Source organism: Streptopelia decaocto (assembly GCF_964273445.1).
Source record: "Streptopelia decaocto genome assembly, chromosome: 3".
In the NCBI taxonomy this organism is placed as follows: domain Eukaryota; kingdom Metazoa; phylum Chordata; class Aves; order Columbiformes; family Columbidae; genus Streptopelia; species Streptopelia decaocto.
The window spans coordinates 26,148,993-26,221,081 of NC_138656.1; the positions used below are offsets into that span (position 1 = coordinate 26,148,993).

The 72,089-nt window shown below is 42.9% G+C and overlaps 1 protein-coding gene across 1 annotated transcript; it reads left to right on the plus strand.

Annotated features, from left to right (window-relative positions):
* The first annotated feature begins 2,250 nt into the window (after positions 1-2,250).
* On the plus strand, positions 2,251-41,045 carry PKDCC (protein kinase domain containing, cytoplasmic). Its single transcript, XM_082048647.1, has 7 exons — positions 2,251-3,314; positions 17,400-17,522; positions 20,684-20,955; positions 25,004-25,083; positions 25,913-26,020; positions 36,634-36,807; positions 39,775-41,045. Exons 1-7 carry the CDS (start codon positions 2,655-2,657, stop codon positions 39,858-39,860), a joined length of 1,503 nt encoding a protein of 500 aa, XP_081904773.1. The 5' UTR covers positions 2,251-2,654; the 3' UTR covers positions 39,861-41,045.
* The last annotated feature ends 31,044 nt before the right edge of the window (positions 41,046-72,089 follow it).

Here is a 72,089-nt window from a genome sequence, read left to right on the forward strand (position 1 = left end):
GTTTGGCCTGTAAATATATTCCGCTGAGATCACACCGCTTGCTGGTAGCGTTTCCAGCGCCTCCTCCTTTCTCGGCTTGCACAACCGCTCCGACTTTATTCTGACTCTATCTGTGCAGCAATAGAAAGTGTTGGCTAGCATCAACCAAGCCATAAATCCAGCCGAGCGTGCACGCTTCAAGTGCTCACGGGCAAATCGCTGTGATTTCCCCAGAGGGCGCGCAGGATGACGGGCTGCGCGCCTGCTGAGCACCGGATGCGCTTAGCTGAGGAGGTGCGCACTGGCGAACACCTCCGCGGTGCCTTGACCTGCAATGTGCGAGTCAAGATGACTGGCCGGATAATATTGCACTGTGTCCCCTCGGGAGCCCTCTGCTCTGCCGTGGGGCGCTCCGGTACATTCAGATCTCCCAAACCTACCGCGGGAATGCAACCCGAGCCTCCCCTCGCCTGCGGGAGTCGGGGGGATTCCGCTCAAACCAGGGAAGGCTGCAGGTGTCCCAACAGCTTTGGAAACGCGTTATGAACCCGCTTACTTTGCAAAACATTATCCCGGCCTGTAACCCGCCCTCCTCTACACACGTGAGAAGCCACTGACCGCAGCAGGAACAGGGGATGGCATGGCCGAAAGGGAAAACGCTGATCCCTCTACGTAAGAATGGAAACGATTGTGGGGGAGAGAAGACCTCAAATCTTCCCCAAACGCAAACAACAAAAAAACACACGCCCCCCAAAATAATCAAAACAACGCCAGAAAAAAAAAAACCACACACACACACACACACACACACACACACACACACACAAAACAACAACAAAAAACCCACACCAATCACCCGGGATACAGCAAGCATAAACACCCGGCTGCTCAACACCCACAGCAAGCTTCTTTCCCGCCCCCGCCCGTGGTACCCCACAGCGGCGGAGAGGGCAGGTGGCACCGCCCCGGCGGGCGGAGCGAGTCCCGCGGGGTGGTGCGGAGGAGCCGCGGGGCAACGCGCAGTGGGGCTGCGCGGCGTGCGGGGGCACGCTGCGCCGCGCTTGGGAGGCTGCTGTCCCGCCGTGCACAGTCATCGTCGTCCCTCCAACCCCCCCCACCCCGTGTTATTTTTATTTGCATTGGTGATTACGCGCCCTCACGTTATTTTTATGTGGTGGTTAGTGCCGGGCTCCGGGAGTCCCGGTGGGATGAGGCGCCCGGTCTGGCGTTCCCGGGGCTCTGCCCGCCCCGTGTGCTGTGCCGCGGTGGACCGTGCTGGCGGTGACTGAGGAGGGCTCTCGGGAGGCAGCGACAGAAAGGCAAACTGCGGGTAGAGAGAGACGGTGGATTCCTCACATCTTCTCCAGAGGCCGCCTCCGCCCGCCTCCTCCCGCCGCTGCCTCCCGTCCCCGAGCGCTTCCCGCGATCCGGCGGCCGACAGCGGGCGGGGGCAAGGGACTGTGCTTCCCCTAGCTCCGCTTTCTGTCGGCGCTGGAAGAAACGCTGGCGGTCACAAGACGCTGGCTTCTAGAAGCCGTTGCTTTTTTTTCTTTTTTTTCGATGTGACCGATGTGTATTACCTAAATGGTTCGATCCTTTCCCTTATGGGAAATGATTTCCCCCTTCCATTGTGGTGAACTTTGCCTCGCTTGACTCTTTACAGCTTTTCTCTTGTTGATGGTCTTTCCTTTGTGGAAGTTTGGCGGGCTGATTGTATTTGTTAATTAGTTGCTAACAGCATCGTAATGTGGGCTTGATGGATAACCATGTCATTAGCACTCACCCCTGCAATTCACATTTCCAACAAGGCAGGGGCTACCCCATGCCGAGACCGTGATTTGTGGCTGTAGTCTCGTGTGCGTGCCACGCACCCCAAGCCCCTCTCTCCGCTTCCTTATCCAGCATCTATCCGCACCAGCGCTGTGCCAAAAAAAGCCATCGGACACCATCAGACACCACCCCCCTTGCCGTGGATATGTAGGTGCTTGTGCCCTCCCCCGCTGCTTCCAGGGTCGGGGACAGGACATCCCGCACAAACCGCTGCTACTGTGACTTTCACCGCGCGGCGCGGACAAGCGTGGGAAGAACCGCAGCCGCGCAGCTTCCCGCCTCACCCGGCAGCAGCGCCCGTGGCCCGCCCTGCCCGGCAGCCCCCGGCGGCGGCGCTCCCAGCGCCGGGGCTGTGGCGGCCGTCGGGGGGGTCCGCCCGCTCGTCCGCTCCGCCCCATTCCTACCCGCTCCGCCCCGCGCCTTCCCCGCCGGGGGGCTCGGCCGAGACTGGGAGATGTAGTCCTGGCTCCCGGGCTCGCCGGCGGCCGGTGGGGCTTCCGCGGGGGACTACGTTTCCCAGGCCCCCCTGCTGCTCGGCCGGGCAGCGGGAAGGGCCGGGCTGTCAATCACGGCGCGTCGGCGGGGGTAGCGAGCCGGGGATCCCCCCCGCCCTCCTCCGCGTCCCGCTAATAATAAGTGCTCCAGAGCCTTAAAAGCAGGGAGGCAAGTGTCATGCGGGCGCGCCGTAAGGGGCTGAGCTCCGGCTGAGCGCCCGGGTCCGCTCTGCCGCCGGAGAAAAATAAAGGGGGGGAAAGAAAAAAAAAACGAGAAAAAGCCTCGGAGCTGGTTCCCGGGGCGAGAGAAGAGGAGCTCGAAAGGCTGGACAAGCCGGCAGCGAAGTGGCGATGAGACGCAGGAAGACGGCGGTGGCGGCCGGCTGCTGCCTTGCCTTCCTCCTAGGCACCCTGCTCAACGTCCTCTTCATCCCCGGCTCCGAGCACCCGCCACCGCCGCCCCGCGACGGGGTCCCCCCCTCCACGCCCGGCGCCCGCCTCTACCCGCCGGAGGAGGAGGGCGGCGGCGGCCGAGCCGCCCTGGCGCGGCAGATCCGTGAGCGCTACGAAGAGGTGCTGCGCTACCGGCAGCACCGGGCTGTGGCGGCGGCGGCGGGGCGGCGGCCACTGCGGCCGCGGGAGCGGCGCCTGATGGACCTGGCGCCGCCGCGCACCTCGGCGGAGCAGCCGGGGCCGCGGGGCCGAGCGCTGGGGCCGCGGGCCGGCGCCTCAGCCGAGCTCTCGCTGGAGCCGCCGCTGCTGGGCTGCCGCGACATCCGCAATGTCAGCGGCGTGCAGTACTTGGGCTCGGGGTACACCAAGGCGGTCTACAAGGCGGTCCTCAACCGCACGCTGGCCGTGGCGCTGAAGGCGGTGGATTTCGGCGGGCACGACATCGCCCACTGCGTGCGGCAGTTCTCCGCTCTGGGGGACTGCTACCGCCTGGCAGCCTACAAGATCGTCAAGGAGATGATCCTGCTGCAGCGGCTGCGCCATGCCAACGTCCTGCAGGTACGTGGATCCGTGGATCTCGCACGAGGAGCGTGGGTCGCGTTGTTGTTTTTTTTTTTTCGCCGCTTTCTTGGCCCCGCTGCGGGCAACCTGTTGGTGTTACCGCCGCTGTCCCGAGCGTTAGCGGGCTGAGGCCGTGCCGCGGAGCCTCGAGAGGTTTTTCCCCCTTCTCCGTGGGGAGCCTGTGGAGAGGCGCGGTGGGGGGCGGTGGTGCTGACACCGAGCTCCCTGCGGGCACGGTGGCTCCTCATCTCCTCTCCTCATCCCGGGTCCGCGGGGAAGGCTGGAGGCGCGGTGATGGGCGCTTTCCGCCGGCGTCCGCGCACCATCAGCGGTGCTCACCCCCCGCCGACAAGTGCTTCGCCCCAGCGGGGTGCGCCGGGGCCAGGGCCGGGGAAAGGTGCGGGATGCGGCGCATTCCCTTGCCGCCCGGTGCGGGGCTGAGCTCACCGGCGTCCTCCCGCCACGGCCGGCCTGGCGGCTGCTTATTCATTGCTCATCCTCGTAGACAAAATTAATTCTGAGGTGAGGGAGGGGGCTGAGGAAGAGCTTGGAGATTCAAAAGCATTCCCCAAGTGTAAGGAAATAAACGCCGTCTTAAATGCAAGCGCTGCTTGCTCCGGGCACCCCTGGAGAGAAGGAGGCAGAGGGGGCACCCCTGGCAGCGTCTGCGGTGGCTCTCGGCGGGCGCAGCCTCCGAGACGGCGCCGTGCTGGGCACAGGCAGCCCTGGCACACGGATCAGCCCACGGAGGAACCAACTGGGACGGGCCGAGTGTTAGTCTTGTTAGTCAGCGCGCCGACACCGCGGCACTTGCCAGAAGGGCTGCATAGTAGGACTGTTACACATCAGCATGAATCTCAACGGGTCCATTTGGATGTAAATGCTGGTATGGAAATTCCTATTGCGTTTCGCATAGCATGAGCGTTGCAGTAGAATAAAAAATGAACGTTAGACCAGACGGTCTCACAGTAGGTGCTTTTTGAACTGAATCGAGTAAGGGAGTTTTGTGTTTCTGCAGCAGCAGCAGCAGGAGTACCAGCTCCCCCACGAGAACTTCAGATCCCAACGATCAAAGCTCTCCAGTTTCATATACTGTTCAAAGAAAGGGTAGTCATGATTTATCCATGACAAGAAAATAGATATTAAAATTCCTTCCTTCCCTCCTTCCTTCCCTCCTTCCTTCCCTCCTTCCTTCCCTCCTTCCTTCCCTCCTTCCTTCCCTCCTTCCTTCCCTCCTTCCTTCCCTCCTTCCTTCCCTCCTTCCTTCCCTCCTTCCTTCCCTCCTTCCTTCCCTCCTTCCTTCCCTCCTTCCTTCCCTCCTTCCTTCCCCTGTGGTGCCAGGTCCAACTATAATACATAAGGAGAACAACGTCTACCAAGTTACAAAGAGCTGTGCTCCTGGTAAGGATGTTACTTGCTTCTCGGTTGTTGTGATGAATTCTTGTTGGGAAACTCACGCTTGAGTGCAGCCATCGTTACTGATTGAGTTGACAGCAGGAAATACACCCTACAGCTGTAAATGTGGAGGGTATTTTTTTTCCCCTTGAGATTGCTTTTCTTACTCAGTGGAAGCAAACTGGCCAGGTCGAGGTTGAAGTGTGTGTTTTTAAAGTTGCGGGTCATTTTGGTAGGCACTAGTGTTTCTTCCCCATGTTACTTGTGTGTAGTTGGCTGCTCTGGAGAGATTGATTTGTGAATAGCTCATCCTGTAACAAACTGGAAGGGGGTTGCGTTGTCTGCGAAGGGCCCCCTGCAGCCGCCACGGTGTTTCTATGTGTGTGGGCAGTGTGCTGGCAGCGTGGGCTGCGCTGACGAAGCTGCCTGGAGCACCGCTCCGTCTGCAGCAAACCTTGGAGGATCCGCAGTAATTCACTTCTTTTCGAGATGTCAGGTGGACTCTGGAGGGGGAAGCAAAGGCAAGATGTGGGCTGTCCCTTGGTGGAAGAGAGCCGGGGAGCCGAGGCTGGAGCAGTGGGAGATGAGCAGGCGCTTCCACGAGTGCTGGGAGGAGAAACACAGCCAGCCTCTGTGCTGGGAAAATGCTCTCACAGGCAAAAATCCCGCATGTTAATTAAGGCTTCATATTTACATGCCACCCCATTTAAAAATAGATTACACTTAAATCAGAAACATGTTTTCAGTTTTGTTCTGATTTTGTCTTCGTGTTTTCTTTTGTCTCCCCTTGGTCTACATCAGCCTCTGGCAGAGCCACCTGGCTGAGATTAGAAGAGCCCTGAGCGCCTGTACATCACTGACCTTTTTGTTTAACATATTTCATTCCAGGGACACACAAGGCAAGCTTACTGTGGTGCGAGGGGATAAACGTTTGATAAGACACTACCTTGAAAGGAGACTAATAAAAATCGACCTGTCAGGCTTTAGGTACAGTTGGGACAGCCATATGGGCCAGGAATATGTGGCTGGTGTCATGCTGGAGTCATAATACTGGTGCAGAAAATGGGCACCAGCAACCAATGTGAAACGTATTGCTTATGTTTCTGTCAAAGTCTCAAAGGAGACAGGATCTACTGACCTCAAGAATGATTTTTAGCTTGCTTTCAGCGGAACCTGGCCCAGGGCTTAGAAGTCATTGCCCAGGGGTTGCAGCCGAGAAAGAGGAAATCAGTTCAAAATCATTCCCTCTCTCCCTGCTTTTGACAGGCGCTTCAGGTCTTGTCAGAGCAGTAGGACCCATACTGCTTACAGATGCCACGGGCACCACACAACGTTGACAGAGCCAGCAAAGGCCGGGAGCTTTTCTGACTTTCCCCCTTACCTCGTTTTTGGTCCTTACCTCTCCCCGGTGCCTCCCGGCATACCCAAATACGAGCCGGCTGCTATAAATAGCTGGAAGGACATGCCACCCTCCTGCCAGCCTGGCGTGCTGGGGGAGGGCAGGGCTGGTGGGCAGGCTGCAGCAACCCCGGCTCGGGGCGGGAAGGGGGCAGCCGGGAGAGTTTTGGGCAGGGAGGCGAGCGATGCTTTTCCCTCCGCGCCGCCACCTGCCAGCGCCCCGGGCTGCCACCCCGGCTGGGGCCGGCGGGATCCCCGCAGCCGCCCGTCCGGGGCTGGAGGAGAATCGGGGCTCCGTGAGGCAAGCGGGAGGTCTTTGTCCGTCTGCCCACGCCGCGGGGCGGGGGAAAGCGGCCGCGGCACCCGGCGACCCATCCACGCACGCCGGAGGGCCGCCGTGGGCAGGGGAGCGGCGGCGACAGCCGCCCTCCCCTGGGCTGCCTTGTCCTCCGGAGCAGCCCCGGTCCCGGTCAGGGGCTATCCGGGGTGAACGCGTTCATGAGTTTCTTCTGCTGGAAACAAAGTTCCTTGTAGGCTCAGTCCTAGGAAGGGGGGTTTTCCTGTAAATCTCTGGCAGCTGACAGCCTGAAGTGTAGTTTGTAAGATAACAGGCTTGTTCTTTACTGTCTCAGCAGTTCCCATTCTGGCCTGTCTCTTGTCAAAATCAGCCTTTTTTTTTTTTTTTTTTGTTAGCCATCCTTTTAAAAGACTTGTTTATTGTACAATATATGATAGAGAGGAAAAGAGCTCTTTCCAGAAAGTACCACTGTCTTCAGACAACATGTTGACATATCCACTGTGCCCTCTGCCTGGGGAAGGAGCCAGATGTGTCAGCTCTGGCAGATGTGGCAAATCAAGTCTATCAAAAGAAACGTGGAAAACCGACAAGAGGGACAGTGGTTTTGCATTAGCCAAGGCTGTGGTGGAGTCAGCTTGCCCTCCTATTTTTATTGCCATCTGCTGCCTATCACTTGCATGCCTGCCGGAGTGCCAGTGCTGGGCCGTCGCCCCCTTTGCCCCCCTAGTCTGGGGCAACCTCCCAGCCCTGCAGCCACTTGCCGAGGCTCCCGGGGCCACTGAGAAGTGCAGGTGCAGACTGCGGTGGAAATATATTTGCTCTGGAGTGGGAAGGAGAGGGGTGGTTCATTAAAGCTGATTTTATAATGAAGGGCACTGGGGAAGAGGGGGAACTGGGTCACTGATTTATTGTAAGAGAGGATTTAGCGACCCGCTAATTACTTTGCAGTCGCACTGTGTCAAATGCGGTGCCTGATCTTTTCCTTTCTCTCCGTGCTGCGGTTTCTTTTCTTGTGAAGTTCAAATGGTGCTGTCTGAATCCTGGCTTTCCGTGCATTTCAGCGGGGAAGATGATTTAGTGTGCTTTAATTCCTCCCTGCCCATCTTTGAGGAAGAAAACAAAATCAAACCATTTGCAGCTCATTTCAAACAATGAACGCGATTGTAAAGACACAAAGGCAATGTTTGATTTACTGTAATAATGTAATTATAGCCCTGGAGTATCAGAATTAAGAGTGTTGCCATTCATGGGCATAAGCCGTTCTTTGGAGGAATTCTTTCTTTGCATTGCTGAAGCTGAAGGGAAAGGACGGAATGTTTGAAACTGCAGATGGTTTGAAAAGTGTATGCTTATTTCTGTGACAGCTGTTTATCAGCACTTCCAGTGTGAGTTCACAATGATTCATTTAAGAAGGAGCTACTGCTTTCTTAAAAACAAACACAAAAACTCAAGGAAAAGGGTTGGCTTTGTCTGAAGCCAGTGGAAGACACCAGCTGCTAATAGAAACAGTGGTTTGCTGACTGCCCAGACAAGGCTGTTTCATTTGGCTTATTAAGCTTTAGTGTAAAGTTAAAGCATGCAGACGAAATATTGGGATGGCATCAACGCTGAAAAAGTCACCATCCAAGTTATGAAGTCAAAGCAGTTTCTGTATGAATTGGTTCAGTTAGCACTAGTATATTTTTTATTGATTTGTTTTAAATATTCTCACTGTAGTCATGACTGTTTATCACTTAGAAAATGTATTGAATAAAAAATAGTACTGAAAATAATACAACACTTGCTGTGACAAGTTCAGTAGACTCAAGATGTGCTAGCCGGTCACGGTATTTTTAAATAAGATTTTATTTTCTTTACATGTGATAATTGACAGACATTTTACCCTGATGGTTTCCCTATACATATGAATAGCCAGTGGGATAGGGCAGTTTAATTTTAATGTGAGAATTAAAATAATAAAGCTTTGTAATGCAGTTTGTTTATTCTGAGTGGAAGCAGACAGTCTTTCCAAGTCTGAAGAAAGTCAATATACAATTAATTTCCAGTGCAAATACATTTGCATAGCTAGTGTATGGAGTCTTGAAGGTCTGGTTCTTCCCCATCCTTCTCGCATGAATCAACTGTTGTCTTCACTGGAAGGAGGGGGGAAGGGCTGGATCAAGCCATGGTGGAATCAGCTACTCAGGGACCTCTTCCCCGTTGCCAGTGGGCAGACATTGAATCCCCTTTGTGGTGGCAATGGTGCAGGAATCCCAGCAACAAGCTTTGATCTGCAGTTGGCTGGAGTTTGACCATGACAACTCGGGGAACTGCTGTCCTGAGAAGAGTGCTGCGATTGCTGATACCAGCTGGTGGATGACTACATGGAGAACTTGTCATTTGGAATTTTGGACGGGGCAGATGAGGTTCACAGCTCTTGGGAGCAAATATTTCTAAACCAAACATCTAATGAGAATTAGCCTTCTGGGCTGGGGCTGTCTAGGGTCTGACCATGCACTCCACATGCAGTCATCTGGGGGGGATTGCTGCAAATAGGAGGGTCCTTTTAGACTGATTTTTTTTTTTTTCTAATGCTTTTCTAAAGCAGCTCAGTTGATTTGCTCTTGAAACAGGTTGACTAGAGATGAATGAGACCACCACACACAGTGCAAGACCGAGCTGACGCCGTCTGTTCAACTGGCGTTATGATCAGAGGAACTTCAGGTCCTAGGCAGATGAGCCTGCCAAATCCTGGTGAGGTAGCAGGAGAGGTTTGCACTGCTCGCTCACCACCTCGTTCCTCTGGCAAAACTGCCAGCACTACCGCTTGGGGAGCAGAGATGGAGCTGCGACTTTTTCCCAGTCACTCCACTTCACTGCTTGGCATTCCTGTAGATGCACCTTGTGGGAGATGAAGCTTTTAAGTCACTTGTGCATCCTTCGAAATTGTTAGTGGTGGTCGATATAGGGTGTCAGCACTGGACATTAATGTGGGTGGAGAGAAAAAAGCAGGCAGTGCCACCTACTGATGGGTCGGTGGAGACAGCTTGCTGCTGCTAAGGGATGTCCCCACAGCCTCAAGGAGCTCGGGGTGGAGTGGAGAAGGGCAGAGAGAGCAGACAGATGCGGTTTGGCAAGGAAAGAAGAATTACACAAAGTGCTTCTTTATTGCGAGACTGCTTCCCCAAAGGCCCAGATGTTATCCTGCACTTCTAAGAGTGAAGAAAAGATCTGTTAACAGGAACTCCAGAGTTGCTGGAAGCACAGAGCTGATACAATTGCAAACCAACTCTAACTGTTCATGTAATGGAAGTCGAGCTGTACGTCTTGATGCTAAAGTTGGCAAATAACGGGTTTTCCCATTGAATTGCGTGGGATGGCAGAGGGTGTTCAACTTGCAAAGCTGTTGGCAGGAACATTCCATATGGCATGTACCATCACATAAGTTTAAAAGGGCTATATCGTTCATCCTTGTGCAAGCAGCATTCATAAAACTAATCCAAATAATTTGTTGAATGATTTCTATGATTGCTTCTCAGTTTTATGTGCCATGTAAATAATTCCAGAAGACTCTGGTTTGAATTTCTGCATCCTTTATGGCAACTAATGACTTGCAAACTCTTCCAGTTTCCATCAGGGGAGCCCAGCAACGCTCCTTCTGTGCAGCAGCTTGGGGGGGATCAGTGGTCACCATGGGATGCTGTGGGTATGGTCCTGTTCTCCCTTGCTGCTTGCCTTTTTTCATAGGAGCGACAATGAGTGAACAAGGCCACTTCACCCTGTGAATATCCTGGCCTGGAAATTAGTTATGACCAGGGCGGGATTGCAAGGGAAAGTGTGTGGGTTTTCAAGCTTCTCTTTTCCTCCTCACCTGCTCCCCAGCTGTGGGGTAGTTAGGTAAACCTCTTCTCCATAGTATGCAGTGACAGGACACATGAAAATGGTTCAAAGCTGTGCCAGGAAAGGTTTAGCCTGGATATTAGGAAGTATTTCTTTACCAAGAGGGTGGTCAGACACTGGAAGAGGCTTTCTAGAGAAGTGGTTGATGCCACAAGCCCATCAATGTTTAAGAGGCATTTGGATGATGCCCTTAATAACATGCTTTAACTTGGTCAGCCCTGAACTGGTCAAGCAGTTGGACCAGATGGTCATTGTAGGTCCCTTCTAACTGAAATTTATTCTATTCTTTCTATTGTGTCCTGTAGGGCTGTGGTGGTTAGCCAAGGAGATGACCTGTGGAAGGGCACACCAGGGCTGGCTCCTCTGGCCTTCTGCTCGCTGCGCAGACACAGAGAACATTGGTAGACTCAGATTTGAGCTAGCCCGCTGTTAGAAGTGTTGTGGCCCTGGTTTATGAAATGCCTGTGTCAGATAGACAAGCTTGGGTTTTTAAAGGTCTTTTTCATTGATTTTTGTGCCAACACAGTTATCTGATGGTTCAGATTGGTGCCCTGTGGCATGTAACTGCCATAACAATTTTTCATTTCTGTGATGGCCATGAAAAACTTGACAAGAACTAGTTCTCACAGGCACTCTGCTAGTACTAATATTGACTCTGGACTAATTTTAAAGGAGTTATTTTTGTCACACTCAGCTGAACCTCTCATTCTAGGTAGTAGACACGAAACACGGATGTTTTATATTGTTTAAGGTCAAATTTGGAACAACATAGTTTGGAAAGAGTTGCTTTTTTTCTAGGACTGTGTAGCTGCAGATAGACTCCAAGCTTATTTTGAAGGTTACTGTGATAAAGTGCACAGTGATATGGCTGGAGTACCTAAGAAAGCAGAATTATACAGGTGGGCCTAATGAATTCAAGTCAAGCTTTTCCAAACATACTATGCAGAGAGGTTATATCATAGTTTTGTAGTGCAAAATCACATCATAATGAAGGGTTAATCTGGCGGTGCAGTGGAACTGGATGCGGTGGCTGTGGATGGAGGTCAGGGGAGCTTCTGGCTATTTAAAAGATAATGAACTGCTGCCTCCAGTGAAATCAGCCCATTTCCATTGAAATCATGGTTGTATGAGTGATCTATTAGTCCTCACTGGAAGGCTTTACAAGAGTAGGTTACTTGCATGACTAAATATTTGCAGGGTTGGGCCTTGAACTTGTGCAGTGCAATGCAAATTGAAAGTGCTGTAAATGTTTTTAGTAGAAGAATTTTCCACTTCAGAGTGTACGAAAAGCAGGGAGAGTAAAAGGGAGATAACGTTACTAAATCATAAGATTATAGCCAACATAATATGTGTCAGAACAGCAGGTATATATGGATATGTATACACACGCGTACATATAAAATAAATGGAGATATCTGTGGATGTACCAACAGATATGGTTAGATATGTGTACCTGTGTGTTTCTAAATAGTACATTTTGGTTTTTCTATTAATGAACTTCTGTGTTTAATAACTCTGTCAGGTATAAGATTCTTGTACCTTCGAGCTCTTCAGGAGTTTAGCACTAATTGTAATAACACATTTATAAATAAAAGGTTAGGCAGAACTGTGAATGTAGAGTTTAGTATTTGAGTTACCCCCTGAGAACCCCCTGGTTCCAGTGTCCAGCAGCAGAGGAAATCCTGCCTCACAGCTGTCAGCACAGTTCTGGTCCTGGCTATTAAAAGGTTCTGCGTGGTGCTGTATGAAGATCTTTTTCCAGTGAAGCTCAGCACTTGGCAGGGCTTGATTGCTAGATTTCAATGAGGAAAATCAATTCACTTCTCATGCACCATCTCTGTATATCCTGTAGCAGGAAGGTTAACTCCGGATTGATCTTTATAAAGTTTAAGCCTTTTAGGGAGCTCATCCTTTTTCCAGGGAGATGCATATTACAGGTTTGCAGATGTTTTTGGGCAATATATTTGGTGTGGCAATATATGAAAATATGTGGCAATATATGAAAATATTTTAATGTATATTTAAATATATATATAACATTAAAATATAGATTCAAATATCATGTATATTTATCATATACAGAAACACACATGTCATATATACAAACATATACATATCTATGTGCTTATGTGTATATTTATATATGTATATACCATCATCAGTGAAGGGAAATATTTAAAACCTGAGGGATGACTGGATCTTAGAGTGACATAAATGTCTCAAAGTATTGGTAAATCACAGCTGTATCCTGCTCTTGCAGGGACCATCCCAGTGCTCCAGGAATGAAAGGTGAATCCAAGGACTGGTTGCGTAAAAAGGATTACATTCATTTTGATAGCAATAAAACAGTAAGAGGTTCCAAAATGTGCTGTTCTGTATTTTACATGTAGCAGCTCAAACCAATGGCTTATCAAATGGCTACCAATGTCAGTGGGAGCTTTTTATTTCCCCTGGGCACCAAGTCACTACAAAATACAATCTCTACACAACCAGTTCTGATTAGGTAGCCTTGTGTCCATTTGTCTTTGTAAAGAAAGGCTGTGGCAGATGTTGACTACTCTTGCTCTTCAAAAAAGTGAGATTTTGTTTTTTTTAAAACTTCACTTTTCTATTGTGGGCAGCAGTTAGGCCTTACTGCAGTAAGTTTGGGCAAGTCCAAATTAAAAGAGAATTAGATTTCTAGAAGTTGCTTCTGGTGTGATGCAGTTGAACCTGTCACTTATATTACAGATGCTGCTAAGTATTCTTAAAATTCTTGTTCATGGAGTCCTGGAAATCTCATGTTCAATAAAGAAAAAATGGGGAAATTTCCAGCTTTTGTAGAGAAAATCTGAAGATCATGAACATGAAGGGCTAAAAAGTAACAAGGCAAAGAAAAAAATTCACAGCACATTGGAATTTTTAGGGAAATGGTGTGATTTTTGCAGGGGAGTTTTGCGCTCCAATAGCCAGGCCGTGGTTCAGGTTCAGGTGGCCAGGCCTGCCCTTCCCGACCGAGCAGCCTCTACAAATGAAACATAACATTTTGGCAGAGTTTCTGGCTTGACGTTTATTTTTCTGAAAATCCAGCAAGGGTGCCGACGCTAAATGCGGGAGGACCCGTTGTTTGCACAGGCTTACCCTGCTGATGACAGCTTAATAAGCTCTTTTATTTTGTGTTTTTATTCAGTAAGCTTGTCAGCTTTTGTGTAGGGGCTGACCTCTGCTTTTGCCCCCCCCCCCTTCCCCAGCTCCTCTGAAAGGGGCACCTCTGTCCCCATCATTTGTAGTAAAATGGAATTGTAAAGGGAGGTGAACTGACCGGTGGTAGGGACACGGGCTTCTAAAATGCAATATATAACTTTCGCAGGGGGTGACCCTGTATGCCCAGCATCCCTAAAAACTGTTGAAGTCAGTGGAGTTTTGGGTGTGTAACGACTAATGCAGGACTGAGAAAATCCAAACAGTGAGGGAAGGATTGGGTTAGCAGGGCTACTCAAAATGAATTACAGCAAATGATGTGAGAACAGGTCAACATTTCATATCTGGCATATGTTTTTATAAACAGACAGAAAGGCATCCTGATATTGTGACTGTTTGCTATTCGATTCTACACAAAAATATATTGGGGTGGCATTTAAATGCAGTGGCTCGAGATAGCAAAAAGATGTGGGATTGTATTTCTTTCCATTCGTTTAATTGGAACCATGCTGAAAAGACGTATGAAAACCATCACTCTTGAATATTTCTAAAGTCTAGCTTTGTGATGCTGAGAATGATGTCCAACCTAATAGAATTTCAGATAGGAGAGAGATTTTGGCTCATCTTTTGCTTCCAACTATATTCAGTTTCCCTGTGTGGTTACTTTTCTTGTTATTGTATGCATCCAGCTATCTGTTTCTTACTTCACTGTCTGGGAATACAAACCATTTTGTCTCATTTCAGACCTTAAAATGGATTGGACAACAATGAAAAGGAAGAATAAAAAAAAGTAGTTCGGGTAGTACCTCTGTGCTTGTTGTTTTTCTGTCTTAATAAGCCTGCTTCTTAAACAAAAGGCCTAAGAATTACTCTTAGAATATTTTGCATATATATATATATATATATATATATTCCTTATTTTGTAACATCTGTATGCTGGGTGGTGGTTCATCAGGAGGGGATGAATGTAACCATTTTAGATGCTTAACTGGCTGTTGGGACATGCCCAGTTTGTAATCACGGTAATTGCACATACAAATATGGCCGTGTAATTACATGTGGCTTTTTGCATTTAGTTTCAAGAGTTCATTTAGAAAAGCATAAACGCGGCCCAATAAATCCTTTATATCTCAGACTTCTGTGCTTTTATAACTCTATAGAATTATGTAATAACACTGCATCTGGAGAGGTTTCACTTAAGTAAAAGCAATAAAGAGCTCAGGTTAGATTATGTATTTTTGAGTTAGACGTATACTAAGTTGCTTAGTACTGTGTTTTTCAGCTTTTAAGATTAAGTTCAGCAGTACTCGTGCAAGAAATTTTTCTTGTGAGAATAAAGAACAATTTAATGTAAATCCCAAACTGAATTGAGTAATTTAAACTTCCACAATGGCTAGACTGATTAAAAGGGCATTAATATAGTAAAATATACACAAAACACTCAGATACCCAGGCAGCGAAGACTTTTGCCAAGGTACAAATTTAATACTAAAATGAATTACTTACAAGCAAAGTTCCAGCTCTCTGAGAACAGATCTAAATCATTATTATTACTATTGGCATTCATGGATCGAGATAAAGAAGATTCAAACAGATGCTGTAGTTCATTTCTACTTATGTGTTCCTCTGCACATAAATAGATAATAAGACTAATTTTTCAATATTTTGTGTTTGCAGATATGTATGTATTATGCTTTTATAATCAAATGAATGTATAATTGTTGTTTTTTTCTGTATTTCTGTTGTTGGAATGGTTTTCACAAATGTTGAGAACGTTTAATGAAGACTGCTATCTTTTTTGTATTCAGTGTTACTGTGACCCAACAGTTACTGCAATACTGTCATTTTCCAGTCTGTATTACTTGCTAATTTCCCTTATGGCTTTTTCCCCCAATGGATAGTATTACTGTGCTAAAGACAAGCGCTGAACTCTGCAGATGATAAAGAAGCAGATGTTAGATTTCAACACTCAGATGTCAGGGTTTTCAGACCTACCAAGCTTCATTTTGCCTTCTTAGTCTGCCCCCACACAGAGAGACGTGAAATATCTAGTAAGAATCGCAGAATCCAGCTTACCTCTAAGAAAATATATATATTGAATTAAATATTTTAATTTCATTTCATTTTTTGTTAGTTCAGAAGGCTTAAACAGATTTGTGCTGATGTGATCCTCTAAAATAGTTTGGAACACATAAATGTCTGACTCCTGTATATAAGCTGCACTACCGCGGTGTCATAGATGATAAGGAACAAATCCAAGTCTGGTCTGAGTTAAGAAATTATTGCTGTTACAGTCTTTGTCATGGCTGTGGCAGTAAAGAGAAAAGTCCCTTTTCCTATTTCAGATGTTCATACCGGCATCTATCACAAATTCTGTGTTGCGCATTGACGCCAAAATCTTTTTGGCATGTTGTAAAATAAAATCTTCTAGCTCCTTTTTGTTTAGGTTAATGTCCATGTTTAAGCAGCTGTTTTGAAATACAGCACCATTTTTACACCAAAAAGAAAAATTGTTTACTTCTTGTACATTTTTTGGCACCCTTTTTTCCTTTAATGCGGACAGCTACAGCCAGAGCTAACGGAACGGTTCATAACAAATCCCGTATTTGCTGACTTTAGCCTGGTCTTAGCTTTTCTGCCCAGGAGGGTCACGAGGCATAAAAACGTGCTTGGTACTGGGATCTACTGTCAGGGGCCGTGTGCTGCCTCACTCCCTCCATCCGTGCCACTCGCCAGCCCTGTTCTCTGCTACCCTGGTGAATTAGGGTCTGTCCCCCTTCTGCGCTGGATGAGCCTGGTGTCTTCTGCAGGGCCACATCCGAGTCCCCTCAGCTCAGAGGAGACCCCTGCCAGCTTCCCCGAGCTTTTATAAAATGAAAAGAGGTTTGAAAAATCAAATTACTCGGGGCAAGGCAGTAGAAGAATAGCAGCAGGGCATTTTTTAACGCTGCGTTTTCACACAGACCCTTTTACTTTGTGGTTTATTTGACTAGGGGCAGAGATTACATTTAATTTTATTTCATGTGTGTGCTGTTCTGGCTGGAAAGTTGCAATCAGATCCTTATCAGGCTCATTTAACTGCCTCTCTGCCAGGGCTTGGCAGGGAGTTTGTGAAAGCCTGTCCTCCAGCCCTGTCAGACATTGTCCCACTCCATATAAAGCAAGACATTTCTTCTCCACAGTCCTTAAATATTCTTGTGCAATTACTTGTGCAAGTGAAAATTAATCATTCATATGTCCTTGGAAAGCAAGTACAGGAAGGAGTTGGAGCATGGCCGAAATTGCATTTAAATGCTTTCAAACTGAAGAAGCTACTGGCAGATAATATTTTGGAGTATTTGCCCTTCTGTAACAATACTGCAGACAGAAGTCAATCAAGTATAGCAAGAGGCAATTTCTGGCTGGAAGAGATAAGTTTTGGTGCTTCCATTGCTTTCTAGGCTCCCATGTCGTTTAAATACATGTTGCTGCCCAATTCACAAACCATAGTCCTGTGGGAAATGCCATTAAAAGCTATTTTGCAATGTCTTTTAAGCAGAAAATGTCTTCTTTAGCCAGGTGTTGCAGACTGAACTAATTTTCCTCAGATAGAATTCTGTTTCTGTATTCATGGATTTTTTTTTTTGTTTTGTTTTGTTCTTAAATATTTATTGGTATAAGATACTGTACAGAGGGTTATGCAGTGGACACTTCACTGGTCTTGTGCTGTGTGATGCCCACAAGAAACTCTGCTGGCTAATTTGGGAGCTTCAAGGCACCATTCTGCAAATGAGAGGATACAAAAGCTATTAGGTGGCTGACTTCAAGACAATACAATATGTAGAGCTCAGAGCCTTGTAAGAAATGCTCACTTTGCATCTTTTCCATAGAGAAACTTGAAAGCATGCCAAGATACCTTACACTGATACTGCCTGGTTGTGACTTTTTTTCAGCTTTATGGCTACTGTTATCAAGATAGCAACGACATCCCGGACACACTGACAACCATCACTGAACTAGGCTCACCTTTAGAGATGATTCAGCTTTTACAGACTTCCTGGGAAGACAGATTTCGAGTGAGTAACAATGGTTTTAAAAGGACTTCTAAGAGAGTGATCAACACAAAAAAGCATCAAGCATGAAACAAGGGTGGTGTACGATGCAGTGTAGTTCACATTTATTAAACGTTTGCTTTGCATAGTATTACATCTTGGTTTAGAAACAACATTTAGCACTCTCTTTAGTGTTTAAGATTTTTTTCTTTCGATGTTATCTAATTGTAGCTGGTTATGTGCTTTTTACACAATGCCTTCAAACATTTCTTACTTGTCAAAGTCCGAGGCCCAGGTTTTGGCACTTAGCATTGTGCTCTGCGACTGGGATTTAAACAATGGAAGGATGTTACGTTTCTCTCCTGATCCTTATCATAGGTTGGTTTTAGAATTGTTTTCTACTGCTTCCTGCTCTGTTTGTCTTTTCCTGGGGGAAGAGTGAAATAAATGTACACAAATCTCCAACCCAGTTTGTCCACCACGTTGGCGATTTACCAGGAACACGAAGGTCACACTTAATTTGTCCAAAATGAAGCCAGACTGCAGCAATGCTTTGATCAAGACAGCGCTGTCTTGCTCAGCGTACATTGGGACGCGTAGCTGACTGAGGTTAATTCCCTAAGATGTTGCAAGGCAGCTGCAGTCTTCATTTAAAACACTTGGGATTGCATGGCTACATCTGTGCCAGAAAATTGAAAGTGTGCCTGACTGATCTCAGAGAGTAACTAGCAAGGTGCAGCCCACATTTGTAGGCTGGAATTCTGGCAGTCTTGGAGGACCGGATGGCTGCATGCGAGATGCCCACCAGAAGTGGTCCCTGGGCTGTGCTGCCTTCTGCATCTCACCTGAGGACCATGCGGGAGGGTGAGCAGCCTTGGTCCCAGCCAGACCTGGGCCAGAGACTGTGCTACCCACTGTGCGTGTGGGATTAAATTTGTGTACCCAGGAGTGTTCCCTGGCAGCATTTATTTTACTAATATCGATGGAGCAAGTGTCTTCCCCATGCTAAGCTTCATCTCCCTTCTTCTGAAAGAAATACAGTTTTAATAAGCGGTAGAAGTACTCGTCACAGCTCCCAAAGTACAGGACCTGTCTTTGGCTCATCTTATCCAGGGAATGCAAATAATGGATTGCGACAGCAATTATGTACAAGGTAAATGACCTAGAGGTATGTTAGGTCATGGGTAATAAACAGGGAAATTTCCTTCCAGTGTGGATATTTCTGAGTGAGCGATTGCAAAGAGAGATGAAGGAGAATTAGATGAAGGTGCCGAGCTGATTCACAGAGGTGGAATTACAGATGAAACATTCCTGTGACCTCTGTAATGAAGTCTTAGATAATGTCATGCTCGTTAGCTTGTCCAGGACACAATTAATGCAAAGAAGGAGGAAATAAAATCATGTCTTCCCGATATGTGGGACTTGCTTGTGGTCCAGTCCTGAAAGTGGCTGCATAAATATTTGACCTTATTCCTACAAATAATCATAGAATCGTGGAATCGGAGAATTGCTTGGGTTGAAAGTGACCTTTAAAGGTCATCTCGTCCAACTCTTCTGCAATGAGCAGGGACAATAATAATTTCCTTGTGTCGAAGGACTCGGCAGTAAGCTTGCTCCCCAGATCAGCACTCCTGTGCTCAGCAGAAGTGTGTGATACAGAGCAAAGCCTTCACTTGTGTGCTTAAAGCTTGTTGTGCAGGAGCATCTGCAGCCCCAACCTGGCAGCAGCTACACAGGGCAGCAGCCGGTGGGGTTGGTCACAGAGGTTGCCACAACAGGAGCAGGGGCTTTTTGGTGTTTGAGAAAAGGCAATAATTTCAGATGACAAGCCATGGTTTTATTCAAGCTAAACTCTAGGTTTGTTGCAATTGAAAATATGTGTATTATAGGTTAGTTTGGGCTGGATCTGCCTTTTATGTAGAGCAGATTGCAGGAGCGCATCTATACAAATCCTGCATCCTTCCAGAGGGAGGAAAGGGGGGTGAAGTCTGGCGTCCCATAACCAGGCCTGTGTTCATCTCACCTACAGGCATCTCCATGTGAACTGTGGTATCCTGTAAGTAGGATAAAAATGTTCTAATCTGATCAAGCAGGAGAATGATTACAGAAGTGTGAGATAGTCCTAATGTCCCAGAAGTGAAGGGTCGTGAGGGATAACTTCAGAAATGCTCAGCTTTCTTACGAAGGATGTGTTTAGGTGCTTCACTGAGTATACCGTTTATGCCCCAGGACTTAATTTGGATTTGACTACTTAAATGCACGTGGCCTTAACAGTGTATTTTTACAGAAAATAAATACTATATATAAACAATAAAAAGCTTGCTAGACTGAATAAGACCCGTTATTATTTTAATACATAGAATAAAAATTCCACCATTTAACTGTGTTCATATTAATGCTACGTTTGCATTAATATGTTACATAGTGGACTGTAAAGGAATGAATGAATTGAAAACAGTAAGGGGGCTGAGTTCAATGTTGCGTTTGCTGTCTAGTAATAGTTCCTCAAGTTTCTAACCTGCAATTGAAAAGTGCAGTGTCAGCCCCGAAGTGTCACATGAGGGTCCACCAAGGTCAACCCACCAAGGCACACGGACATACACACTTACCATGGGGCATGGTGAAGAGTTACAGGGGAGCTGTGGAGCTCCTTTTTCTGGGAATTTATTTTCTTCTTCCCTGTAAAAGGGCAAATGTAAGAGGAACCAGTGGAAAAAAAAACTTTATACAAGCAGTCAGAATGTGGGATTGTTACGGAGGCAGTACAGACCCCATCTGCAGTTGGAGCTCCGGGCGCAGGGTGATCCGGCCAAAACTTCCAGACCTGGAGTCTGTTAAAGAGCAGAATCAGGCTACGTGGTCAAGGACTGTGCGTAATGTGTTATTAAAAGTTAATGCTTTTATTTCTATTAAAAGTAAGAATAGCAACAATGAGCCCTGCTTCAAGAATACTGTGGGAAAGCATTGGCAAAGAAGCTTATTTTTGTTTCAAATCTCTAAGGGTTTTACAATCAACTATGTTAATCCTTTGAAAAATACCTTAATTGCAACATTCGGTTTTAAGGATAAATTATAATGCTTATATTAAGTCGTATATTTATGACTATATCATCAGCTAAAGTGGTTTCATTTATATGCTTTGCCCTGAGAAAATAACACAAGGTACACATGTTTTTGCGTTTCAGATATGTCTCAGCTTAGTTCGGCTTCTGCATTATTTGGCTCACTCTCCTCTCGGCTCTGTGACATTACTGGATTTTCGCCCTCGGCAGTTTGTGATCGTAGATGGGGAACTGAAGGTGACGGATCTGGACGATGCCAGCATTGAGGAGAGCTCTTGCACCAGTAACAGCGACTGCTTTATGGAATTCCCTGCAAGGAACTTCACCTTACCCTGTTCGGTTGAGGGACGGTGTCAGAATATGAATGAAAAGAGGAATCTCTACAACGCCTACAGGTATGTGATTGGATAAGGTAAAAGAGAATTGGAAGTGGGCAAAAAGTCTCCAGCATTCTTTATAGTTATTCACATCAACGAGTATGTATTGTCTTAGAACCGTTAGTCAAGAGTAAGTGAAGCCATGAATAATGGTTTCATTTGTGAAAATACATAGCATTTATAACTTTGGAAATGTTTTACATACTTTGAGTGCGATTCACCACTTTTAGTCTAATTTTATGTTGGTTTCATTCCACTGAATTCTTCACACAAGTAGAGAGTTTCAGAGGAGGTGCCTGTGGAGATGGGGCCCATTAGCTCTGTGGTGAGATGGTTCAGGCAGCTCTTCTTTGGTGTGAGTTAAGAGGTGTCACTTTGTGTTCTCCACCACCGGCTGAGCACAGGGCTGGCTTCAGAGGCAGGGTCAGAGCTCCACTCTCCTCCTGTGCCCCGGCTCAGTGCTCCCTGCCTTGCCGGGGGTGTGACAGACCCCACTGCAGCCACAGGGCTGCTGAGACCTTAAGTGGCTGATGATCTGGGGTGTAATCCCAAACCTCTGAAACCCCTTTTCAGTGCTTACAAGGGCCCTATAAGGAAGAGAGGGACAGAATTTTTAGCAGGCCCTGTTGCGATAGAACAAGGGGTAATGTTTTTAAACTAAGAGAGGGGAAATTCAGGCTAGACAGGAGGAAGAAATTTTTTGCAATGAGGATGGTAAAACACTGAAACAGGCTGCCCAGAGAGGTGGTAGATGCCTTATCCCTGGAAATATTCAAGGTCAGGCTGGACAGGGCTCTGAGCAACCTGATCTAGTTGAAGATGTCCCTGCTCATGGCAGGGGGGTTAGACTAGGTGAGCTTTGCAGGTCCCTTCCAACCCAAACTGTTCTATGATTCTAAAGCAAGGGGTGCTTCCTTTTGCCCCGCTCACGTCTGCCTGCTGCCCCTGGTCTCTGTGTGAGCAGTTGCTGAGGGTCTGGTCCTGGTGCTTTTCCCTCTCTATGGCAGCACTGTGCTCGCGATGGGGGATGTGTAGGTGACAGGTAACACCAGTCTAGTTGACCATGCTGAGGAAAGTCTTCAACTGACGTGTCCGTCTTCTGACTTAGATTTTAATGGTTTCTCTGAATTGACAGCAGAGACCTTCTGGGCAATGGCTTTATGTTTGTAGTCTTGGCTCTCCCCTGTTGGCTGTTGCTCCCCTCGGAGGGCAGTGCAGGATGCTGGGGAACCGTCTCACTACTTTCCGGCGAGGCGGTGGCCAGTGCTTGGTGCCGCGATGCTCGATGCCGTGCTCCTCCTGCCGCCGCGGCTCCGGCTGATGGGCGCTGCTGGGGCAGGCAGCCACCTTGTCTGATCCACATAGGAAGATCTCAAAGCAATGCCATAATGGTGTGCTCATTTCTTAGGCTTCCCTTTCAAGTATCATGCCATTCACTGCCTGCCAGACCACAGTGAGGAGAGGCTGCTCTAAGGAGAGTCTTCTGCTTTGGTCCCAGGGTGCTCACCAGCGTCTGTGTTGCATTAGCTGACCACACTGAAATGGGCTGCACCACATCACAGCCATCTGCAGTTGTGCAGCGCAGTATTTAGTGTGTCCTGCAAAATTTTCCATTTCCATTTGCTTGGCTTAAAGATCCTGCTTAGCTTGCTAGCTTTTGGTTAAGTGTGTTTTACTGGTCTGGCTAAGAAACCTTTAATAGGCACCCATCCATCTCCGTTGTAAGTGGGGAAACGTCTGCAGTGCCACGGGCTTGCGGCAGGTTGCTGGTCTCGCTGAAGGAAGCAATCTTTTCCTATTACAGTTCTTAATATTGCCCTTAAACCACACGCCAGTGTGTAATGCACAGACAGTGCCCCAGTGCTTGCAGCCGCCACTTCTGTTTAATTTGATAGAGACAGTGGGTTTTTGTTCAACGGCGGACTCATGCTATAGTAGGCTGTGGCCACCCACGCTGGGGCATCAGCAACAAACTGTGCACTTGTCTTGAAAGGCTCAGTTCTCCCTTCTTTAGGGGTAGGCTACCACGTTGCATATTTTCATGGATGTACACTGTTGCTGTAGGCTTGGAGATTGCCTTCAGAAAAGGGTTGCTGTTGCTGTTAGGTAGAAGTCAAAAGCAGCAGTATGTCAAACAGCACATAAAACCCTTGTAATTTTAAGATATAGCAGGCCCTAGCCTTGGAAACATAATTAGCCTATCTACCTAGTTTCTTTATGAGGTAAATAATTAAAGGAGAGAAAACATTTTGGAAAAAAATCCCTCTACTATGCAAGAATTGGCCCATCTTGGCTTTCAGGTGGTTACCTTCTGTCACAAATGTGTCTCTGTGGGTTTTCCTCCAAAAGTTCGGAGGAACAATTTTCGAAGCACTGGACAGTTTTAAAAGTAAGGGTAATTAAAATTTTTTACTATTAACCAATAGCTGAGGTTATTTTTCTGTTGCTGACAATTCTTGAATTAAGATCAGATAGTTCTCAGAAAGAAAAAAGAAAGAAAAAAAGGCTGTAGGAACAAATGTAAAAGAATCTGACAATCTGTATTATGCAGATCGCAAAGGATGCCACTGGTCCTGCAATCAATGAACAACAAATGTTCCTGCTCTTAAATTAACTCTACATGTCAGAATTTCACAGATAGATGTTTGTGTTAGAACAAGTCATGTATTTCTATAGGCAAGGAAAAACAATAACCTCCATGACTTGCATCCATCCAGTGTTTAGGAAAATAAATGACAGCTACTGAATTTTTGTAAAGAACTGTTCACATCAGTGGGACTCTTCTTATGGATAATCTGTAAGCAGAAAAACGAAGTAAAAATTTACCAGACTTTAAATTTCTGTGTATATTTGTATTGACTGTTTCATACTCATCATTAAGAAAACCTACCTGCGGATAATCCTGCTTAATAAATATATTTAAATATATTACTAATATAAATACAATAAATATTATTTATAAATAAATAATATAGATTATAATAAATACTATAAATATAATCTTTGTAAGGCATGAAGAAGGGAGCTAAAATCTCAAGCACATATTCATTATGGACTATGTCAACTCAGTAATACCTGTGTCGATCAATTTTTGCTGTCTATAACCTAATTTTTAAATTTGTGCTTATATAAGACATCTGCTTGTCTTCGTCCTGAGCAGGAGTCCCTGGAGGTTTCTGTTTGACAATATGGTCTCTGTACATAAAAAGAACATTTACTTTGCACGTTAGATGTAAAGCAGGGCAGTTTCCCAACTGTGTTCATATTCTGCTCATTACCCAATCAATATTTATGTGTGATAGTTCTGTTTATACTGTCAGATCCTGAACTGTCCATCTCCATCTTAGGTTGTTATGACACTGAGGTTGCAATGGGTAGTAATATTTGCAGAGTAATAGAAATTTAAAGGAACAATGTGAAAATTGAGTATACTTCAAGTGATGGTAAAGGCATATTGTTTTTTCTTTTGCAATTAAAAACGTTAAAATGGAGACTATACATCCAATTATTAATATTTACATGAATGCATCTTGAATTTAGATAAATGATGAGAACAGAGAAGACATTCTGAATTGCAGTGGCATTACAACAACAGAAGAAGGCTTTCTCCTGGCAATTCATTTGAAAGTCTAAGAAAACTGTGGAAAAGAAATAAAAAAATAGTTATTTGAAATAAGCAGAAGTTTGATTTATGCACTTTCAAGGTCTGAAAAAAAAATGCAAGACTTTTGGGGCTGATGGCATCCTTTTAAAAAGTACAGACAGTTTTGCAAATAGTCACAATCCATGGGGCTTCACAGCAAATTTGTGTCTTAATGGAACATTTACACGTAGTTACAAGGCAGCCTTGTGTGTAACAGTGTGGTCTGGGTATGCCAGCCAGCTGTGTGAATAGTCTCACCTATATATTTATTTGACTATAGAATATGATTATATTTCCGGAATAGGTCTGTGGCTTATAAGCAATAAGAATTTTATTCCTTGTTTTGTTCATTAGTTACCAGACATTTGTAAACTTTTTTTTTTTTTTTTTTAATTTTCAATATGGGTTACTTTTCTATTGCAGGTTCTTTTTTACATATCTTCTTCCACACAGTGCACCATCCTCACTGAGACCATTACTGGATAAGATAGTCAATGCAACAGGTAACTGCAATAAACACAGTAGTGCCAAATATTTCCTTTTTCAGTGTGATTTCCATGTTTGGGATGGGGAGGATGCTGCTTTTATGTCACTGCAATAGAACCGAATTGTTTTTCTATCCAGGATATAATTTCTCCCATATAGAGAAGGCAGGAGTGGCTCTGTATACCGGAGAAATCCCATTTTGAGATTTTTTATCTAGGCTTCACAGAGGTGTATACTTCCTTCTGACACCTCAGCACCAGGGTAAACTGCATCCCTGGTGGGATCTGGAGGAGCCCCTGTCTCTGGCAAGGGGCATTTTAATGATAAAACCAGAATACTTCCCCATTGCCAACGGTACCAGTGGTGCTTCTGTGCCTCAGAAGCCAGAGACAAGTGACATTACCGTAGATCTTTACTAATTACTAAGGTAGTGCCTTGGGGCAAGAGTAGTTGCATGTGCCTGTAAATCTGATTTGAGGGGTTTTGGCGTGTTGTTCTAAGGGTTTTATACCTTATACTGTGTGTATTCAACAGGGAAGTTAACGAAGCTGGGCTTGAGCTAAATAACAAGCTAAGCCATTGGAATTCCCTATATTGGCTGAAGTTCTCCCCTCATGGGGAGCTCACCACAGGCTTGGGCTTCCCAGCTGGATGAGCCAGCTGTTGACATGCCCAGCTCAAACCCAGTTTATAGTAACTCTGGGATTTCATGTCCAGCATTACAACTCTGCCATGGAGCATGGCACTGCTGGGCTCTGGTGCTTTGGCCTTTCTTTGAGTGCAACCTCATTTTGTCCTGTGCAGGTTGCTCCTCATCTGACTCATTCTTTTTCTGTGCTTTTAAAGGAGAACTTCATTGGGGAATAGATGAGACGGCTGCTCAGCTAGAGAGAGTTTTGAATCTCTATAAGAGTGGAGAATACCTACAGAACACCACCCGAGTGCCGAAAGCTGGTAAATTATCTTTCTTGAAACTTAAAATCAGACTTTGTCTTTGACGTTTGAAAGGGCAAATGTGCAGGAATGTGCACAATGGCCCTTGAAATCATCCGCATGATAATCTGTAGTCTGATTTTTGCTTCCTGGGTGCCTTCTGAAGCCCTTGTCACTCAGTGACGTAGCTGGACATCCATAGGTGTGAGCAGGCTGCAATGGGGATAAAGAAATCTGACAGAGCATTGCTTTCCATAGCAGATTTGCAGAAAATGTGTTTCATCACATCCACACGCTTCTCTGCTGTTGAAGTATTGGAACCTGCCCAAACATGAGTTGCGAAGAATCTAATCATGATGCTGTAACACTCCATGCATTTTCTGGGACTTACGGGAATTCCTTGCAAAGTAAGCACTTGTAGGTTGGAAGAATAAGACTTCTGCTTGCTTTGCAAGAAAAAAACAATGTGTCCCTCAGCTTCTGCTAGCAATAGAATAAAAAAGAAAAAAAACCCAATGAAAATGAAGCTACATAATAGTATCTTTTTCATAAAATCTCTGCTATTCAAGCTGCTGTGATACAAAGTGATGCATATTCTTCCCCAAAGGATAGCTTGTGGATTTATACGTGCCAAAGATTATATATGATGGAAATGACTGTTAAGTCTAACAATTGAAAAAGCTGTTTTGCAAATTATTTTTGTGTATGTACAATATTCATGTCAAACTGTCAACATAATTGACTGCAAGTTGATAGGAAAATTATGGCTTTGCTACAAAAGCTCAGTAAAGAGGGAAAGATGGGTTCTAAATGAAGATGAATGTTGGCACAGGGGGTTTGAAAAGTTCAGTGAAGCATTTGCTCTGTGAAAGAGACACAGGAGCCAAATTCATTCCTGTCGTAGTGCTCTTAACCTCAAAGGGCCATGACACCAGGGATGAATTTGACCCACTTATCAGAATAATTCAATATTTATTTTGTTGTAAAATTGGCAGGAAAATTGTTGCAGGTGTTCATTTAACTTTCTAATTTTCAGCTTTTCATCACAATCTGTGCTGAGTGATGCCTGTCAACACAGCAAAATTATTTTCAGCAGTACAATCAATACTACAAACACGTCCTTTGTTGAAGAAGTGCCAAGAGGGCTGAAATTTTTTGGTGATGCTGGTTGATTCCAGATTTAACTGCTGTATCAGGACAAGATGAAGTTTTGAATTGTAGAGGGCCGTCATGTTTATGAAGAATCTCAGGGAGAGAGGCTTACAACAGCAGTAGTATATGTAACAGCGCAGGTTTCTACTAATATGGAGCAGAGCTCCATGTAAATTTGGCTGCTGTAATAATTACACAATTTTGTGTTAGTTTAATTCTTTAGAGTCCTGGATAATATAACACAGAATCTGCTACCCATGTCCGTGGTTAGCAACGCCCTTCTGTGCAAGGAGCCGTTTGCGTGTGTAGGACGCTGCTCATGGGCTCAGGCACTCTACAGCGTGAGCAAAGGCGTTGAAAATCCGTAGATGCTTCATGTAACATATTTGCTCAGTCTGCATTAAAGATAGTGAGTGTAATATTGAATTCCTTGATAGGAAAATGTTCTCTACCAATGGCAAGCCTCAGGAATCAGTTATGTTAGTGGAAATTACACTTAGATGAGATGTGTTCTCAGACTTAGCTGCCATGCCTTTAAGATGTGCAGGCCTGTTTCTTGTTTGTTCTAAGGCTACTTTAACCAAACAGAAAAGGGGTTGTAATTTATTTCTATTTTAAGGCTCCCTTTCTTTGCCAGAAAAGTACGAAGAAGTCATATTGTGAGGGTGAAAATACACCTACCTACCCATTTGTATCTCTTTTATTCCAAACATATTCCTTCCTCAACTGGTATTTGACTGGTAATACCATGCTAGAATGAATTTTTAATATTCTCAGTCCAGAGATTATGGAAATAGAACTTAGTAATTAGAAATTATCTAGAAATTGTGGAATGTGGAATTCTCCTGTGGTACAGTAATGTTGCAGGAGAGGGTGACAGTGATGCTGGAAGGGGCTGGTGTCCAAGTGATCAACTTCTTCTGCTGGCAGGACGTTCCCAGCTGAGCTGGCGTCCTCAGCACTGAAACCAGGGCTGAACAGCTGAGCAAATAAAATATTTTATATAACTCCTGATGGGTAGTAGAGGGGGAGACAGGGATGAAAAGGGACAACTGTGATACTTGCTCAAGCTATCAGCGGAGATCCTGCTTTGGCCCTTTTTGGGGTCTCAGAGGACACTGTGTTACTCTCTGATAGCAAAGAAAAAATATTTTAAAGATTTTGGGATTTTTGCTTTAAACCATTTCTGCCTTGCTCAATGGCATAATGAAAGTTTAAGCAGAGTGTTTTCCAACCCAGTGCTAGGTTAAGATAAAACTAGAGATGATGGTTTGGTTCTCAGGCCAGATCAGAGTTAATCAGAGCTTTTCATTTGTATGCCAGTGTGCCAAGATGGGGCAGGCACAAGTTTGCATTAATTTTGCTCCAGGTGATGGAAAACTTATAAGGTGACTGGCTCCCAGGATTTTTACTCTCTCAAACAGTAGAAATGAGAAGAATTAACAATGCCAGTCTCCTCTGGCATCTAAAGTGTTCTGACACAAAATAAGGCCTTTCTGATGTATAATCTATTTAGAAACTGTAAAAGTGAAACTGGAAGAGAATTCAGATACAAGAATTGCAAGATTTTGTTTTATTTTGTTTTTTTATGGGGAAAAGAACCACAGAAGGTTCAGGCAATGGTGCTTCAGAATTTATCTTGTGTCTAAATGCTTTGAATTATCTACTGGACAGAGCATTGTAAATTTGTTTTAGGAAAGAAGAGAATCATGCTCTTGGGCAAGTGATCTAAGACCGTAACTAAAACATAAACTTTGAGGCAACAGTCTGTTATCTATCTGAACCTATGTTTTCAAAAGGAAGACCTCCTCCTATAAACACCATGAAGTGAGAAAAGTGATATTGATAATCAGTAGGGAAGTGACATGAAGAAAGTTCTTGTCAACCCTAGCGTTCCCATAAATAAAGTTTAACAAGATGTCATAGTCATATTACAGAAGGTCTTGGATATTAAGCTTTCACTGTGCTTCAATTGTAAAAGATTTTATAGTGCTGTAAATTATATTATGCTCTGGACTTTGCTTTAGTATCTTAGAAACAGAGTAGAGGCATGGGAGACATTTGATAGCTATGTATGTGTTCTGTAATCATAAATCACACTACTGTTAATGTTGATATAGGAACATTACAGTGTTTAAAACAACACCATGAGCAAATACTTTTATATTCCACTGACTCTTGGTCTCTGTTGCTGGAATCCAGAAGAATGTGAATTAAAACAGGAACCATTTTTTTTTTTTTTGACATGTTATCTAAAAATAATTAAATTGTTCCATTAATTATTCAGATTAAGAAGACTATAAAAAAAATCTACTGATGTTCATCAGTAAAGTCCTGCCCCAGTATCAACATTTTTATTACTTCAATCAAGTGATACTGGTTTGTACCAACTGGGTGTCTGGCCCTTGAGCTAAGCCCCAGCCCTTCAGTTAACTCTGAATTTACTCAGAAATACGTTGAATCAGCTAACACTAGTAAATCTGATACCTTTGTTATTCATTAAAGCTAATAGATGACCCATTATTAGGCCTGAGGGTGTGCAAGCCCACAGAAAGGCATAATTTGCTGCTGTTAGTTGAAAGTACATTCTCAACGCTAAAAAAGCTGGAAGGCTCGACATAAAGCAAAGACACTTTGTGTTTTCCTTTGTCTTAAGACAATTTGGCAGGATTATGCTGTATGTAAACATTTACAGTACAACAGTGTTTTGAAAAAATATTCTGCAAGGTCACTATAGCAACCTGCTTAGGAAATTGTAAATCCACCCAAGAATTATTGAAATTGAGGCGGGGGGGGTGTGGGGTGGTGGTGTTTGTGGACATGTGTATGTGTGAGAGAAAAATTTTGCAAGGTTGCTGGAATATTATTTGAGGCAGTTTGCATACCCTACGGCAGGCCACAGCGCCAGGGCTAGAAGTACTCTACTGAAGGAGCTCGAAGACTCAGCTGGGAACATGCTGCAGCCCCATCCTTGCAGCCCAGATTCCTCCTTTATCTGGCGCTTGTGCCTCGGGTGTTTCTTTGCCAGGGACTTCCAGGCTACTTCGCAGCCAGCTGAGGAGAAAAGGTGCACTGGGCTGCAAGCACTGGTAGAAAGTCTCTGTGTGTTGCCTTGCACAGAGGTGCTTGCATTAGCAGCCTGGCAATCCCAGCACGCAGAGGAACACAGGAGCAGGTTCCTTTGCACTCATATCTCACTGCAAATACGGCAGGGCTGTTGCTCACGTGTATCTCCACCATCATGTTGCTCACGTGTATCTCCACCATATGCTCTGTTCACTGAGGCACATGTTCTGCGGTCACTGAAGTTCTTCTATTGAGAGCAGCCCTTCAGGGAAGGGCTTGGGGGTGCTGGTGGATGAAAGGTTGGACATGGGCTGGCAACATGCACTTGCAGCCCAGAAGGCCAATTGTATCTTGGGCTGCACCGAAAGGAGCGTGGCCAGCAGGTCGAGGGAGCTGATTCTGCCCCTCTGCTCTGGTGAGACCTCACCTGGAGTTCTGTGTCCAGCTCTGGGACCCTCAGTACAGGAAAGACATGGACCTGTTGGAAAGGGGCCAGAGGAGGCCACCACGATGATCAGAGGGCTGGAACAGCTCTACTGGGAGGACAGACTGAAAGAGCTGGGGTTATTCAGCATGGAGAAGACTCCGGGGAGACCTTATTGTGGCATTTCAGTACTTAAAAAGAGGGCCTATAAGAAAGATGGGGACAGGTTTTTTAGCAGAGTTTGTTGTGATAGGACAAGGGGTGATGGTTTTAAACTAAAAGGGGGGAGATTCAGGCTACACATGAGGAAGAAATTTTTTACAGTGATGGTGGCAAAACACTGGCCCAGGTTGCCCAGAGAGGTGGTAGATGCCCCATCCCTGGAGACATTCAAGGCCAGGCTGGATGGGGCTCTGAGCAACCTGATCTAGTTGAAGATGTCCTTGCTCATTGCAGGGGCTTTGGAATAGATGAGCTTTGAAGGTCCCTTCCAACCCAAACTGTTCTATGGTTCTATGATCCTCCAGGTCCAACTTGGCAGCGTACAACAAAATGCTTTCTGCTGATGGGTTTGGTCCTCAGCTCCTTGGAAGAACACTGAGGAAGTCACTGAGTGTCTTTCACAAACCCTGTGGTCTTCAGGCTTAATTACCCTATACACCCTATACACCTTTTGGCTCATCCATCATCAGCATCATTGTTTTTATGAGCAAGTGGGCCAGATGTGTCTGACAGGCATCTGTGGCCCTAGTTTGTGCTGGTTGCCTTCGGTAAATCGATGTGCACCTCAGAGGTGGCTCCATAGCTGCAGCCGGTGCGTGGCCCTGCACTATGGGGCAGGAGACAGGGAAACCACTCCAGCTGTGTCATGTTAACGGAAATAACATGTAAGGGAACATGTCGTTCTTCTCCTATTTATTTGTGTTTCGGTGACAGCCTGCATACCGATTTAAATATGGCTCTTCTGTAAGCACAATAGAAGCGTATAAAAAGAGGCGAGCCTTCCTTCACTTCCAGCCTGCGTGCGGGAAACAGCCAAAGGACAAAAATACCCACCGGAGAAGCAGGGCTATCCCCCAGTCTGACGGCAAACCCCTGTCCTGCCAGGCCTGTCTGTCCTTCCCGACAGTTGGGATTCGTCAGAAATGATTGAAAACAGAGACACGCGGGATATGCCTAGCATGTCATTTTCTCAGACATACCCAAAAAATAGCTTTTTGCAGCACAACTGCACATACGGCTCAGTGAGGCTGTTGTCAGAAGCATGTTTAAATGTGAGGGATTGAAGCATGAGGAAAATTTCAGCATAAAATGAAGCACACTGAAAACGTACGTGTATTATTGTCTGTTTAGGATCCGATTCTTTCTCCTTAAGCTCCCTGGGACTCGATGGAGACTGTAGAGCAAAACACTGCTCAATACCACGTTTTGCTGACATTGGCAAGATCAGGCTCTTGCTGTTTACTTGTAAGCAAAGCAATTAAAAGCAAATCCAGGTTCGACAGCCTGTGTTCCTCTCGAGAATGGGGGAAAAGAGAAGGGAGGAGAAGCAGCGACATGATTTCTCTCTCAAGGATGAACATTACTGCATCTGTGTCATTGACCCATGGTGTATTGCCAGGTGATAACTAGAAAACTGGGCAAATTTCCAATGAGTAGCTCTAGTTGGTAGTAAAAATGCAATTGGCTGCTGTGGCTGAAATAAACGGTCATTAGGACTGATTAAAGTCAGATTTAGGGTGATTCAAACAAGCTAAAAGGGGGGGAAACCACAGGTGGTTTCACATAGTTTATTATATACTTGTGGAGTTATTTATATGATTCAGTCTAGTACAGTGAAAATTAGTATGTTTATAGATTTTAATCGGCTCTGGGACAATGCAGGTGATTTTTGATGGAAAAAAGTTTAGAAGGAGATTTTGAAGCATTGACTTTCTTTTATAGCTCCTACCCTGGTTGCAGGTTTCTTTTAAACATTCCGCTTTTACCTGTCAAGAGAAGGTGTGTGGTTTGAATATCACCGTGGCTACTTTGGGGGCTGGATAGTGCTGTAGGAAACTTCTAAGAAGATTTTGGCCTGATTGAAACAGCATATTTTGATTGACCAGAACAAACTTGTAAAAATATTTTAAAACTATTAAAAATATTGCAAACCAGAACTTTTGAGGATTGCCCAGATTCACCATAGCAAGGTATTTTGAAGTTTCAAATTGTTTACAGGGCAGGATAAATGTTTCCTAGTGGGATTTATTTGTATAACTGTGAGCAGCAAATCAGCTCCCATATGTTAAGTTGGAGTAAATCTGTCATAAGTGACATCAAGATCAAGCTTACTGCATTATATTTATTTGCTTCAATCCTCACACAATCAGTAGATGGAGAAAAGGTTTATTTTTCCATTGTGATACTAGCAGGAGTGTCTTGTGTTTCTCTCATCTATTCCTTGCCATTACCTTGATAGACTTTATGTACTCTGTGTCAAGCTACGTGTATATATGCAAAAGTGTAAATTTATGGCTGCATTTATAGTATTAGGCAAGTATTTATTGGTTTTAAACACCATTAGTCTGGAAATCGACCAGAACTTTGACCTTTTTATGATGTGATTTACTGCCCTGAGCCTTCAAATTCCATGGACTCCATTTAAGCAAGTTTCAAGTCTTGGCAGGACAAAAACCTGAGCTAGGGCTGTCCTTACACCAATGGAGTTTCACTGAGCTGGTGAGTGTACTATAGGGACCAGGATGCTCATTTAAAGGTCTGGGGCATCCCAGCTGTCCTGCTGGCTGGGGCTGATGGGCTGCAAGGAGGAGCGGGAGGCTCCTGTCATTGCTGGGGCACATCTTGACAGAGGGGCATCCTTCAGGAGTGCCCTTCTAGTGCATGGAAGAGAAGTACATTTCTTCACAACTTGTACAAATAAGGGCTCAGGGGTCAGCTCCCTAATTTGTCACTGTGTAAACACGAGATTCCAGGGATATTTGCCTTTGCCGTGCAAATGGGGAAAGCGGCTACCTTGCTCCGCTCGAGATAAAGTGAGTTTTGGAGAAAAATGTGGTTTCCTCAGACCAGCACTCAGTTGGTGTTGCAGGGAGTGTCTGATCACTTCCAACTGTGATAGCTTAAGAGGAGATCTCATGTTGGCTTGCCGGGGTGGTGGGAGCATGTCATGGCTGGTTTGGGAGTCTGAGCCAGGGTGTGGGGCCATCACGTGTCCCACTCTCTTCTCCTCGTGGCTGCCTTCCCATGGGGAAGGTGCTCCTGGGCAGCCATCCCTGCCGCGGGCCACGCAAGCAGGGAGAGGGGCTGCCCTCTTGCCTTCCCCCACAGGCAGGAGGCTCACATCCTCAAACTGCTGGCATCCAGCAGTCTGTGCCAGTTCTGGAGAGCTGCCAGAAGCTGCCTTTGTGGAGGCTGCATGTCTCTGTGCTTTCACATAGACTCCAGCGGCTGTATTTTCACCTGTCTGGTGCTTGGTGATCTCCCAGCCAAGGAAGATGCTCTTTGCCTGTGGGTTGTGCTGTTGTGTGCCTGTTAACGTTACCCTGTTCCCACGGGTCACTGCAGATGGTGATGGTGGCTTCCTTTGTGTGGGAACTGGTTGGGAGTTGCAAGGATAGTAGGGATGGCCACAGGGTTCTGCTGCATGGTGAGACCACCCTAAGTACTGGTGTGGAGGTTTCCATCCCCTCTGCCACCCACAAGCCAGGACCTTGCCATCACCACCACAGTTATTGCTGGCCTAACTCTGTTGATTAATGTGTCCAAGCTGCCCAAATGATTTACCAGGCTCAGTCACCTTGAAAAAGTCAATAGAAAGGGAGAACTTTATCTTCTACCTCTGACAGAGCCTCAGGTCACATAAATCACTGCCGCTCTTTTGAAATCTGTTTACATCAGCCGATAGCCTAACCCCTGGCAGCTGTACCAAGAACAACGTTTGGAAGAAGGAAGGTGCTGTAGGCATATTAAGAGGCTTATCTCTGCACAGAGGAGTTTAAAAATTGAACGGTAATTCAAAATAAGGGTCTTCTAAATTGCCTTCTGCCTTGCACGGAGAAAAATACATGATGTGATGTGAGGCTGCTCTGCTCAGTGCCCTGACAGCGTGCTGAGGGATGCTGCAGCTCCATCCCAGCCCCGGCGTGGAGCCCAGCAGGCTCCAGGAAGGGCCAGGGCACGATCCCTGTTGACACAGAGAATCAGGCAGATGCTTCATCATCCGCTGCTGCAGCCAGTTCTGTCCTTCTGTGAATGTCCTCTGTGGCCTGGAGTTTGATGCTGTGCAGCACTGGGTGGAACTTCTGTAGCTGTGCAAAGAAAACTCATGGATAGTCACATTTTATATCCAGTCAACATGGCACGCACACTGAGACAGATAGTTACATGTGGTACCAGCAATGGTGAATTGTTTTTTTTGAACTGTATTTGCACATATAATTTTACTGACCTTGGCTGTGAGGTACAAATCAATACTAAGCAGTTACTGTACAGAGATAAGAGAATGTTATTCAGTTACGTTCAGTTATTGTTACATTATACAGTTGATACAGAAATTTGAAAAAAGGAACTTTGCCTATCCAGCCAGTAGTAATTTAATTTATGCTCTGACTTCTCTTCGGAAGAAATGCTTTTGTAGTTTTGATGGAGAAACAACCATTTGTAATGTAGAACTACATTTTGATTTTTTTTTTTTCATGTCACTGAGGCTGCATTTTCTGAATTAATGAAAACTTATTTGCCTTTGCTTTAAGTGGGGCACGATCATCTCTGATTTTGCTTCTTGTTTGGGAATGTTTCTTATGATACTTTTAATGAGCCAGGCTTAAAATAGAACACATTTACTGCATTTGTTTCCCACTGTTTCAGACTGTGGATTGTAAACGAGCACTTTTGGATGTGTACTTCTTTTCCCAGTTGAAATACTGGCAGTTTAGAGTAGCAGACACTCTCACCTTTGACTTGGTGTCCGTACAATGTGCTGCCTGAAATTTTAGCAGGCTGAATCTGCAACGTCAGGCAGAAACTGCCTGAATGAAAGTAACTTAAGAATAGGCTGTGAGTCAGGGCTGGCAGCTCTGTTTTCCATAATAGGTAGAATTAGAAGAAATATAGAATGCATTTGTTTTTTTGAATTGGATGTGGGGGGTGGAGAGACAGGAGGGAACCATCCATTTGTGCGGCTGGACGCTAAGTAGAAATGTTTATAAATGATGAGTTGAATTTGCTGATGCATTCATTAGAGAAGCCTCTGTCAGCAGCTGGGAAGGCAAGAGGAGCTGTGAACAGAGCACAAGAGGCAACTCAGAAAGGCCAGTGAGACTGAACGGCAGCCAAGGGAGTGGAGCCAGTGGCTGGGCAGCGCCGAGGTGATGGGCAAGAACCACACTGACATGCTCCCCCTGCTTTTTTTTCCTTCCCCTTCTCTTTGGAGGCCCATCAAGTGACTCCTCTTTTGTGCTAATCTGAGCAAGCAAAAAAAAAAAAGTTTGCTTAATTAAAAGCCTGTCTTTTCTTCCTTCTCTAAAGGAGATGGAGAAAAATCGCATGCTCTTCTGAGGGAGGGGGAGGGCTGGGAACGCCTGGTCAGGTCTCACCCCGACAATCCTGCTCACTGTTCAGAAGTAGGACAGTGAGTCAGTTCATTCAAGTGGATGCTGTTTATTCAATGGGACATTCTTCCTGTAAAACTCCTAATAAAACCAAAACCTCGCCTGCGCAGTGGGGAAGGGGAAAGGGTTTTGTGCACAGACTGTTTATTTACAGGCGCTTTCTGGAAAAAAAGGTGAGAAGAAGAAAGGAGGAAAGGAAAAGGAAAGTAAGGTGCAGAGCTATAAACACGTATGGGAGTAAACCCGGGCTGGTACAGTCTAGCCTGTCACCTTTTCCATCTTATATCCTGTTCCTAAGCTGTTATAATAAACCTTGCCTGTTAAAAACAAACAGTTTGTGGGAGCTTTGAAAATGATTGCTTTGCTCTGGTTATTTGCAGAGTACAGACGGGTGCCTGAAGCTTTTATTCCTGATGAGAACTACAGATGCTGGCCATCTTACCATCATAAGGGCTGCCTCCTCTCTGTGTTTGATGTCAGCGAAGCCATTGAGATCTGTGACAGCTACTCCCAGTGCAAAGCTTTTGTCCTGACTAACCAGACAACTTGGACAGGTAGGTCATGGATGCTGCAGAGCAGAAGCAGCAGCTGTGTCACATGTTCTGTCTGCTTTAAGTGTTTCAGTACAGTTTGGGGAGTGTGCTGCACTAGGCTGTGGGAGCCCAGAAACGGAGCTAGAAATGGGGTCGTTTCTGAAGCTCCAGCTGAGCTGGTTTGTTTTTTTGGTGAAGCTTCTCTTTACCAGCCATCAGGGGAGCAGGAACCCACGCATGGACTCCAAGGTCCTGACATCAGAGGGCTGCAGCACATGGATCATAGGTCTCCAAACCGCAGGGTCCGAAATTTTGTTTCAAAGCACAGCAGCAGAAACAACAAAAACCTGTGACCTGTTTCTGCAGTTAATTGCACAGGACATGGTCCAACATCTGGATTTAAATAAATCTGTCCAGTCATATGGTTGTTGCAGTTTGACACAAAACCAAACAGCTTCTCCTGTGCATCTAGCTGGGGCTTCCTGGCTGGTGTCAGAGATGCCCTGCCGCTGGTGGGAGCACTGTGCTTCTAGCGATAGGGCTTTGGCTAAAGGACAGCGAGGAGGGAGGGTTTAAAAACAGGTAGAAGCAGAAATTTTTTACAATGAGGGTGGTAAAATACTGGCACAGGTTTCCCAGCCAGGAGGTAGATGCCCGGCCCCTGGAAACATTCAAGGCCTGGCTGGTCGGGGCTCTGAGCAACCTGATCTACTTGAAGATGTCCCTGCTCATTGCAGGGGTTGGACTAGATGAGCTTTGAAGGTCCCTTCCAACCCAAACTGTTCTATGATTCTGTGAAGTAGAACTTCCAGGGGAAAATCCCATTTGCTACCACAACTCATTTTCTTGTCTGACAGAATACACTTGTTGAAAAGCAAAATACACTTTCAAAGGTCTGTGGGCCTGGCAGTCCTCGTGTGGTTCCCCTGAAGGCAGGCAGTCAGTGTTGATTGACATCAAGTTGAGACTTGGCCCTGGCTCGCTGATTCTGCACCAGACCTGTGCCTATTCCAGGCAACTCCAGAGCGATCTGAGAAACAAAAATGTCACAACTCTGCTAAAAATCCCCGGCAGCTGTGGTTCAGGAGTGTTTGAGGGGTTCAAAGAGCTGAAGGCCACAGCCAGCTCCCAATGCGACCCCATCCCCGCGTGCCCCGGAGAGCAGCTGGCCCTGGCCCCTCAGCTGGCAGTTTGTGCCTGCAAGGCGCAGTGAACCAAATCCACGTTCTTTTGTCATCTTCACCTGAGGTTAAACCCCCAGTGAAGTCAGAGAGAGTTTTTCTTCAGTGTGTCATCTCCATATGTACAGGGATGTTTCCCTGCCTGTGATTGCCATTTTCTGCTTAGGCCAGATGGGCTCCCCTGCTCCTGTCTTTGGGAGGAAGGGTGGCTGATGCCAGCGAAACCTGGGGACAGCTGATGGAAGTAATCGCTCTGCCACAGGTGTTAGGATGGCAAGTTATGTAGGCCCTGAGGCTCAGCTTTCTGTCTGTACCTCTGTGATCACAACACATCTTAAAGTTAAAATTTACCCTGTGTTGCTGGGTGCTTTAGGTGTGCTGAGTTGAGCAACATAAATGCCTACCAAAGCCAGGCTTATATAGATGCCTAGCAGGTTCCCAGCTCTGAAAGCATCACAAATGATTAGATAGGTTTCAGAGTGTTTTAGGCATTGTACTGCTACAGCTTTTTGCATTTTTTCTGCTTCTGAGAGGTTTGAATAGACACTTCCATGGAACCTAGAAACAGCTAATTTATGCTAACCTTCCCTGTGGCTAGCCAGTGACTACTAGGTCGTCATGTCAGACTATTTATAGTCAGACTATTGAAGTTAATTAATATACTAAAAAAGTCGTTATTATGGGAGAGGGAAATTCATAGGAATTTTAGAGCACCTTCTGTCTCGGACTATAATATTAAAAGCAAATGAGATATAGTAGCAGTATTTCTAGTTTTGTTTATCGTTCCCTTTACCGTGCCATTTCTGATGCATGACCACGGGAGTCTCTGGAATCCACAGAACAGAAATTTGCTCTGTAGTTGAGGGATCCCATTTGCTGTGTGATACTTTTTAAGAAAATAGCGTTATGGGAGCCCCCTAGAGAGGCAGGCTGGGAGTAAATAGCAAAAGTAGCTTGGTTTTCTTAAGTTCAGAGAGGGGGAAGGCAGAGAGAGGTTGAATGGCAGTGGGAAGTCTCCCCGTGGCCTCTGCTCCAGGGACAAGCAGTGGCAGTGTGTGTCTGGGGTGTGGCAGGTGCTCAGCCAGGGGCAGGGATGGAGTAAGATGCCAGGTCAGTAAACGTGGGGAGATACAGGAGCTGTGCTGCCACCCCAACAAATGACACTGAGTGACACCTCACCAAATTCAGACCCCGCTGGCCTTGGATGTGTGTGTGGCAGGTGCCTCACACTGCCCAGGCTGTTGTTACTTGCTGGCGATCTTTATGTGAGGAATAGAGACCTTGTTCCAGCTTGTTTAAAACCCAGAGCTGCGATGTGATCATCAAGAGCTATTTCAGGGAAAGTCATGTTTAACATACGTTGCACTGATCAGTTTTTCAAAGATTCAAGCGTGCAAAAGTGATTCTGCTCCTGTACAATCAAATGGATGCCCTGAACTCCAGCCTGGTTTTGCCAGTGGGAGAGTCTTTAAATACATTTTTTAGAGGTCATGTGAACTTTGTATTAAGGTCTTCAGACCTTTCCTTCATTTACTGTGTTGGCTGTGCACAGCTATACCTTGACCATAATTAGGTAAGAGTAAACCTGCTGAAGGCAGAAGAGATTCAGTGTCATTTTAGACAGAAGCATTTCACTTTTATACCAAGTGATGTTAAGAAAGAGTTCACTCTCGGGTTGCCCAAAGAATGCAAAGGTTGAAGAAGAATATGAAATGTTAATGTTTTAAATTTTGCAACCTTTTACTTATTGTTTCTAAATATTTTTTTTCCTTTCCCCCTCCCCCGTCCCCTTTCCTATTTGGTGCAGGTCGGCAGCTTGTCTTCTTCAAGATGGCCTCAAATCATATCATGCCTGATCCTGACAAGATAACATATGTGAAGGTGACAGACTGACACCTAAAGTGGCTCAGTCTGACACATGAGTGACAAGAGCTGTTTGTGTATAAATATAGGCAGCTGTTAGGTATAGGGTGGCTGTGGCCGGAGAGATAATTGCACTATTACTCATTCTACTCTATAGAGTGCTAAACAAAACTTTAAAAAAATAACCTGCATGACCAGGATGAATGTGCAATAAACCAACATTTTGAAAATGTGATTTTTTTAAAAAAAAAACAAAGCAAAATACAAGATATGATACACTGTTAGGGCATAATTTTGGTTATAAATCAGCCGGCAGCTCTGGCTTTTCTAACCAAGGTTAGCATAATATTTCTGACCTGTGCGTATGTGCACAGGGATGAAAGTTGATCATTTCTATGGGAGGTCTGTATCCTCCACTGATATTTATTTGGGCACGTACAATCACAACAGAGTAACTGAAGCATATCAGTTTGTAAGCTGAATAGCAAACATTTCTGAAGACAATCAGCATTTGTGTTAAAGTTATCAAATATGCAATGCCAGCATATTTGTCAAAAGGAAGGAATTGGTTATGTTTAGAATTGCAAGGCTGTTGCTAATTTTCATTTTTGCTTCCAATGTTATCATAAAGTTTCATTTTTAATTTAAAAGAGCCATTTTGTAGGTCTAGCAAATCACATAAGCATATGAATAGACTCACTGAAAGGGTAGGGACTTCCCAAGTGCCGAGTGCTTTGCTGAATAGGGATAGGCCTAAGCATATGCTTACAATTAAGCCTGTGCTTAAGACTTTTGTTGAACTGAGTTTGAATTGTTCAGGAAGCCACATCTTTGACAGGCTGGTGAAGCAATCCAGCTGGTGGAACAGGACTAATTTAATGACTATCTTGCAGTTATTCATATTTTTTTATAATCAAACCCTTGGTTTTCTAAGGCACCGCTTGCTAATTCTTAGACGGAATGAATTAAATGACCTTAATAATGGCAAATGAATGCTAGCCTTAATTCTATGTAAAATGTGTTTTACAGGCATGGTGTGTCTAGAAAATTTGCTTTCAGTGAAAGCAATAAAGTAAATGCTAAAGTGACCAATGTCATACTGTTTTGTAGTTTGTACAGTCAGGAAAAAATGCTTTTGTTTCTCAAATTGTTTATTTTTGTAAAAAAAAATAAAAAGATAAATACCATTTCTTTCATATTTGATTTTTTTTTGTGTGTTGCAAATAAATGCCTACATCCAGTGAAGACTTACACAGTATGTATTGTATGTAAACTTAAGCCTGGGATATTTTCTCCAGGAAGGAACTGAGGTTTTTCCAGTGAGCAGTGTGTTTCTGGGGATACATGGTGGCTTTGTCTACATGGTTGCATGTTGCAAAGCAAGTGACCATTAGAAGACAAGGCTTGAGCAGCCTTTCTTTCTCTGTAGTTTGGGTCACATCTGTACTAGCCTTTTAACATTTGGGAGGGATGAATGTGAGAGAAGAACCCGAGGGAAGTACTGATCAGGCTAAATGGTGGTTTATTCTTACCGGACTTTATCAAGAGGGGTCCGACAAGGAGAGCAGGAGAACCAGGGAAGCTGGGCAGGAGTGCTCGGAGCCTGCGTGACTGTGCAGGAGAGATGGTGACACCGTTGGCAGCAGTTCTCATCTCATTGCGGTTTCTCTGATGTCACTGATACCCTGACGACTTCTGGCAGTTGACTGGAATGACATGCTGTAATGGCTGTAACTCACAAATTATCAAACTCCCAGCCGTAATAGCTCAGCTGATTGTGTCGCCCTGCACTTAGGAACCCATCAATCATGCTGTGGTAATAAACAAACACTACAGATTCTTTTAAAATTGCTACATAAATCATGCCAACACATGCTGCACAGTTCGTTGAAGTGTTATGGGTTGTTGGCACTGAGGTGCTGCTATGTATTTTGAAAGTCTTTAACCTCCCATGATTGCCTTCCCATTAAGCACTGAACACCACTCCAAAAATACTCAGTGTTTAAAAACAATGCGAATGGTTAAATTATTCAGTTGCATTCCTAGGAAAAAATATCAACATTTAGAATTAAAAAAAAAAAAAAAGCTGTCTGGGGTAGTTCTTTAATATTGTAGGCAGGTAACAGGATAATTTCATTCCACCACTTTCTGCACACTGGAAAAAAAAATGCCTCTGAAGTCAGGAATTGTTTATCCCTGGAATTAAACAAACTTGCCAAACCAATTTACATCAGCTTTTGCAGCAATCAAGTAAGCAAGAAAGAAACGTAACCACGAGCCAAGAAACCAGATTCTAAATTTCAGTGGCAATCAGCTTTATACAGGCAGTTTTGTAACTCTTGGAGAGTAAGGCTTTCCAGTGGAAATGCTGATTAAAATCTTAATGAGAGAGGTGTGATACTACAGCAAGTGATTTTAATAGCTCTAATAAACTCTGGTAGAAGTCTGAGTTTCTGGGGAGAAAGTGTCTTTGGCAGCAGTGGGTCTGATTCAGCAAAGTGCCTGCCTGGCGCTTGTGCCTTGGAACCCTCTGAGAAGCCAAAGAGGAAGAGGAGGAGGAGGAGGAAGCAAGGCACACAGTGAGCTGGCAGGTCTGGGCCAGCATTTTCTGTGGAAAAGGCATTTCTATCTGTTTTTTGGGGTTTTTTTGGTTCCCCCTTAACATTTTGACTGCTTTTTACATTTCCTGGCTTCCTCAAGCCACAAGGTAGAAATATGAAAGAAGACACTCACGGGGCTTTAAAGGCCTGATGTCTGCCTGCGTGTGCGCACGTGTGTGTATGTGTACACATATTTATGTACGTGTCACGCTGAACAGGGAGAGCTTATTTCCTCAGTGAAAAACCAGTTGGCTGTGCACAAAATGAAGTGCTAAGCAGGATGTTGAGTCACTGCCACAATCTGGAGAAGTGAGAGCTGTGTGAAGCGGTGGGTGCTGCAGCTCTGTGAGGAGCTGTGCTGAGTGTTTGGTCCCGTCCAGCGCCGTGATACCCCCGCCGGGCTGCAGCTCAGAGCATCTCCAAGAGCTGCCCTCCATCTCCATGATGGTTTGGTTCAGTGAAGGGCTGACACCAGCTCCACCACTGTGAACAGACTCCAGTCAATGAAGTGGGCACTGCTTAACATCACTTCTGGCCCAACATCCTCAGGGATGTAGAGGAGGGATGCTCAGAGCTTTGGTCTTTGCTTAGACCAAAATAAAGATGTGTTATTCTATTTTTCTGTATCTTGTCTGAGCCTACTATTTTCTCTCTGGTCATTTTTCAAAGCTTTCTCCCCAACATCAATATGTCTTTTTAAGTGGAAATCTCAGGTCTCACTTATTCAAATCCAGAAGCAGGTTGTTATAACTCACATCACATCCAAGAGGAATCTGTGGTGAAATTAGTGTTATCACCACAAGCATTCATCACCATGACAGAAAGCCTGAGAACAAATGGATCCTGTTGCCAGCTGAGCAGCTCAGGTAAATTTGTATAAGGAGTGATGGGGACTGGATGGGAAGTGAGATACTTGTGAAGAATCTTAGAAGGATGTTCTTCCACCATGAGATAAAGCAGTTTAGTGTAAGTACGTCTATTCCTAATGTGCTTGGCCCTGCCTCTCCCTGCTTCACTGAGGCACTTTGAATAGTACTTCTGCCAGCGGTGACCACCACATTTCCCATGAAATTTGCCAGCTGACTTCTATGTAGAGCAATAGTTTTCTCAACATGTGTTAACTGAGCGGTTTTGAAGTGCCTTCATGGCTTGGTGTCAGCTGCCTACTGGACTTGATGATCCTTGTGGGTCCCTTCCAACTCAGGGCATTCTATGATTCTATGAGAAGGATGGCAGAGTGGGGTGCAGGGAGGACAGCAGCTTGGAAAGAGGGCCAGTCTTCCCATTGCCAGTCACTGTACATGGTGTGGTGACCACTGGGGACCACTGTCCTGGAGCAGGACCTGACCATGGTTGATGCAAAGCAAAGACCTTGCCCCTGCCTCTGAAATTCACCTTATCGGCTTGTACTACACACAGCTCATGAGAAGTCAATACAGCTTTGTGTTCATACTAGGTGAGCAAAGGAGTAGACTTGATGACTAATCAGTCACTTGGACAAGCATCCTGAAAAACATCACTACCCACATGGGCTCTCTGCTGCGATGATGGGGACCAGAGCCCTAGGAGATCCCTATGGGAGTGTCCTGCACTGCTTCTCTCCCACAGCCTGCTCGAACCTGGGGACATGTAGGAGGCATGCATTACAAGAACTGCAGAGAGGCAAGATATATACTGTTAGTCCACTTCTACAGGTGGATGTGGAGTGCTGACCCTATTAATGCTTATAAGGCCTCACACCTTTGTGAACTGTTGCTATTTAGAGCAAAAAAATACACTCTTGTTGATAATATTTTAGATTAAGCGAATGATTTAGAAGACTTGTAACTCAAAGCATATGGAAGGTGATAGCGAACATCCAGAGATCATGTTATGTTGCCTGTCAGAAAGAAATATATGAATAGAGGGATGTTCAAACTTTGGTAGAGAGCACCTTATTTTATATTCTTTAGCACACTAAATTCTTTGAAGACTAAGTAAAACCTGCTAGCGGGGGGGTGGGAAAAAAGGAAAAGAAGAATGGAGCAGTGAGACTCTTCACAAGTATTTCCAGGAAAACATATCCCTAACCTTTTGGTCAAAATGTGAAACACTGTTGAAAGAAGTCAAACAGTTTTGGGTTGAAAAGACTCAAGTGAAGTTTTCATCAATCAACTGTAGAAAGAAGAACATGGGACTCAAAGAAGAAGGTTTGTGAAAAACAGGCATTATATAAAGAGTTTACAATCATACTCTGCTTAATGGTTTTTAAGATGTGATCATTTGATCCCTTTTTTTAAAGAACACATATTTTTTTGTCTCCCTGAGTTTTAAATAGGCGTGAGACACATTGGGTGACTTGGGCTGGCCACCTCTGACAGCTCCCAGGGCTTGTAGGGTCCATATACATCCTCCAGCACAGACATAGACCATGGCATTTTAATTCTAATGAGGAAGTTGCTTGCAAGTAAGTACAAGAGTTTTTTTTTTTTCCAGTTGACGTGGATGCTTTTAAGAGCTGCATTTTTAAAATATCAAGGAAATAAAAAGTTTTAACTCTTCCCTTGGTAGTTGCATGAAGTCAACAATTACCTTTTGTGTAATAGGTGCTCTGCTTCCCCATGCAAACTGAAGGGAAATATTATTCAGTAGGAGGCACCCTTATGAGGAAACTGTCTTTGATGTCAAGCCAGACGGAGAACAACACATTTTTAGAAATTGGGGCTTGTAAACAAAAAATCCTTGCTAACCACAGTTTTTCAGCAAATGACTGCGAGGAAGACTAAACTATCTGGTGGCTACTTGAAATTATAAAGGCAAAGTCTGATCTTACTTAGCTTGAATTTACCAGTGTAATCCGGTTAATTCTTGATTTATGTTCACACACACCAGAATCAGACCATTAGATTTTAAAGTAGCTAGTTCCTAAAGTAGGAACTAAATAAAACCTGCCTCTTGAACCTAAATGTTTAGACCAAATAAGTGAGGAAAAATACACTGATTTTCCCATATATACATATATATGTGTGTGTGTATAAGCCACGTGTGTAGGTTTCTGTGAGAGTTAAACAACATGAAGAGTTCTCTTACTTCAAGATGGAAGCTTTAGCAAGGCATAGCACATTACTATTTAATAAACTCAAGAAAGGAGTTCTACACATTTACACTTACTATTTAACAGGGATAATGCAATTCTTATTTATTATCCATCTGCTGACTTCAAGTATGCCCTAAGAACAATTCCCAGTTTTCAATATTACAAGTACCTGGCATGTATGAAGATAATGGTACAAATTGGTATTTATGAACTGCAGCTTTCTATAAATACATCAGAAGGAATGCGGAGCAGCCAGTCAGACAAATAGATGACCAGGGGCACAGTGGCACTTTTAGAAGTGGGTGTACTTAACGTTTTATACAAGACCTTGGCTTTGTGCGAGTTCATGACCTATTAAAAACCTTATATGACTTACTAGCAGGTCTTACCTCATTCTTGAGCTTGATCAGCTTGAACACTACTATTTCTACATGTTTTACCATCCTGTTCTTTTGTCCTAAGAGTGACAAACCCAAAGCCTGTTTGAACAGTGGAAAGACTTCAATTAAAAGTCAGGTTTTCATCTGTATAACAGCTCTGATTTATGATTCATTACAGAATTTAGATATAAGACAGCTCTTAAGGAAAGATAATATTACAGAAGCAAAAAATAATGCCCATTTTGTTGTATAGGCAATGAATTTGGAAGCAGACTCAGCACAGTCTACCTGGAGAATTGAATAGTTTAATGACTTAGATTGTGGGTCAAGGTGGCAGATGTGAAAAGAAATCACCATTTTGCTGCCTTGTATTGCAACATATGTTCCATGACCTATAATTATTCTGATATACAGTCCTAGAATCATGTGTTTATATGGGTACAAACTGCTCTTTGCCTATTACCAACTGCTAAAGAGTATAAATAAAAGATAACTCTGTAAGTGTAATAATCTTGCAGTTCGGAAACCACTGTAGTTGTGGTGCAACACAGCTTCTTTGCAGTAACAATCGATGGGCAAGAGTAGATGACTAAAATTAGTAGTAATTCCAAAGTGGATGTCGAAGCTAAGCACAAATATTACAGGATGGCAAACATATCTCATTCTAAAAGTAGTAGGAAAGGGACATGAGAACTATATAGTAAACAAAAGGTGTAAGGAAAACAGAGATAACATTTATGTGATAAATACCTGTATAATTTGCTGGGGGCGGGGGGGAACAAATATGCAGTACCAGAAATTCCACCCTAAATCTCAGGAACAAATTAACTCTTACCTCCCTGAAGTCACCAGCCCATGTAGTATCAGTCCTCAGTTTCTTTGGCACCCTTTGCAATTTATATGTCTGAATTTCAGCCTTCCAGTTCTAGCTTGGAGATGATGGACTCCTTGTGTGTGACAAAAGGAAAGTGCAGCAAGTGTACTGACTGCTCAGCCAGCATTGCTTCTTGCTTTGTGTTGCAATTCCCTCACCAAAGCTGCATAGAACATGTCTTCAGCTTGCTTGGAATACATTCCTTAACTACTAGTGTTCTTAATAAAATTTACTATGGACTGCTGACAAAAGCTACCTTTCTCCTATGATGAGATAAAGCACCCTCCAATGCCATCTAGTGATGCTGACAGAATCTTATTCAAAAACTGGATAATGTGCATTTAATGAAACTTTTATGCATGTTTATACTGTAATCCTTATGCTTTCATAGAAAACCCAGAACAATTTTTCTTCAACTAATTCCAGCAGTTTTTACTAATTTACTCTGTTAATTTACTATGTTATTAATATATTGAATTTTTGCTCCTTCCAAATTGTTTGGCAATGTAAGAGGCCAGTGAATCTGCTCCAGCTGTCACCTGGGAAGGAAAGTTATTTGGTGCCATATTCCATATTGAATGCCCTTAATTCAAACTCTACCAAAGGACCATGTGAAGCTGGCTATTCAGTACCTTTCAAGGGACGTGCATCTCACTTTAAAGCAGAGCTCCAAATGCAGAATCCTGCAGAAAAATACTAATTATTAAAAAAACTGCACATTATTTATTGCAGCAAGCCAAATATGAGTGGCATCAAATTTCTGTTACCATGTCCTCTCGGAGCTGTTGAGGCTGATAAGATTTCATACAGCTACAGAAAATCTGGAGAATGGAACAGAGAGGATGAAGGAGGGAATGGCAAATTTGCTGTGTTTAATGTATTGGACACCATCTGTATTTTATTCATATAGGGTTATATATTTTGTGAAAATAAAAACCAGCCTCATGAGTCAGTGTGTGCAAGGCAGTCACTTGAATATCTATAATGGGAAACATGTTTTAGGTTGGAAGTTGCAAAGGGAAATCAAATGTTTGAAGTGTCAAAGTTGGAAAAATATAAAATACGCCTGACACCGTAGCTATTGAAGCCAAAATGAATAAATCATCATCTCAGGAAAGAAAACCCCACCAAGCTCTTGGCTATAACCTTCATTTTCCTACACTCAAATAAAATTACATACAACCTGATAATTTAACCAGACTTGTCAATAAGAACTGATGGCTTCAACAGACACTATCACTTCATGCTTCAGTGTAGACTTCAGAAGCATCCAGTATATTATCCAAGAAATAAATTTAATGTCAAACTTTTCTCTTTAAATTGATAGATAGAAGAACCTTACACAGTGGAGCTGATGTAAAATATGTCATACTGCAGAACACTAGAGTAAAATGAAATTAATGCCAGCTCAGTAGTTTATTCCCTATGTACAGCTTTTCCTGAGCAGTTATACAAGAAGTATTTTAGTATCTTTCTAAGTGATGCAGGCATGACTTCCAAGCAGGAATTTGAGAGAAATCCTGAGGTTACAATAATAGGAGCCTGAGTTTACACTCCAGTTTCTGTTACAGTCTTGATATTGACTCTGGTCAAGTTTTAAGCCGTTTTCTCCTCATATTAGGTCAGTGTCAGAAATGTGATTGGCAAACATGGTAGCACCTATCTGCACCTGTCTGGGGGAAGTTAGTGGGATATAGTATTTTCTGGCTTTGTCTGCATCAAGGTTTTATTTATAACAAATGAGGTTGTGTGATGGAGAGATGAGAATACTGCCTTTTCAGCTGCAACTTGACGTGCAATAATTTGGGCAAGCTGAGGACTTTCATTTAGTGTTTCAGGTGCATACATGCCTATTTCTTTATTCATCAGAAGGGGATAGTCCCTGGAAATCACAAATCAAAATAGCATATATTTTTTATTTGCTGAAAATAAACTAGCTAGCTTTTTACTTGCTAAAGAGAGATTAACTGGTCTAGAGCCTCTGCTCTGCGTAGTCTGAGCTGAATGCACCAGTGAGGGAAAGAATGATCAGGACTGGATTCGGCATCCTGAATCTCTCTTTCACTCTGGCTCTAGATACATGTTACAAAAGACCTTCCTTACCTGTTCGGGCTCTGTACAGGTCTCAGAGGACAGTAGCCCCCCTGGGAGGTTTTTGGAGTGATCCACCAATTCCAACGTCTCTAATTTCCTTCTCTTTCCTAGCTGTGAGCCTTAGTGAGCTTTGCAGCTTCTTGGCCATGGTTTTACATTGTGAGAAAGCCCCAGCTTTCCCACGTGAACTACATTTAGAGGCAAGTTGGACTGCTCCCGAATGGTGCCAGGTAAGCAAACTGGGGAGACGGTAGAAACTCCAGTACCTTCCCCCACACTAAGGAGCAATTAGCTTTCTAAAGGTCGTGTCAGCTTTCAAAGGATCATGTGAAGTTAGGTTCCCAAAACTGTGGTCACACTGAGAGTCTGTCACCCAGGAAAGTTTAATCTGTTCCAAAATGACCAAAAAGCCAGTCACCCTTGTTGCCATATCTGACAGTGGCCAGTGGCTGATCCTGAGGGAAAGAGTAAGTACGGACCCGACCCTTCTTCTCCTCCTCTTTGTCAAGCACTGGTTCAGGATTTCCACGAGGTTAAATTATTAAACCAACTCCAGTCATTATCTCCAAGAGTGTCGTATGACTTGTCTTGGCAACCTCGGCAGGACCAATATCTCCTACTTTGAAAATACACTCCACAGCTTTGGCTTGGTACATACACAGCAGCAGGAAATAGTTATTCTGTGACTGAGTGCTTTTCTATTGACATGATATCTTAATTAAATCTGCAAATGGAACACGTCTTTGGTGTTTTCAGTAATTTTTTTCCTCTGTGAATTACTTTCAATATTTGTTTGTTCGTCAGCCAGAAATGTGGTCCAAAGGAAGTTGGAAACAATGCTCAGCTTATAATCTTGATATTAGCATACAGTCCACATAAGGCCATTAAAGACATATATTTAGCAAAGTCTCAGCCTCCACAAAGAAGGTAGGGCTTTTCACCATCCTTGAAGATTAATTCATACCTCTAGCAGTGGTAGGTCTAGATTGGATTTTTTTTTATTATTCACCTCTTGAACAGTTAGTTAAGAAAGTTTCTTGAAGTACTGCTGCTGATGGAACTAAAAAAGTGCAATACTGTATTATTTTTGACATATATTACTATTACATACATCTGGACTAAGCAATAAGTTCCTGGACATATTTTGTAAAAACAACTGAAGCAGATTCAGTGCTCTCTGATCCTGTAGTGCAGTACTTCTAATCTCAGTTGCTGAGCTCTGGTCCACAATTACCTTGTTGAATTAATGGATTATAGGTTGAACTAATTCAGGAATTACGATTAGGTAACTGAACACTGAATTCGGGCTGTTAACTTCAGATGACTATGGGGAAATGAAATATCTAATGTGTCTATTTTTTACAACATTGTTGTCAAATTCACTGTTTGGAACACCAGTTTTAAAGCATATCCACATCTCTCTTTTGAGGTCACCTGTTAATCAAATGTACTTACTAGGAGACAATGATATGCATGAAATTGTTTTCCAATCTCCAGTTGCACTTAATGTAATAAACTTGAAAAGCCCAGTAATCAAAGGTATTACTCTGTTTCATACACTGAATATCTTTCCTCTAAATGAATATAAGAGATCTGATTCTCTTTTCAATCTGCATGGAGATTTTATGAATGATTCTTTATCTCCAAATGTCTAAGTTTCAAAGATGTGGTTATTCAACTTTCTGGTAACTGTAGAAGACTAGTAAGAACAAAATACAAAGGGCTAAGGAATTGGACAAGCTTACTCTTGAGAATGTTTCGTGTCTTATCTCCAAACCAGAAAAACATTTGCAAAAAACTGCAGGAGTGCAGAACAGAGAGGAGGAGAGCGTAAAGCCTGGCTATTTTCCCTAAACTGTTATGTTCACCCATGAGACTCAACTCAAAAGCTTACTGCTGTCACATGAGGTGCATGAGAGGCAAAGGAGGCTTAAAACAGTCACATAGCTACGTTAATTTGCCTTTCTTACTCCTTTTGATTTCTTGCTCTCTATCATGTTACACTACCATTCCTATATAGCAGTTGTATGTGAAGTGATGGCTTAAGTCTATTTTGCCATGAAAAGGTCAAATTCCCACTGCCAGCTCATCCTTTCTGAACTGGGCTGCAAAATGAGGGCTCCTCATCGAGCCTTTGCTCTCAGGCTGGTCCTAGCCCAATACAAACAAAGCCATTGACTTCAGCGTGCTTGCTTGTATGAATAAGGCCTGTAAGATACAGCCTGTACATTCCAAATTGCCTCTTTTTTGTGCCATTCACACCAGGGATTAATATCTGTGGGAGGCTTTTGTGAAACCTTCACCCTCTTGCCCTTCCACAGTCCAGCAGTAGCTGTGACTAAGGATGCAGCTACATTTTTTTTATCCGCACTGCCCCTTTGTAAAGCAGCCCTTTAGTTTATTATGCAGAAAATGAAAATTTTCTTCCAGTCTGTAATTTAAAGTCCCAAATTGCTTTTCTTGGAATACTGTTGGAAGGGTTGAAAGCTAGTGCTTTTCATTTCCCACTACCAGTTGATACTTCCCTGCCCTCTGTCAAAATTTCAAAATTAAAGAATGGCAGTGGTCATGGAACACAAGCTGTCCATTAGCTCACCTAAGAAATGACACATTGAATATTCATTGTTCCCTGTTGCAAAATGTCATTTTTCCATGAGTACTGCTTGAAGCAGTACAGAGAATGCATTTGCATAAGCCATTTGTCAGAAACAGAAGACTCTTTGTGAAGAACTATTAAGAAACCACATAATCTACTTTTCTGTTCTTATGCAAGTTCCAGGGAGAACACAGAGCTCCTTTGTAAACAGAATCTAAATACAAGTGCTGGCTATGTTTTTTCTGCAATCAAGATTCCATAAATAATAAAATTGAAGTTCAAAACCAGAAGTACCTGAAATTGTTAAATGTAATGTTAATGATTTCCTGGCAGTATTTGAAATTCAGCAAGTTTAACACTATTAATATCCACACTATGTTGACCAGGCTGAACTCCCCTTCCCCGGTTCTGCTAAATAAAGCTATAATTAATCTGCAATACAAATTTTAGTATCTCCAGTTCCTGGGGAAAAGCATTTTTATACTACATCAGGGGAAGCTGATTCTGTAAATTCAGTTGTGGGTTTTAATAGCCTTCATAATTCATTGCTGTCTCAATGATTTTCTGCTTTTATTGCCTGTCTGAGCCCTTTTGTCTTGATAGGTGGCCTTGAAGGTTGCTTTTTTATGGTACCACCTTTCCTCCTTAACGTTTCATTGCCCTTCTCCAGTAGCTGATCTCGTGCACACTTAGAGAGGCCCTCCACCACCTCCGTGATCACACAGATTGGGATAAGTAAGCCAGATAAGTCAAGGCAAACAAAGCCCAAGTGTGGCACACTGAGCAGCCAAAGAGATTACTGCTCATGCGATTAACATCTTTTCATGCCAGTTCTCCCACCGCAAGATGGTCTTGTTTCCTTTTCACTGGACAACACAGTTCAAGTATTTACTTGTTGCATTTCCCCGCAGTGAATTGCTGGGGCGTTTCTGCCTGTTCCCTGGGCGCCCTCCCGGGCCTGGCCGTGCTGCAGAGGGGCGGCGCAGGGGCAGCCCTGCTCCGCGGGGAAGCTCTGCCAAAAAGCTCCACACGTGTTTTGCTCGGCGGCCTTGGCAGAGAGCACGTTCGTGTAATCACTTTCTGGTTTATTAATGGAGAACTCCTTGTTTGAAATGAAATGTGAAACCTTCGCAGATAACATATGCCCACAGCGCACAGTGGCAGCCATTTGGATGAGCAGAATGCAGCCAGTGACCTACAATTATTATCGAAAAAAGTCATACGGACTAATCAACCTTTAAACTCAGTGTATCAGTCTCCTGCCAGCATCCATTTACAATGGCCAGCCATGCTGGGTGCTGAGTGCCTCCTGATACCACACAAAGACAAGCTGGAGCTGGCTGGAAGCCCCACAACGCTGTTTTCTGTGTGCCTGGTTTTCCAGCTGATTACATTCAAGAATTTTAATAGAAAACAAATAAGTTGATAAAGTTAAAAAAAGAAAGGGGAGAGGGCAGGAACCAACAAACACAGGAGGCCTAGTTTAAATTACCCATATTTAAATGATTTTATAATGATATATTATAATTCCACAGTTCTAGATTCAGCGCAGTGCCTGCACACAAAAGCCCTGTGAGATTGCAGTTGCACTCCAGGCTGAGCCCAGGCTTAAGCAGACGAAAATATTCCTCACTACTCACCGCTTACAGTATATCTCAGACTTGGGAAAAGTCAGGATCAGCTCCTTGATCCATCAGCCTCTTAATTACGCAAAATAATACCACATATTCAGCAAGTGGAACTGAGATGTCTTTTTTTCACGAGCTACAGATAGTGGTACTGGTTGAATTCTACAAATGTCCTCCCTGGATTTTAAATTAATTTATTTGGCTCACAGCTGTTTGGTGTTTGCTTTCCATAATGTTTGTGTGATCAGACTTTACTGGCCCAAATATTTGCAGAAAGTGGATTACCAGAAAATTTGAGGAAACACATTTCAATGTAAACATTAAATGATTCCTTCTGGATGTGTTCATTCACACATTCAGGGCAGAAACAGAGCGAAATTGATCTGAGGCCCTTTGACCGATCTGCCCTAAGCAGCACGACCCAAATGCAGCTTATCAGTGACTCCAGCCAAAAATTTAAAGTGTCTCTGATTGACTGAGTTGTGATTGACTTTTGTGTACCGAGAGAAGAGGGAAATGTATTCAGACAAACTCTTATGGGCTTGCTGCAGCCCTGAACTGAGGGTGAAGGTGATTTTTCCTGTGGAGTTTCACACTCCAGGGTGTGGGGTGCATCCCACCCTTGCCCCCACCTCCTTTCCCCCTACCTGCGCTCCCTCACCCTGCTCCTGCCCCTGATGGGGTGTGCCAGCTCGGGGTGAGAACTATGCACCCACCTCTGTTACCAAACTAACCAGGGAACAAAACCACGCAAATCAGAAGAGTATTTGATGGAAATAGGATGTATTTAATTTTAGCTTACATTTAATCAGACTCAAGAGGGTTTGTTACATGCTAAATGGGAAGCATGTAAGATAATCAGGAGCAATAAATGCCAAATGGCAAGCACATAAGATAATCAGAAGCAGGTTTAAATATTTTAAAATGAGTTGATGCAATATAATTTTTTTTTCACCATCATAATTTATTTGTATATTTCTTTCATAAATTGCTTTTAAGGCAGAATGAAAGAAGTATTTACCTTATGCCCTGAAGTTTTTCAACAGCAGATGAGTATTAGACGCATAATTTTTCTTATCAGCATACCTCTGTTTTGAGCCCTGGTACATAGCAACTCATTTAGTACTGGTCAACAAAGCTGTTTTGATAACTGATGGTGCAGGCATAGAACTGAACAATTAACTCTGAGGTCAATAGTTAAAGTATATCGCATGTACTTGTTCTTCTATCTATAGATCCAAGACCTTGAAAACAGCTGTGCACTTTAGGCAAATTATTTGCTTTTGGTTAGTAACAACATTTAACTTAGCATGCATGGATCCAGCCGTTCGCATACTTGCTGGAATGCCGAAATGTGCCAGGTATTAGTGTTTTCTGTTATCATGTCAATACATGAGCCTGGGATGGATCAGGTGGCTTCAAACAGGGGGTTGTCCTGGGGTGGTGTGCGGGCTTTACACTAGAAAAGGTCCTGCTGCTCGAAGATCTCATTTACATTCAATTTTTATGAAGTAACACTGGTGGGGTGTCAGAATACTCGATTTCTAAGAGACTGAAGTTTTATTCTGGTTTTAAATGTTTCTTAACTCTCGTTTTCTGACTGCCTCTGCAAAGTCCCAGCAATTTTCTGCTAGATCCTTCAACTGATAGCTGTCATGTGGGCTTTTAGGGCTGGGATTTTAGAGGTGACTATTGCAGCCAGACAAGAGCTGTCACCTATATTTAGAAAGAGTCGATTCCTAAGCTCCTCTGAAAATCTCAGCCTTTTCAATAAAGACAAAATATGGGTTTCTGAACTTCCTGGACAAAATTACTCTACAGAGTAACTATGCAAAACAACAGGTAAAGGGTAAACCTATGGACATTTTGTGCATTATTTCTCTTCTGACTGCAGAAACATGGCAATAATGGAAAGAATTTGAGCATCCAACTGGAAAACTTAATCCTGAATATTTTACTAAAAATAAATAATTGCTGTTTGAAGAAAAATAAGAAAACAGTATGGGTGCTGAGTGTCTCTGAAAATAATTCTTATATTCAAAGTACGTCCCTGTATGTTCCTTTTCAGGGGTTTTCTTCTGATCTTAACATTCCCCATATTCTGTATTTATAATGATTTAAAATTTTACTTGCATATATTTGTACTGAGAAAATATGTTACTAAAAAGCACACACTCCAAATGAATGATATATTTTGTTGCATGCTGCAGAGAGGGGTGAATAATATGATGCCCCCAAAAGCAAGAGGTTCTGGCAAATAGGATCACAAGCTTTGCCCTTCAAAATCCAAACTGGGCTCAAGAAGGTTTTTACAGAATGGAGGCCTGCCCAGAGCCACAGGTTTTCACAGGCCCTTGCATCCGTTCCCTCTTTCTGGTCTGACTTGCGTCCAAAATAAGGTGCTGGCAGTCAGCAAGTTGCCGCGTATCTTGCAGAAGCACTAACTTGTTAGCTGAGTGATGACTCCAGACTCAGCATTCCCTCAGCTCTCACTTGTGACAGTGATTGCCAAAGCTAGTGCTGAACCAGATAAGGTGGGAGGAACAAGCACAAAGTACTCCTTTGGATTCCTTTTGAATTTTTGAACAGTGACACATCATATGGCCTTATGTTCTTTAGATAGCCTAAGGCCGTGCATTTGCTAAGGAAGAATGCAGAGTCATTATTTCTCACTCTCTGTTTGCAGGCATGAAATTAAAATCTCACGTGTGCCAGAATTTAAGAGTTCGTTATTTCAGCAACAACCAGGATTAGTAAGATGGCTTTTTTATCAGGTCCTGGTGGAAGATGAGCTTAGCAAAGCAGCTATATCTTTCAGGAGAGCCTGGGTGTCTTCTGGGCTTAAGAGAAGGCAGGACGAGAGGGGCAGGACCACAGCTGTTCTGTTTTTCAGGAAAAGCTAAGACAGTGTTCTGTCACAAAAAGACTGAGCACGATCTGCTGGAGGCATCTCTGTCCAAGCACTTAAGGGAACAATCACTTAGGTCTTGCTCAAGCCTCATCATTTCTGAAGCCATTACCTCTGCCGAGTTTACACTTGTGCCACAGAGAAGCATGCAAACGTGGAAGATCCAAAACAGATTGTTCAGCTGGTGCTGCGGGTAACGGCTTGGGAAAAAGCAACCCACCCTAAACGAATTCCTTCATGACAAATCCAGGGTGAGAGGAAGCAATACAGGAAAGTGGTAGATACGTTTATTTGACAAGAATTCAATCTAATAGTCTCAAGACACTCATGATAGTTAATATCTAAACAGAAGAGTAGCTGCCACATGTAACAGCATCACCTTGATTTTAGGGCAACCCTTCTACTGGCTAAATTTACTACTTTTCCAGTCACTGATCCATCTGGGAATCCTTTTCAAATTCATGTGAGTTTTATTAAATGTTGGGTAATATGTGACCCCATCAAGTGAATGCAGTGTCCACTTGGGAGACTTTTGTTCTATTCAAACCTTCGTTGACAATGCAGCAAGCTCTGCTCTGGGCTGCCGGGGGGGCGGGCAGCCCAGGCTGAGCTGCGCTTTGATTGATTTGCACAATAGGAACGAAAATATTCCTGAAACTCTTGAGATCACTCAACTCTTCCTGCCAGACTTCCATGAAATATAACATGCAATCAATTTAGCTTACAGCCAAATTCGCCCCTTTCAGCCCCCTCTTTCCTTTGGTGTGTCAGCGAAGATAAATGAAAGAAGCAATAAGAAATACAAACAGCAGTAGCAACGAAAGCAGAAATTGCTTGTGTTGGGGGGGACTCATGGTGCCAGGCCAGACCAGAACCCACAACAACTTGACCAAACACAGGAATGAATGAAAGGTCCTTTTGAAAGGGCAAAAGAAAGACCGTGTTGACCTCTTGGCAGAAAGAGGAAACTTCAAAGGGTTTACAACAGTTAAAAGACCCAGTTATACACAGCAAAAGAGGACTTGCAGTGGGTGCTAACACAGTGAAACTAAACAACCTCACAGTAAGAAATATAGCAGAAGGTGGAACAGAGGGGACATATTTTCTGTTGGTCACTGGAAAAATGTCGAAAAGGCTAATTCTGTAAGACTGGTGTTAGGCGAAATGTTCTTTCTGAGGCTGCATATGTAAGGAAAACAGAAATTTAAACAAAACTCCTAACAGGCTTTGGAAAAGTCTGGCACGTATTTTCTTTTCATTTTTCTCACCAATAAATGTTCTCATCATGTACTTCTTTTGGAAACATTTGTCAGTTCCTTAGGTATGACAAGAAACTATGCTTGAGGAAGTTAGAACTAATGAAATAGGGTAATTACAGAGAAAGCTCCAGAATGACCTGAGTGTTGGATATGATTTATGAAAACTATATTGAAAAGGGGGGAAAAAAGTGCTAATTACCTGAGACACTTGCAATCTGCTGCTTTTCTTCACCTGAGGCTCTTTACTTGCTTGATACAGTTTGGAAGGTGTTTGATCATGCACATAATTTTAAGCAAGAGAGAGGGCTGCTGTGAGACTGTTTGTGTTCAGGGTTAAGCAAGTGCATAAAGCCTTTTGCTAGAGAGCGGTCTTGCAGGGCTCTGTCTCCAAATTCCAAGGGTTTGAGAGCAAGTAAGTCACAGCACTTCAATGAACAAAGACTTTCCTCTTTAATCTACTCTAGTTGGGAAAGATAAGACCTCAAATGGAATCTACTTCAAGACTAGATTACACATTAAGATAAGCATAATATGATAAGGACCAACTGACACAGCTTCTGTAATGGCAAATTGTGCTGCTCTATCTTTCAAGAATTCCTTGAAAAAGTGCATAAAGTAAGAGATGAAATGTATCTTGCTAACATAATTTATGTGGAATTTCAAAAGGCTTTTGACAGGACATTGTGAGAGGCTTTGAAAGAAAATAAATAGCAAGTCATCTTGCCAGCCTACAGAATGCTTGTAATTCATAGTAAATAGCTAATTTTAAATTAAGAGAGCAACGAGAAAACATGTTAGGCTGATGTTTATTATTTGAATTATTTTGGAAAAAGAGATTGAATGCAATTTGTTAACAAATGATTCTGGATTGGAAACAACTAAAGAGGAGCATTAGACACTCCTTGAAATACTTCTGTTTGCCCCAAGCATTCAGTCTTCCATCCATCTATCAGCATTCTGGCAGCTCTAATGAAAAGTAGAATTAATATGTGCTAGAAAATATAATAAACTTCTCATTATCGTAATGGACTTTGATCTAACATGGTTCCCTGGGGAAAAAGATATGAATCATTGTTGAGTATTACAGCTTAATGAGTATGCCTTTCCAAAATAATCTAACAAAGAATTAGAGAAATACTTTGCAGAAATAATGTCTCATTGTAATAATGATTTAACAGAAAACCATGAATGATACATTTCCAGTTGCACCACAGTTCATTTTGGATGACTCAATATAAATTGACGTGCTATGCATAGAAAGTGTCTGAGGAAGAATCATAAAACCAATCAATGTTCTGTGAAGATTCACATGAAGGTTTACTTCAACTATGGATATTTGACATATAAGGTTAACAAAATATCAGGCAAAATATGCTTTCTTAAATATAAATTTTGGAGTGCTCACACTCAAATTGGCAGGTTTCTTATGCACTTAAAATTCGCATATGCTTACCAGACACATGGTTCGTCCTTTTCAGCATGAGAGGTGGGAACCCATTTTCATTAAAGCCATTGACTTTTTTTTTTTTTTTAGTTACCTTCTGCAGACTTTTTACAAAGTAGTTCGTGAATTCCCTTATCCACAGCCCATGAGCTGAAAATGACTGGCTTCAGTGTGATTTCAAACACAAAATAATGAATATCAATGAAAAGAGTGTCCATTCATTTCTTTCTTCTTTGCCTCACTGTATAAACATAACAAGGCATGTGATGGAACTCAGATGCAATACATTCAGGACATTTAAATTAAGGGAAACACTACTTTATCTAGTTTTCATAGTAATCAATTTGTGATTCGTTGGCACATATAACCACCAGAACATGGATGTAACATTCAAAATTGAATATGGGTCCTCTGACGTATTCAAGTATACAAAGGTTTGGATTGATTTAGCTTTTCAAATCTACACAGGAGTTTTGAAGTTTTAGGACAATTCCTCATTTTTTCCTGACAAAATGATATAGTCTTGTGGTTGGTAAGGATTCTACCACCTATTTGTTTTCCTTCTTTTTTTTTTTTTTTGTCCCAAATAAAGAGGTATCTTCTCTAAACATATATATATACACATATAAAACTTCTGTCCTAAAATATGTAGTAGTATAAATGCTCTGGGCAATTCATACTCTGGTCTTTACTGTTGAATAAGATCATATGTTTGGAACCAAATACCAGTTTATAAATTATTGTTTTTCCAGAATGCAGTTGATATCAGAGTTCAAGATGACTAAGACATTAATACGCTACTGTCTATTGAGCTGGTTTCATTCATGTCCAAATATATCAAACCAATAAAGTGAGATGAATGTGTACGGTGAGACTTTGTAAATGTCCTGTATTAAACTACTGTATTCGTGTTAGATATGATATGAAAATAAGAAGCTACTGCCTTCTTTTCTGCCTTGGTGAGCTGTTATTTTGATACTTCTAAGTGCACAGGCACAAATGGTACATGCTTCTACCTGTTGACTCAGTCACTGATTATTCTTATGTGGATAGCTGCAGTAGCATGAAGATTGATTGCACTAGCTCACAGGCAGCAAATGGCATTTACAAATGCCAGCTAGTGCTTCTCATGGGGATCTGTGATAGAATACAGAAATAAGCCAGAATTACTTCTATTAGCTGAATACATGCCTTTTTCTTACTTATTTGGCAGTCACATATTGTGTCCCCACAATAATCTTTTTACAACACTAGCTGATTTCAAGTAAATTTGACAGAGGTAGCTGAAGTTTAAAAGGCAATTAAGTTCTTAAAAGTACTGTCAAAATCGGTGATCAAGTAGAAGGGAGAAAAAGAGGGTTTTGAAGTGTCCTGTCTAAAGGAGAGGCTGCCACATATGTTTATTACACATCAAGGAATCTATACAAACAAGAAATCCGAATGCTCAAAAAAACAGGGGTTTGTAATTGTAAGATGCAAGCAATGCTTCCTTTAGCCAACCGGATTTAAGTGTGTCAATTCATGTTGTGTATCATCTTGTGATCACATAGTTGTACTTTTTCTATGGCAGCCTGGCATTTAAGAGGCAAACCATAAACAAATTCCTGTCTTTTCATACAGATACGGTTCTCTTGATTTAAGATTAACAGAGAAATAATCAGTCAGTGTTTTATTTCACAAGGTGTGATCATACTGGGACCATAACACAAGTGGATCTACTTATTTCAGAAGCTGGTGCACTATTTTTAATAGTGTAGGTATATGTGTGTATATAGCTATATGTGTGTATGTATGTGCATACATTTCATATCGGGTATATCCTGTAACCAAAATTATCAGGTTGGGAACTTTCTTCGACATGTTTTGTTTCAAACAGGACATATTTCTACCCGCTTTACTCTCAGTGAATACTATCTACTGGTGACTTTCTCCATTGGTTTATATCAGATTACTCATGGAGTAAAGAGCTAATCAGCAGGAGGCAAAAGCGCTGCCAAGTTTTTCAATTTTATCACAAAGTCCTGTGATATTCATTTTTTCCTGTGTCGTAGCTGCTGGAATAAGGGAAGTTTGTGACAATCTAAGCTTCCATTAAATAGAGTTATTTGCTAGCCTTCCAGGATGTGGATAAAAGTTGAAAATATGAAGCAAATAACCTCAGGGGGTCAAGAAATGAGAAGTCAAATATAAACATTTTTCTTTCTTGAGACATTCTCATAATGTCTCATAATTTTCCAGTGTCAGTGATGAATGAATAGCAGTGTCAGAATTTCTTCCTCAAGTTTAAAATGCTACGTGGGGACTTCAGCAAAGATGAAATATAGACATTTGATTTTCTGCTTGACGAGATGGATCAGCATAAACACTATGTGGGACTGAAACAACAGCAAAAAGTACTACTATGGACTGAGCAGAAAAATGGCCTTTCATCAATGACAGTTGTCAGAAATATTAATCTCTTTTCTGGAATCAGATTGCTGAAGCTATGGCAGTATCCTTAGCAAGTACAAGCACACGTGTCTCTCCTCATTCAAGACAAACATTGGTGTGTGGGTTTCCTGATGATGGTTTTACAAAACTTTGTGTTCCAGTGAAAGAGAGACAAAAAGACTGAAAATTTAGAAGGAGTTAAAAACCAAGGACATACCTTGTATGCAGCCTGGGAAATAATAAAATAGCAAAGTAGTGACGGGAGAAGGGATTCAGAACTTTGAAAAGGAGCACTTTCTGTTCTTTGGTTTTGGGGAATGTTTATTCAAATTGTCGAACCAATAGAATTGCATCAGACAAACTTTACTCCATCAAATAGAGTGGAAATTGATAAAAAAAAATCATGTTACCCTGAATTTGGCTGTTGAAATGGTTAACATTACCACATAATTCTATGCAAAGTGACAGTAGTTTGCTAAACAATTTACTACCTTTTTTTTTTTCATGTTCTAGTTTGTATGGACTCCAGTTCCTCATAGTTTAAGAGGACATACTAAACCTCAAGAAACAGTTAAATAAATTGCAGCAGTCTAAGAAACCTAAGGACTGTGCTGTCAGAAGTAGTGGCTCAACAGGAACAACACATATTTCAAGAAACAACATTAATCAAAATCACAGGCAGAAAACCAAGCTTAATGTACTCAGTTTTAAGTTCCCAGAAGTAAGTTTTCCTCTGCTGTGAAGGGTATTCTAGATGAAGCCACCTAAAAAGAAGTTGGAGCTAAACCTTTAAACAGAAGGTAACCAGCCAGTGAAAAATTCCCCAGAACCTCTCTGTCATTTCCCTCTCACTTGTTATTTTGTCTTTGGCTCATCCCCAAAATAAGCCATGTTTCCCGAGATATAGCTCTACATGGCTCCTGGTGTTGTCTCTCTCCCCCATGGATACTCTCCCCAGCGAGAGTATCACATGGATATCCTTTTTTGCGCTTTTTATAGCATTCTCATCTCTAGCTGTAAAAGATTAAATTAAAAGACTATTTGACCGGCCTTTCCTGGTCAGTGCCACTCTAGCAAGCAATACATCACTGCAGGAATGTCAACTTCATGACCCATTACTCAAATCAGGCGCCAAGTAGGAAGAGTGAGCTGGGAGATCCAGGAGTTTTAAATTTATTGTCATGATATATCTAAAAATAAAATAGATTCTTGTAGTGTGGGGAGTGGGAGGCACAGGAACGAAAGTTTAGGAAGCCTCTCAGGTCAATCAAAAGCTTTAAATAATGTAACTCTGGCAAGCAGGGTTTCTTTTCACATGAGATAGCTAGTTCTGATAATTTTATTTTCATCCTGAAAAAGCCAGGCTCTTTTTTATCCTCCCTCAGTGCAGACCTTAGACTAGCTTTTGGGCAGACTCACAGCATCAGATTGGATTGGCATGAATGAAGATGTACCAATCACTCCATCTTTGTGTCCTGAATCATTATTCTGAAGCAAGCAAGACCAGTTTGTGACTCAGCTGCTCACCTGTTGCAGCTCTTCAGGCCAGATTGTTTAAACTGGCTCACATTCCAGGGGAAACAGTTGGTGCAGTAACAGCTCTAGAAGTTTAGTTTGTCTATCCTGTTCCTACTGCAGCATGGCCATTCTTCCTGCTTCTGTATTCTTTGCAACCTCAGGTTTTCCTGCAGCCTCACTCTCCCTGCCCCTGTGGTTTTTCTCTGTTCATCTTTCCTTCTTATTTCCATATGACTTTTCCATAAAGATTTCCCTTCTTTTCCTTTTTTAAATTGCATATCTACTGACTCATCTCCTCTGGGTCACCCCTCCAGGTACCCATATCTTTGAAACAAATCTGGGAAAGGAAGCAAAACAAATTCTTCTCAGACGTGAACTCTGCTCTTGCTGCTGGCACACTTCAACCCTGTTGCCCGACTCAGTCTGATACATCTGTATAATATTCATGCTCTTGTAGACTGGGGCTTTTAAAGGATTTCTGTAGCTAATAGTGAGCTAAATGAGTATTAACAGAGCCCCAAGCTTGACATGCACTTCAGGAGGCTACTAGAAGGCATGTGTGAAGGGTGGAGGGCTACTAACTGTAAGCCAGGGCACAGCATTTCAAGATCTAATGTAGAACCTGAAGTGTCTGGTTCTGATGAAGAAAGGCTGAAACATAACAGTCAATATAGTCAGAGGAGACCTGTTTGTGCCATTGACAATCCTCTTTTAGGGGACCTGACGAAAAAGGTACAGCCACAGGAGACTCAAAAGTAAGCCATTAAAAGATGAGCAAAGAACATTATTTCAGCCTAGTCTCTGGTGTGTGACATGCAATGTGCTCCAGTATGAAAGAAATTCCAGAGACCCTCCAGGACCGGAGGTAGTTCTTAAAAACGTTAGAGTTCAGAGCTGCTCTGTGTTACAGTATTTTCTTTCAAGTGCATATAGTTTCACAGCTTCCACAGTGCCAAGGATTCTTTTTTTCATGAACTTTGTATTAGATCTTATGAAGTAATAACAATATAATTCCTCACATTAATACAGGACCATATAACTACACAAGGCACTTCTGAATTACTTGATCAGACTTTTCATAGAATCATTTCAGTTGGAAGAGACCCTCAATATCATCGAGTCCAACCATAACCTAACCTAACTCTAGCACTAAACCATGTCCCTAAGAACCTCATCTGAATGCCTTTTAAACACCTCCAGGGATGGTGACTCCACCACTGCCCTGGGCAGCCTGTTCCAATGCCCGATAACCCCTTCTGTGAAGAATTTTTTCCTAATATCCAATCTGAACCTCTGCTGGTGCAACCTGAGGCCTTTTCCTTTTGTCCTATCACTTGTTACTTGGGAGAAGAGCCCAACACTCTCCACGCTACAACCTCCTTTCAGGTAGTTGTAGACAGTGATAAGGTCTCCCCTCAGCCTCCTTTTCTCCAGGCTGAACAGCCCCAGTTTCCTCAGCTGCTCCTCATCAGACTTGTGCTCCAGGCCCCTCACCAGCCTCGTCACCCTCCTCTGAACTCTCTCTAGTGCCTTAATGTCCTTCTTATGATGAGGGGCCCAAAATTGAACACTTTTGAGAAATGAAATGGAGAAACACACTACCTGTGCCAAATTCTGACATAAATTGTACCTGTGTGGCTTTGCTGCTACCTGCAGTGGTTTTGGTAGGATTTTGATGGTAGGACAGGAGAGAACTAAACTCAGACTGTTGATGTAAATATCTCCTTGTATATGTGTAATGGTTCCCACCTTTTCTTCCTCACCACTTCTCCTACATCCCTTACTTCTCTCCCAGTCCTGCTACAGTCATTGCTCGATCAGTTTCCTCGAGCTGACCATGGACCTCTCTGTGCTCATTTGGGATTTGTCTGTATGGAGTGTCCTGTAAGGCTGGGGCTTTTGTTGTGTGGAAAAAAGACAGTCTAATTCATTATGTTTGACTGGCACTCAGAAAAACTAAGCTTTAACTGTAAGAGTATTATCCTACTATTACGAATGATAATAATATTATTGGTACTATATTTTCCTGTTACATAATAGTATTAAAATATGTTTATATATTATTTTTATTATTGCAAACATTTACTTAGTTTCTCCATAGATAAACTAATTATATATATATTATATATATATATTTGTATATATTTATATATAGATATTTATTTTATATATATATATATATAAAGAGGGAAACTGTTTTAAAAAACCTGATTTCATAGCTGCTGAAAATGGCTCATTTTGCATGATCTGGCTTTTTGCAGAAATAATCCCCAGCACAGTAGTAAGCCAAGACACCGCAGACTGGAAACAAAAGTATATGACTCAAAAGAAAGGCTCTCATTCATGGCAGAATTACTGCAGCAGCTCACACTTCTGTGCTGGGACAAAGCAATCTCCAGAAGGGTGTGATCTTGGCTGAGAAGAAACAGTTTAAGTCCAGTCCTCCACCAGTTTCGTTTATGGTATCTCACGGGCTGACAGGAAGGTCAGTCCCTATGCAATAACTCGCCCTTCCCCAAGGACCCATGAAAGGCTGTGCCGTGCTCGCTCGTCCAGCTGCAGCCACAAAAGAAATGGATTATCCACACGCAGGCTCACTAATGCAGAGGCCCCAAAGCAGCTGCTGGTGCTCCCTGCTCTTTTGGTGCCTAGAATTCATTTTTCTTAACAGTACCCTGTAACAGGTACGAAGTGTGTCCAAGCATTGCAATTTACAATTTATAATTTGCAGTTTACACAGCAGGAAAAAAAAAAAAAAAAGATGGCAACATGGCAGTGAAACACTTAGTCTAAACCTTAGCAAAATAATTATCTTTGTGTGCTATACATCATGTGATTTATTGTATGGCTTCAGAAGAGACCAAAGGAAACCCTGGGGTGAATTTTGCTCAAGAAGATCAAAAGTAAGATTAATGAACTGGAATTCTTCACTTACATCATTTATAGTATTTCGCTGGACAGAGAGGAATTCCATCTATATATTTTTATTTTAATTCACTGGTTTTTACATTTTTCATATAATGCAATTTGCATATTTATACACAATTAATATTATTACTTATGATAGTGCCCCTCAAGTGTGCCAGACGCTTTAGATACTGTTCCACATACATGTAGTTCTCTGTTTCAAAGAGTTTAGTACCTGGAGATGTAAGCTTGCAGATGCCTACATTCAGGTATGGTTTTCTTCACTTTACATGCAGAAATGTTTGCAGCGTTGGGCCCTGTACAAACAATTGGAAAATGGATATTGCAGACCTGAAAATCCTGATTCTCAGACTTACTTCAAGGCCATTTTTTTACCTTTTTGGAATCAGAAATCAACAGGTCTAATATTCTTAAAATATTGTTGTTCTTAGAGACTACTCAGGGTGTAAACTTGAGTGAAATGCTCTGCAAACATATTTTCCCCCATTCTTCTCTCCAAAAGCCATGTCAAAATGTAGTGGCATGAAGGGGACCTGAAAGCCCTTGTGAAAGAAATCTCCTTGGCAGGAGTGTGCTGAAGTATGGCCATAAGTGTTTTTGTGAGGAGCCTTCTCTACAGAGGTTAGGCCAGGACTAAGGATGGCACATAAGAGCAGGACTTAAATAAATTCCTGGTAGTGCTTTGTTAAATATGTCTGAGGTAAATCAGGGCTTCCTCCAGTCCTAAATGTAGTGCCACCAAAGTAGTTTGGGGGTCAGCCCCACTTAATCTTCCCCAGAGCATGGAGTGCCTCCACAAAATGCAGCACAGATGGTCACTCACCATTTTTGATACAGAAACACCATTTATTCACCACCCAAATAGCCAAGCAGCACCACAAGGCCTGTGCTTCTCCAGAGTCTGCCCATCCCTTCACCACCCATCACTGGGCTGTTCCCCTCCAGGAGCGTCACCAAACCAAAGCTGGTGCTCGCATACACCATAATGACACTCTGAAAATATTTTTCAGGCCAGTCTAATGGGGCCTCAGGCCCAGGCCAGCCAACACCACCCCACCATGCTGCTCACCCTCCCTGGGCCTTTCTAAACATTCCCTTTTCCCCAACACAAACCAAAATAAACAGAAGTGTCTGTAATGATGATGAATGCCCACCAAAGGCTAAAATAATGTGCAAGTTTCTAATTTGTTTTTAAATATAGAGATTTTATTTGTGAGCTTTTTTGTGTGAACCTCTCAAACACCATTAAACTCATACTCAAATATTTACAATGTGTTTATACTTACTGTGTTCACCTCTGAACAAATTGTTTGACCTTATTTGCAAATGTGTTACAGGAACTCCCAATGACAGATGATCTTTCATTAGAAATCACAACACGTAAGTGAAATTGAAGCTACGCTGCTGCCCTGTGCAGTATATCAAAGTGCTCTGATCTCTCCAAAACATAAATTTCCAGCACAGCCACCCTGGCAGACCCTGGGTGGGGATGGAGGAGAGTCCTCCTTTAACCTCTAGTGCACAGACACACACTTCAGGGGTCAGTTTACGCCATGCGAGTTGAGGGCATTTGACGTGCAAAACCTGCGGGGCTGATGCTACCCAGTCACTCAAATCACATAATTAATGTGCTTCTGGGTTCCAATAATAAACAACTCTGATGTCTACTCGCTACAGCCAAACTTCCCCGGCTAAGTAAACAGCTCTTTGCTTAAAAATGGCTCTTATCCAAAATGAAGTTTTTTAGCAATCAACCAATCCTGCTGTGAGTTTATATTTCCATGGTTGGGGGAGGACCAACTGGTTTAGTTTCCCACTGATTCTGTTAAGATTGAAAGGACTCATTAAAGAATTATTTATGTTTCTCTACCTATAAATTTTATGCCAATGTTTGCTCCCATTATCTCCAGACACAGTAGTCACACTTAAACCAAGTCATTTTAGCTAACTAAATATTATTCTAATTATGGAATGAAGAGAAGGTAAGGAAAATGTGAAAGGCAAAGTAAAATTAGGATAATTCAAAATATGCCTTTTTATATCTGAATGGCTAAACACCAGTCATCAGAGAGGAAGAGGAGGTATATTCATCATTTTGTGTCTTACTCCATTGAGGAACTGCAAGGCTCATTAGCAAACCATTTCCCATTTGCCGAGAAAAGGTTCTGACCAGACTCTTATTTCATTGCTCAAGAGCTTTACCAGCTGAGCTCTTAATAAGAGGGATGGACAGCAGAGAAGCTTCTCCTTTCTCAGGTGACACTGCATACAACTTATTGGATGACAAAAATGGTGAAGAGCCCCCTCTACCTAGTGACCCAACCCAGTCCTTCCACTCACAAATTTTATGTTGAAATCTTTCCATAGATATCATTGAAGCCGCTGTAAATTAACAATCCCGATTTACAATATCTGTGTCCAATAAAAAAAATCAGGCCAATTACAGTTCTGAGAAGAGGAGACTAAGCTTTGTCTGTTCCCAGTTTAGAAACAGTCTAGACATCATCCTTCAGCCATCCTAAAGCCTTTCTGGAAGGACGATATTTCATAGTCATGTAATCATTGGCTCTTTGTTGACATGGCCAATAAGAAAGTCAATTGGTGTCAGCTGCAGTGGTGATTTTGTGATGGGCACATCTGCCCAGTTTATTCCTGATGAGAATTAGACTCGGTTACTGTTAATTGGGGTGGTATGAAAGCTCCAGATCCTGTTACAAGTCCTTTGAGTAAACTGGCTACTCATAATTTTTTCACATAGTTTATCTCCTTTGATTTGTAAAATTGCTTCCACTTGATGCTTTGAGCCCAGGTGCCTTTTGAGTAAAAATAAAACTTTGCAACAAGCCCTTGACAAATCCTAGTGTTCCTTTCTACCTATCCTGATAGTTTAGGAGACTCTATATCTTCCTCAGCCCTTCACGGTCCTTTAACTTTTCATGTCTGTTAATTAATCATCCTGACACACAGAGTTCAACCAGACCAAAAAATGTTGTAAATATCCTATATATAGTTCTCAAATAGGACTACCAACTAGGGATTTCTGCTTTGTTCTTTTATCACACATATGTTTTACTTTGATGTAAACACTGTTTCAAAAACAATAAAAAGAGCTTTTTCATGTTATGCATAGATTATTGCATAAACATATGCATCCTGTGAGACACAGTAATGATTAGAAATAGCTGTAGTTTCATTGCTAGCTCCATACTACTTCAAACTGCTTACATTTTAAAAAAGGTAAAGTCAGATGCACATCTTAAAATCTGGGTAGAAACTCTTTAGTTTCCATTCATTTATCTGTCACTAGGACTCCTGTAACGCTCATAAATATTAATTAAATAGTAAACTCAATTAATTAATTTTAAAAAAATTTACAATAGTAAAAGTTCACATTCAAAATTCACCTGGGTAGAGTGGTTGAAGTTTAAATTTGAAAAAGTCCATGTAAAAGTTAAGGGTGAAATTCAGAAATGTTGTTACAACATTCCAGATTTTTTTTTTTAGTTCCTAAAGATTTTTTACTATTGAGACAAACTGATGAAATGTATAAATCTCTGTTGTATCGTGATTGCAGTGAAAGAAAATTTAACATCAGAAAAAAAAAATTAAAAACCTTTCAGAGGGAGGATGCATTTACATGAGGCTTATGTCTCACGCAGTTCTGTGAATAATAAGATCGGAGATGTCTAATTTTTAATTAGACATCTCTGAGTGCAGGCAGTACTAGATGGTCTCTTGATAGCAAGGGCAAAGTTTAAAAGGTTTTATTTGCCTTTACACCTGTTCATGCAGTGAGCATATCCTACCTAGCAAGCACAGCGGTGCCAAATAACAGAGAAGAAAAACTGTGGGGTTTTTTTTAAACCTGGCTCTCACAGGTAGTAGCAGCTTCATCTTCATGGAAGATTTGAGTTTAATGGATTAAACTCAAAACTTTATAAGCTCTACGAGAATATTGACAAGTGCATTGGGGATGGATTGAGCATTTTTGTATTGTCTGGCATTAAAGTTCAGTCTGGCTACAAGGAAATCACCTTGGGCAACTGTGAGACCCCTGCAAACTGCTGTGGTTCTAAGTTGCGCTTGTCCCTTACGTCTCCCCAGCTCAGGGCCACGCACTGTGGAAAGGCGTTCTGTCCCACCATTAAGCCAGACAGATTCTCGTGGCTCTAAACTGAATGGCTCCATCTGGCAATACCTCAGTTGTCAGGTGTCAGATTAGGGCCTGTGTGTCAATGGGAAATCATGCTTACCAGCTTTGGGCCTTTTACTTTCAGCCCACCTTTCATTTCCCTACCTCTTTTACAAAAAAAACTTTTCAGGAGAATTCTGCTTTGCAAGGAGTTGTGCCGAGTGATGTGCTTAGTGAACTGTGTTACTCTGGATAATTAAGAAGAGCTAAGGTTTATTACAAAAAGGTTTATTACAGGTTTATTACAAAAGCTTCAGCTAGAGCTATTATTGACACTGTGTAATTATCAACAAAATAATCTCCCATAGATCATTCTTTAACTTTTGTTTTTGAAATACATTAAATTAACTATTGCTAATGTTAATGTCTCTGAAGATTAATGAAGTGGGTTGGGAAGGAATTTTTTTTAAATACAGATCAAAAAGTAACCTTTTCTGTCAAATGTTTCTAATGCAACTCTAGGAAACCAAGTGGCACATGATCTTCATAGTTAGGTTGGCTCAGTTGGAATTTCCAGTACAATTTTATTGTATTGAAAATTATACCAGCTAGTAAAGAGTGGGAATGATGGCACTGCAGCTACAGTTTTCAAAAATATTCAGATGGATTGCAGATAGTCTGACTCCGATGAACCTTACAGTGTGCCTGTGACTTTCGTGTATTTGAGATGATATCATAACTGTCTATCATTGAGAGACTGGCAGAGATACCTTCTCTTTAATTCTCCTTCAACAAACAGAGATCTGATCTTCCTCCTCTTCTCCCTTCCCATTTAAGGCCTACAAAATTATTTGTTTGCTCTGCTACCATTCCAGTCAAAAAGTATTTCTGCTGTCAGGTATGCAGTGACATTGCTCTGATTCAACATTTTGTGCTATAAAAATTTAGTACTGTTAAAGTGAATAATGAGGGTTGGACTCGATGATCTCTGAGGTCTTTTCCAACCCAGTCGATTCTGTGATCCCAGGATTTCTCCCCACTGCTTGGCCCTCCATTGCAAGTGGTGCTAAGCCTGGTAAACCAGACCTTGCTAAGCCCCACTGAGTTCTGAGCTCTCCAGCATTCGAGGCATTGGGACCCAGAAAGCTCCACCACTCCAAGCTCTTGTGTTTTATGACCAGATGGAGTTGTGATTCAAACACAAAGAGGCAACAGGACCCCAAATTTTAACTAAGTATCTTAATAGATAGGTGGACAATTCACTGATTACATGCTGTCGATGGCCCATTGTTCATTGTTCAGAATTAAATGCCCCAAACAATCTTGCAGCAGTAATGATATCAGCAATACTTATCAGAAGCAGACTGATGCTTTTTGTACGAATGGCTCTGTGATAAAGACCCTGCAGAGCAGACAACAATTTAAACAAGTGGAACAACAAAGACGTGTATGGCTTATCTTTCATGGCATTTTCCATGCCTTCAGAGTATCTGGCAGTGGAGCCAATGGGAATATATACTTTCCATGATAACAGTTACATATGTGGCTTGCACTTTCGATGTCTCCACCGGAGCACACAGTCTCCTGTCCGCTGACGCAGGGCAGGGGAGCTCTGGCACAGGGGATCAGCCACCACTTCATCTATCCTGCCCTCAGAGTGACAGAGTGCCCTCATCCTGTCTTAGGATGGGTGTTTTCTACAGCTGCAAGTCTCCAGATAAACGCAGGGCTTTTTTTTTTTTGGTTGGTTGGTTGTGGGTTTTTTAATCAATAGTTATCACAGTTCTCAGCCCCAAAACAGAAGCCATAGGGAAAAGCCCCGAAGTTACCATTTGTCACTATTCTGACTGTGAGAGCATTGCCATACTTTATTCGCATCATGCTGTGGGTTTCCTGTAAGGAAATATTAGACATTATTTAAGTCCCCATTTTTATGCGATGACTTCCACATTATGACCATCCATATCCCTCTCCCTGCCCTTCTATCAACAAAGTGTAAAGATGGAATAGGGGCTAGAGCCTACTTTGCTGATGCCTTAAAATAATCTTACCTCACATCTTCATTTTCAACAAAAATATTTAGATCACTGGGAAGGACTCTCATCTCATCTATGCCATGTGAAAAAAAAAGTGGAGCTTTTCTCTCTCCTTGTCTATCAAAACCCATTTTTGCCCCTTTTTCCCTGTAACTTTTCTGCCTTCTTTCCTATTGCCGCCCCCCCTCCCTCCTTTTTTTTTCACTTTGGGCTCTTTGCTGTGCTGATTAAAAAGGTATCTAACCCTATGAAGGCTTGCTTGCTTTTACTGCCTTTCAAATAATTGAAAAAAAAAAACTGCTGGTGCTGTTTGAATTCAAGTTTGCACCTACTCCAAAATGGGCTTTCTTGGTATT

What these genes read in the sequence shown, in the direction of transcription:
- PKDCC (XM_082048647.1), top strand. Translation starts at nt 2,655, where the DNA reads ATGAGACGCAGGAAGACGGCGGTGGCGGCCGGCTGCTGCCTTGCCTTC. An exon ending in AATCTCTACAACGCCTACAG is followed by an intron (nt 20,956 to 25,003) that starts GTATGTGATTGG and finishes TTTCTATTGCAG; the next exon opens with GTTCTTTTTTACATATCTTC. An exon ending in CACCCGAGTGCCGAAAGCTG is followed by an intron (nt 26,021 to 36,633) that starts GTAAATTATCTT and finishes GGTTATTTGCAG; the next exon opens with AGTACAGACGGGTGCCTGAA.